The sequence below is a fragment of the Salmo salar genome, chromosome ssa14 (assembly GCF_905237065.1).
Source record: "Salmo salar chromosome ssa14, Ssal_v3.1, whole genome shotgun sequence".
Taxonomy (NCBI): Eukaryota; Metazoa; Chordata; class Actinopteri; order Salmoniformes; family Salmonidae; genus Salmo; species Salmo salar.
Window position 1 is genome coordinate 18,096,903 of NC_059455.1, and position 72,089 is coordinate 18,168,991.

The following is a 72,089-nucleotide window of genomic DNA, read 5'->3' on the forward strand; positions in this document are numbered from 1 at the left end:
AATGTCTGCTTCGCTATTGTTGGCAATGAGACCTGCTCACGTTGTTTTATAGTTAAAATGTAAACAGAATGTAAACAACAAAAACAATATTGGAACTCTGCGGTCTTCCCATTGTTTCCTATGGGGGAAATATAGGCATGTCTGTCTATTTCGCCAAATATCTCACAATGTGTATATTTAGATTTTTTTGAAGTCGGGTATAACCGGTGTGAAAAGGCTAGCTAGTTAGTGGGGTGCGCGCTAATAGTGTTTCAATCGGTGACATCACTAGCTCTGAGACCTTGAAGTAGTTGTTCCCCTTGCTCTGCAAGGGCCGTTGATTTTGTGGAGCGATGGGTAACGATGCTTCGAGGGTGTCTGTGTGTGTGTTGTCTATGTGTGCAGAGGGTCCTTGGTTCGAGCCCAAGTAGGGGCGAGGAGAGGGACGGAAGCAAAACTGTTACATGGGCACCATTTTAAATCAGGGGAATCTCCTCTTTGTAATTATCTAAGTCTGGGCAGCGAGCTCATTTGTCAAAGATCGCTAGACCAGAAATAGTCAGAAGTTAAAAAAAATTCCCTACTTTTTCATTACGCAGACATAAGCACAGTTGGCACCATCGAGGTGCGGATGTTTACTTTCTACACAAGTTGCTTTTTTCCAGTTTCGTCCGACGAACAGATTGTAGTGGTAAAATAAAAAGGGCTATGTTTTTAATGGAATTCTAAGCATGACTCCAGTCAAAACAGGGTCTGCGAATGTTCGATTCCATTAATTTGCAATGGGCTCGGCTAGTGTTCCAGTTTAGCCAACGTTCTTAAGCCGTTTTTCAGCCCTGGGTGAATTTTGACTCATTCTATTGTCCAGCCTATAGATAACCAGAGCGAATTTACGAAAGCATCCGAATGTCCATTGAGTAAGCACAACGACTATACCATTTAGCTAAGCTAAGAATGACTAGAATAATCAAGTCATTAGATACCCTATAGTTAATACACTGGCAAGTTTGATGTATAACTACTAACGTTAGGTAGCTAGCTAACATACCGGTACATACTACTGTAATGATATGCTATGTGGTTCGTAAGGACAGCGTAGCTAACAAATTGTCAGCCAACTTAACTTGTGAGGTAACTTATTTGAAAAGTCATTACTTTATTACATTGAGTAGCAAGCTACCCCTTGGTCATTGGGAGGGGGATTTTTCATACCTAGCTCAGCTATTAGACTATTCTTTAGTAAAGGTTGAATATTCTATTGTTCAGCTATTAGCCCTCCTCCCCAACTTGCAACAAATGGCTGTTCCCATCTCATTCATTTCCCTCTTCCACGCCTCATCATTCTGCTCCTGAGTGGCTCGCTTGTGGGCATGCTGGCAGGATATGGCAGCATCTTCGGTTGTGCGTCAAGAATTCTGCATACAGTAGCACGTTAGTATGAAGTTGTGATTATTCACAGGCAAATTGTTATATTCTATGGAGGTACATTTGTGTGTCTTTGTCGAGAGCAAAACCTTTTTTTATTTTCAATCAAAAATAATTGTTCTGAATGCAACTTTTTTCCAACATAAAGGAAGTCAAAGTGGACACCTACGAAGATGGCATCTCAGGTAAGTAGCACTGGGCTGTATTGACGTATCCTAAAAATGACATCTGCTGCTTTAGATTGAACGGTCATATCTCAGTTATTGTTTTCATATCTATAAACAATAAGCTGTTTTCTTTACTTTCAGAGAGCGAGCTGACCAAGGGGTAGAAAATGTAGATATTGCCAGATGTTCACTGGCTGAGGAACAGGCCATGGAAGCTTTATTGCTGGCAAAAGTGTTCATAACCAGAGGTAATTAAACAGTTCTGTGTTCATATAAAAACCTTGGGACTCTAATGCATACTGAGTGCTCTAACTCCCCCTTGTGGTGGTCTGGCGCAATGAAGCCGTGACGCTGGGTACCTCTATGTCCCGCGGTGCAAGGTTGGCAAACTTTTAAAGGAGGAACCACTGTACATACCCCAACCAGAAACCATGGATTACATGCAGCATCCACACTCAGCTAAAAGCTAGAGCTGCCACTTTCAAGGAGCGGGACTCTAACCCAGAAGCTTATAAGAAATCCCGCTATGAACTCCAACGAACCATCAAACAGGCAAAGCATCAATACAGGACAAAGATCGAGTTGTACTACACCGGCTCTGACGCTCGTCGGATGTGGCAGGCCCTGCAAACCATTACAGACTACAAAGGGAAGCACAGCCGAGAGCTTCCCAGTGACACGAGCCTACAGGACGAGCTCAACTACTTCTATGCTCGCTTCAAGGCAAATAACACTGAAACATGCATGAGTGCACCAGCTGTACCCGGAAGACTGTGTGATCACGCTCTCCGCAGCCGATATGAGTAAGGCCTTTAGACAGGTCAACATTCACAAGGCCGCAGGGGCAGACGGATTACCAGGACGTGTACTGCGAGCATTCGCTGACCAACTAGCAAGTGTCTAAACAGACATTTTCAACCTCTCCATGTCCAAGTTTGTAATACCAACATGTTTTAAGCAGACCACCATAGTGCCTGTGACCAAGAACACTAAGGTAACCTGCCTAAATGACTACCGACCCATAGCACTCACGTCTGTAGCCATGAAGTGCTTTGAAAGGCTGGTCATGGCTCACACCAACACCATCATACCAGAAACCCTAGACCCACTCCAATTTGCATACTGCCCCAACAGATCCACAGATGATGCAGTCTCTATTGCACTCCACACTGCCCTTTCCCACCTGGACAAAAGGAACACTTATGTGAGAATGCTATTCATTGACTACAGCTCAGCGTTCAACACCATAGTGCACTCAAAGCTCATCAATAAGCTAAGGACCCGGGGACAAAACACCTCCCTCTGCAACTGGATCCTGGACTTCCTGACGGGCCGCCCCCAGGTGGTAAGGATAGGTAACAACACATCCGACACGCTGATCCTCAACACAGGGGCCCCTTAGGGGTGCGTGCTCAGACCCCTCCTGTACTCCCTGTTCACTCATGACTGTACGGCCAGGCATGACTCCGAACACCATCATTAAATTTGCTGATGACACAACAGTGGTAGAACTGATCACCGACAACAACGAGACAGCCTATAGGGATCACCAACAAACTGACATGGTCCAGGCATACCATGACAGTCGGGCATGACAAAACCCATTCCCCCTCAGGAGACTGAAAAGATTTGGCATGGGTCCTCAGATCCTCAAAGGTTCTACAGCTGCACCATCGAGAGCATCCTGACTGGTTGCATCACTTGCCTGGTATGGCTGATCGGCCACACGGCAAGTGGTACCGGAGCGCCAAGTCTAGGTCCAAGAGGATTCTAAACAGCTTCTACCCCCAAGCCATAAGACTCCTGAACATCTAGTCAAATGGCTACCCAGACTATTCACACTGCAGTGGCCGTACAGCATTTACTGTGATATTGTCTCTGCAGAAGTCAGGGCATTCATAGTTCTTGGGCTTTGTGGAGCAGAGAAGAGCTGCTGTGAAGAAAGTTGTGAAGGAAGTGAGTTTGTGTTTATAAAGGACCTCACTCCCCCACCTACCGTAAACCAATCATGTCAATGCAGAGCTATCTATGCCTTTTAGTTATTAATTTAATTAATCATTAAATGCAGATAAAATAAAATGTTTTATCATTGAATTGCCCCCTAGTTTCACTTAGATGAATGGAAGCTTATATGAGGCATCTTGAAGCTATATTTAAATATACAGGTGATATTAACTGAGGAAACATGCTTTGTTAGGCTGCTTATTCCCAATTGAAGTTGATAATGAATCCTTTAAAGCTTTGCTTGACACAGTTCCATGACCATCGAATCAAGAGCTAGAAACCAAAACCATGCATTATCTAACCATTCTGATATCTCATCTTCATGCATTTCATTACCTCCATGACCTTAATTAAAAAATGTTGAGTCATCCAGTCGGCTATCTTAGTATGTGAACCTATACCTTGTGCCTCTTTTGAATATTTCCCACCATCAAAGTCAAGTAAAGCTTATTCTCTTTTGACTTCCGGCTAGGACAGGCAACATACATCTGAGCAGCACAGTTCTTAGACTGAGGCACTGGGCGTTTTGATACTTGATGAAAGCAGCAGGCTACAATCAATAGTCTCTAAGATCACTTTCAAGGAGATACAATTTCAGAGCAAACAGTGTCTGCCCCCCCCCCCTCTCTCTCTCCCTCTCTCTCTGTGTGTGTGTGTGTGTCTTTAGTTTTTCCAATTAACTACATGACATAGAAGGCTTTCAGATCTTTAGGTTTCAGGCAAGCTATAAATTAGCTTTGCTAACTATCACCAGTTAGTCTTACTGTTCTGAAAGAAGTGTATTGGTGAATGATATACAGTATGTAGGCAATATTCTTTCCTTATACTAGCTTCAGTAGTTTCAATATGAACAGCTTCCTAATATTGAGTTGCACCCTGAAAGATTAGTGGAATCATGGACGCACAGAACTTCTGTATTCGACAGAGTGAAGGAAGAGAAAGCAGCGCGATCAGGCGATGGTGATTTCCTCCTTTTATGGAGTGGAGATCTGTCGGACATTTCCACCTGACCTAATTAAAGCACCCCTGGCCCAGCTGGGTAAGTGGCAATGAATTAAAGAATTATTCCACCAAATCCATGGGCTTTTTCTACAGCCACCCTGGAAATTGGTTCATTTCAACCCTCCTCAAAAAAGGCTCATTGCTCCCCGTCCTCTGTCATCGCAGGGAGAGGAATTAGTCGGGCAACTGGCCGGATATATGTCCGGTCGTTTACCTGGATCTCCACCGATCTAACACGACCATCGGCCCCAGGCATGATCTTAATGATAAGGCCCACCGGCCAGGAGGCTCGAGGCAGCTGAGGGTCCACCATCATTACGACTTGGCCAGTTTCCAGGCTGGCCATTTCTCTCCGCCATTTCCCTCTGTGCTGTAGACTTGGTAGGTAATCCCGAATGAATCGGGCCCAGAAATGGTCAGCCAAGATCTGGCTGTGTCGCCACCGGCGCCTGCCAACGAGGTTGGTATCAGCATTCATGGCTTGAGGAAGTGACGCATCTCGGCGTCCCATCAAGAGCATATTCGGTGTAACTGGATCGGGGTCAGCGATGTCTGCAGAGAGATATCCCAAGGGTTTGGACTTCAGTATCCCTTCCACCTCTATCAGGACAGTCTGGAAGCCACCCCATCTGAGGTCTGGTTTGTGGCGGTGATCAGATCCGGCAGGGTTTGGGATTGTGTCAGGTCAGGGAGAGCTGTTGTTGGTTCCGTAGAGATGCTGTAGCATCGGGTGGATTTCCTTAACTCATGAGCTTCAGTTGGTTGCTGAGGGGCTGCACGCCTGGTGGCTGTCGGCCACTCGTCCTCTGGTTGGGACAAGAATGGTGGCCCCAAACTCCAGCGATGGGTTTAAGCCAGTTCCTTAAGTGTTTTACCCCGAATAACGTCATCAGCAGGATTGTTTACGCTGTCAACATACCTCCAGTCCTGGACTTCTGTTAGGTCTTGGACTTCCGCAATGCGAGTTCCGACGAACACCTTATACCTGCAGGACTCCGACTGGAGCCAGGTCAATACAGTGGTTGAATCACTCCAGTAGATGACCCTTTGGATTGGCAAGGTGAGCTCGGCTCGCAAGGTTGATGCCAACTGGGCTCCGGAAAGGGCAGCACTGACTTCCAGCCTAGGCATTGACAACTGCTTCTTGGGTGCAACCCTGGACCTGGCCATGACGAAGGATACATGGATGTGGCCTGCCTTATCCTCCACTCTTAGATAGGAAACCGCCCCATAAGCTCGCTCCAAAGCATCACAGAACACATGCAGTTCCAGGCTTGATCCCATTTGGTCAGCACAGGGGCTACATCTTGGCATTTGGACTTCAGAGAGCTCCGATAACTCGGTTTCCCAACAGATCATCGTTCCACTAGGTCAGCCGGGTGCATCGGTTCATCCCAGTCCCTCTTGGTCTGCCACAGGTCCTGGACTAAGACTTTGGCCCGGGTTGTGTATGGCAGAATATACCCAAGGGGATCGTATTGACTGGCCAGGGTCCGATAGATGGTGCGCAGAGTGGGGGTTTCGGTACTCAGGGCTGAGCGGTGCTTGTACCCCAGGGTATCCGGTATGCAGCTCCATCTCAGTCCTAGAGTGGGCTCTTGTGGGTTAGCGCCAGACTGCGATAGCCATAGTTCACTGCCACTAGACCTGGCTTGTGGCGGGAGGTGCTGGATAACCTCCGCTCTGTTACTCGCCCACTGTCGGACCTCAAATTCCCCTTTGGACAGGAGATTCCGTACTTTGTCAAGGAGTGCTTTCGCTTCAGCCGTGGATGGGATGCTCTGTAAGCAGTTATACACATAGAAGGCATTTTCCACTGAATCCAATTCTTCTGGGTCACTGTCTGGGTGCTCCCGTGCATGTCTCTGCAGAGCGTATATGGCACAGCAAGGACTGCAGGTGGTGCCAAATGGGAGTACTTGCCATTCATAGATTGTGGGCTGTGCGTCTCGTTCCATATCTCGCCATATGAACTGGAGCAGTGTGGTGTCGGAAGGCAGCAGACAAATCTGATGAAACATGGCTTTAATATCTCCACTGATGGCTGTAGAGTGCTGCCTGAACCGGAGAAGGACACCGAGCAAGGAAGGACCTAAAGTTGGTCCGGGGAGTAGACAGTCATTCAGGCTTTGACCAGCAGCTTGGAATGAACAGTTGAAGACAAGTCTGTACTTCCCACCGTGTTGCTGGATAACATGGTGAGGGAGATACCAGGAGTCGCTGAGTGCGTTTCCCTCTTCTTGAGCTGTCACTTTGGTGACATAGCCTGCCTTTACAAGGTTATGAATCTCTCGGTTATGAACTTCAGCAAGCTCAGGATTCTTCACCAGGCGTCGCTCTGTTCCACGCAATAGTGGGAGTACAGCCCGTGTCGTGGTTGCCAGAGGAGGATGGTTGGGCACCCGTAGCAGTGGGGTCGCGTACCTCTGAACGCCATCCATTTCAGTGGTGGTGGTGCGCTTCTCCAGGAGGTCTAATGCATAGGAGTCTTGTTTAGAGCGGGTGACCTCCTGTAGCTTCCGGTTGGAGAAGGTGTCCATCTTCCAGAGCATCTCAACATTCCGAAGGAGGTCAGTGGCTGGACAGGGGGATGGAGCTGGATTGCTTCTGGTGAAGAGGACTTGCTGTGACTGTACAGCGTGGGTGGAGAGAAGTAAATGGGCTGGACCTTGCACAGCCCAACCCAAGGATGTATGGACAGCAACGGGCCCACCTTCTGGTCCAGCTCGTATAGGCTCAGTCGGGGTGACGAGTTGTGGGTGGTCTGACCCAATCAGGATAAGTGGCGCTACTCTGGCCAGGCTAGGAAGAGGTAATCCTCGGAGATGAGGATATTGTTTCTGTAGAACACTTACCGGGCAGGAGTGCTCTACAAGATTCAGGCCATCTGCCGTGAAGGCATTGGTGATGGTATAGGCCATGTCCCTGTTTCCTGAAGGTGAAATGCTGAAGGTCACAGCAGAGCCTTTCATTTGGATAACATCATGTCGCACCGTTCTGAGATTAAGGGTCTCGGGGGTCCCCTCCAGGTTAAGCTGACGGGTGGCCGCCGGGAGAATGATTGTTCGTTCAGACCCATCATCTAGAACGGCGAATGTATCAATGCTTCTCCCTTCACTTTGCAGAGTGACCTTGACCACCTTCAACATGACCCTTGGAGACCAGTTCTGCTGGTCGAGGTAGAGCTCCTTTGCAGCTCCTACCATGAGCATACTCTGCTCTTTCTGTGCTTGGGGAATTACATCATGCAACACTGTGAGTTGGATTTCCGTACAGCGATTGCAGGGTTTCCTCAATGTGCAGGTCTCTGCCTTATGGCTACGGGCACACTTGTAGCATCGCTCGCCTGAAGTGATCCAGGCCTTCAATTGAGGTTGAGTGAGCCTTTTTACCCTGGGGCAAGAGCTAAGGAAGTGCCCCTTACTATTGCAATATGGGCAGTAAGGCTGGAATTTGATGTTCTTGCTCTTGAAAGGGGTCTTCTTCCCGGGTTCCTCCCCGGCTTCACTATTTAAGTACATAGTAGTGGGATTTGGCCTTTTCTGTCCCTCCTGGCGCTCAAACTCCTTCCTTCCCCCGTAGGCTATGGCTGGGATTGTGGCCTGGTGAGCGATGCTCTTCGCCCTCGCTTTCACCTGCAACCATGCGGCCAGGTCTCTGAGAGCATAGGTGCTTCTCGAGCCCTCTTTCAGGATGCCTTTGTTCAAACAATGTTCAATGAAACTGTCTCTGAGGGACGCTGGAAGCTTGCTAAGAAGCCTGTCCACGTGGGAGCCACATTTCAGCTCGTTCCCGTCTTCTCCTTCAACAGATTGGAGCATCGAGGTCAGGGATTGGACAGCCAGGGAGAACTCTTGGAAGGCAGCATGGTCTCCCATTTTAATTGGAGACGTGTTCAGGATGTCGTTTAGATCATTCTGGACTAGCTGGCGTGGCTCACCATATCTCGCTTTCAGGGCCTGGAGAGTGGCAGTGTATGGTGTTGCGGAGTGCATAAAGGATTGGGCCAGCTTGTATGCACTGGGAAACCGCAAGTGATCCATTAGTACTTGGTACTAATGGATTAGTACTTAGCGCTCTGACAGATGACTGTGAATACCCAGTAGGCTCTCCAATGCCATTTCCAAAAGGACAAATTCACTCTCCTTTCCGCTCTCAAAGTATGGTAGTTTGGGTCTGGGAATTCCATAGGCTGAGGCTACCAGCAGTTTCATAATGTTGGCTCCCTCTTCTGGTTGCGTGAAGGATAAACCCAGGACTTCTGATGAGCCCACTGTGGCCTCATTGGGCCTGTCCCCTACTGTCCCAGACCCTCCATGGGTGGCAGCTGGAATTGGGCGAGAGCCCTCCCACCTGCTGTCTAAGGACTGGCCTGGTCCAGGCCCTGGACAAGAGGAACGATTTGCCATGGTTGGTAATTGGCAGAAAGGCGAATGAGTGATGCTTTGTCTAGATGGAGTAATGCTAACTTCTGTCACTGGCATAGAGGGCATTTGCGGAGTGGCATGTCCCCCGTGCTCCATGTTGGCTGTTGACCTCGGAGCCTCCGGGGACTGTGTGCCATGCTGTACCAGAGGGGCAGATTGGGAAAGAAAGGCAGACAGGTCAGGTCCATCTGGAGGGGTGGTCAGGTCAGCTCCCTGTTCGTTCCTCTCCAGGAAGGATGAGACCATCCGTGCCTCTTCCAATTCCTTTCTTGCCTGACGGTGCCATCGCTGCTGTGCCAGGTACTTGGCAATGAATTCCCTTTCCTGTAGAGCTCTATGGGCCTGCACATCCAATAGGTGACATCATTCGTCAGCCTGTCGTTCCTCCTCAATCTGATGCTCAATTTCCTCCAACGCTAATAGTTTCATCCTCTCTTGTAGGACAGCGGTCTGTGATTTGCTGAGGGCTAGTGAATGGCGGCTGCCATGGCCACATCCAAAGGGGTATCCACTAGTCGAACTCTCACTCCGTCTAGAGTGCCTCGACGATTTCCCTTCAGTTAAGGGGTGAGCGGAGCCGGTCTCAGGAAGCTGGTCGACCTGTGAGGTGGGAGTTACCTCCTCCATAGGTTCTTCCTGTAGAACACTTTCCCGTCTCAAAGCAGTTTCTGGCCTTGGCCCAGAGGGGATGGTTGATGGCTGAAACGTACAGCTGATCCATCACCAATTTGAGCTCTGGTGGGCTTGCCCTTGGATGTGGGAAACTCGACCACATAATCCTTAAGATAACCAGGTGCTTGCCTGGTTCTCCTGGTGCTACTGGTGGTTGAGGATGAAGCCATTGTTACTTGAGGCTTAGCTCCTGGATCTTTTCTTTGTTCCAAGACCCTTCCCTCCACTGCTCTCTTCCTTTCTCCCTCCTTCCAGTGGAGACAATTCCTCCTTCCCCCCTTCATTTCCTTTTCACCTGTCTTTGGTTCCGTCATCATCTGGCTCGAAGGACCATTGAAAGATTAGTGGAATCATGGACGCACAGAACTTCTGGATTAGACAGAGTGAAGGAAGAGAAAGCAGCGCGATCAGCCGATGGTGATTCCTTCCTTTTATGGAGTGGAGATCTGTCGGACATTTCCACCTGACCTAATTAAAGCGCCCCTGGCCCAGCTGAGTAAGTGGCAATGAATTAAAGGATTATTCCACCAACTCCATGGGATTTTTCTACACACCCCCTTTTGCCCTCAGAACAGCAACAATTCGTCGGGGCATGGACTCTAAAAGGTGTTGAAAGAATTCCACAGGGATGCTGGCCCATGTTGACTCCAATGTTTCCCACAGTTGTGTGAAGTTGGCTGTATAACCTTTAGGTGGTGGACCATTCTTGATTCGCAAACTGTTGAGCGTGAAAAACCCAGCAGCTTTGCAGTTCTTGACACACTCAAACCGGTGCACCTGGCATTTACTACCATACCCCATTCAAAGGCACTTACACTGTACAAAAATATAAACACAACATGTAAAGTGTTGATCTCATGTTTCATGAGCTGAAATAAAAGATCCCAGAAATGTTTTGTATGCACAAAAAGCTTATTTCTCTCAAATAGTTTTTATTTATTTCACCTTTATTTAACCAGGTAGGCTAGTTGAGAACAAGTTCTCATTTACCACTGCGACCTGGCCAAGATAAAGCACAGCAGTTCGACACATACAATAACACAGAGTTACACATGGAATAAACAAACAGATGTTTGATGTGCAGAAGATTAATGTGCAAGTAGAGATAATGGGGTGCAAAGGAGCAAGATAAATAAATAAATTCAGTATGGGGATGGGGTAGTTGGATGGGCTGTTTACAGATGGGCTATGTACAGGTGCAGTGATCTGTGAGCTGCTCTGACAGCTGGTGCTTAAAGCTAGTGAGGGAGATAAGACTCCAGCTTCATTGATCTTTGCTGTTCGTTCCAGTATGTGGCAGCAGAGTACTAGAAGGAAAGGCGGGCCAAAGGAGGAATTGGCTTTGGGGGTGACCAGTGAGATATACCTGCTGGAGTGCGTGCTACGGGTGGGTGCTGCTATGGTGACCAGTGAGCTGAGATAAGGTGAGGCTTTACCTAGCAGAGACTTGTAGATGACCTGGAGCCAATGGGTTTGGCGACGAGTATGAAGCGATGGCCAGCGAAGGAGAGCATACAGGTCGCAGTGGTGGGAAATATATGTGGCTTTGGTGACAAAACTGATGGCACTGTGATAAACTGCATCCAATTTGTTGAGTAGAGTGTTGGAGGCTATTTTACAGATGACATCGCCGAAGTCGAGGATTGGTAGAATGGTCAGTTTTACGAGGGTATGTTTGGCAGCATGATTGAAGGATGCTTTGTTGCGAAATAGGAAGCCGATTCTATATTTAATTTTGGATTGGAGACGCTTAACCTCTTACATGTAGAAGTTCTGCTAGCGGAACACCTGCTCCAATATCCAATGATGGGCGTGGCGCGAATTACAAATTCCTCTAAAATCCGAAAACTTCAATTTTTCAAACATATGACTATTTTACAGCATTTTAAAGACAAGACTCTCGTTAATCTAACCACACTGTCCGATTTCAAAAAGGCTTTACAGCGAAAGCAAAACATTAGATTATGTCAGCAGAGTACCCAGCCAGAAATAATCAGACACCCATTTTTCAAGCTAGCATATAATGTCACAAAAACCCAAACCACAGCTAAATGTAGCACTAACCTTTGATGATCTTCATCAGATGACAACCCTAGGACATTAAGTTATACAATGCATGCATGTTTTGTTCAATCAAGTTCATATTTATATCAAAAACCAGCTTTTTTACATTAGCATGTGACGTTCAGAACTAGCATACCCCCCCGCAAACATCCGGTGAATTTACTAAATTACTCACGATAAACGTTCACAAAAAACATAACAATTATTTTAAGAATTATAGATACAGAACTCCTCTATGCACTCGATATGTCCGATTTTAAAATAGCTTTTCGGTGAAAGCACATTTTGCAATATTCTCAGTAGATAGCCCAGCCATCACGGCTAGCCATTTAGACACCGATCAAGTTTAGCCCTGATCAAACTCCGATTTACTATTACAAAAGTTTCATTACCTTTGTTGTCTTCGTCAGAATGTACTCCCAGGACTGCTACTTCAATAACAAATGTTGGTTTGGTCCAAAATAATCCATCGTTATATCCAAATTGCGGCGTTTTGTTCGTGCGTTCCAAGACACTATCCGAAATGGTAAATCAGGGTCGCGAGCATGGCGCAATTCGTGACAAAAGATTTCTAAATATTCCATTACCGTACTTCGAAGCATGTCAACCGCTGTTTAAAATCTATTTTTCTCGTAAAAAAGCGATAATATTCTGACCGGGAATCTCCGTTTAGCTAAACAGACAAAGGAAAACAAAGCTTTCGGTCGACGCGGGCACGAGCCTGAGTCTCACAGTACTGTAACCAGCCACTACCCAAACGCGCTACTTTGTTTCAACCAGAGCGTGCAAAGCCACGATTCAGCATTTTGCCGCCTTCTGAGAGTCCATGTGAGCCGTAGAAAGTGTCACGTAAGAGCAGAGATCCTCTGTAATTGATAGAGATAATCAACAAGGCCAAGAAATGGTCAGACAGGGTACTTCCTGTACAGAATCTTCTCAGGTTTTGGCCTGCCAAATGAGTTCTGTTATACTCACAGACACCATTCAAACAGTTTTAGAAACTTTGGAGTGTTTTCTATCCAAAGCTAATAATTATATGCATATTCTAGTTTCTGGGCAGGAGTACAAATCAGATTAAATTGGGTACGTTTTTTATCTGTCCGTGAAAATACTGCCCCCTAGCCATAACAGGTTAATGTGAGTCTGAAAGGAGAGTTTACAGTCTAGCCAGACACTTAAAATATGTGGACAACTACAATACCTAAGTCAGAACCATCCAGAGTAGTGATGCTGGACAGGTGGGCAGGTGCGGGCAGTGATCGGTTGAAGAGCATGCATTTAGTTTTACTTGCATTTTAGAGCAGTTGGAGGCCATGGAAGGAGAGTTGTATGGCATTGAAGCTCGTCTGGAGGTTAGTTAACACTGTGTCCAAAGAAGGGCCAGAAGTATACAGAATGGTGTCGTCTGCGTAGAGGTGGATCAGAGAATCACCAGCAGCGAGAGTGACATCATTGATGTATACAGAGAACAGAGTCGGCCCGAGAATTGAACCCTGTGGCACCCCCATAGAGACTGCAAGAGGTTCGGACAACAGGCCCTCCGATTTGACACACTGAACTCTGTCAGAGAAGTAGTTGGTGAACCAGGCGAGGCAATCATTTGAGAAACCAAGGCTGTTGAGTCAATAAGAATGTGGTGATTGACAGAGTCGAAAGCTTTGGCCAGGTCGATGAATACGGCTGCACAGTAATGTCTCTTATCGGTGGCGGTTATGATATCATTTAGGACCTTGAGCGTGGCTGAGGTGCACCCACGACCAGCTCGGAAACCAGATTGCATAGCGGAGAAGGTACGGTGGAATTCGAAATGGCCGGTAATCTGTTTGTTGACTTGGCTTTCGAAGACCTTAGAAAGGCAGTGTAGATATAGGTCTGTGTCTAGACTGTCCCCCCCTTTGAAAAGGGAGATGACCGCGGCAGCTTTCCAATCTTTGGGAATCTCAGACGATACGAAAGAGAGGTTGAAGAGTCTAGTAATAGGGGTTGCAACAATTTCGGCAGATAATTTTAAAAAGAGAGGTTCCAGATTGTCTAGCCCGGCTGTATTGTAGGGGTCCAGGTTTTTCAGTTCTTTAAGACCATCAGCTATCTGGATTTGGGTGAAGGAGAAATGGAGGAGTTGCCGTGGGGAGTGCAGAGCTGTTGACCGGGGTAGGGGTACCCAGGTGGAAAGCATGGCCAGCCGTAGAAAAGTGCTTATTGAAATTCTCAATTATAGTGGATTTATCGGTGGTGACAGTGTTTCCTAGCCTCAGTGCAGTGGGCAGCTGGGAGGAGGTGATTTTATTCTCCATGGACTTTAGTGTCCCAGAACTTTTTTGAGTTTGTGCTACAGGATGCAAATTTCTGCTTGAAAAAGCTAGCCTTAGCTTTCCTAACCGCCTGTGTATATTTTTTCCTGACTTCCCTGAAAAGTTGCATTTCACGGGGGCTATTCGATGCTAATGCAGAACACCACAGGATGTTTTTGTGCTGGTCAAGGGCAGTCAGGTCTGGAGAGAACCAAGGGCTATATCTGTTCCTGGTTCAAACATTTTTGAAAGGGGCATGCTTATTTAAGATGGTGAGGAAGGCACTTTTAAAGAATTTTAGGGAGCGTTTGATAGTGATGAGGGGTGGTCGTTTGACCGCAGACCCGTTACGGATGCAGGCAATGAGGCAGTGATCGTTGAGATCTTGATTGAAAACAGCAGAGGTATATCTGGAGGGCAAGTTGGTTAGGATGATATCTATGAGTGTGCCCGTGTTTATGGATTTGGGGTTGTACCTGGTGGGTTCATTGATAATTTGTGAGAGATTGAGGGCATCAAGCTTAGATTGTAGGATGGCCGGGGTGTTAAGCATGTCCCAGTTTAGGTCACCTAGCAGCACTAGCTCTGAAGATAGATGGGGGCAATCAGTTCACATATGGTGTCCAGGTCACCGCTGGGGGCAGAGGGTGGTCTATAGCAAGCGGCAACTGTGAGAGACTTGTTTCTGGAAAGGTGGATTTTTTTAAAGTAGAAGCTCGAATTGTTTGGGCACCGACCTGGATAGTAAGACAGAACTCTGCAGGCTATCTCTGCAGTAGATTGCAACACCTCCCACTTTGGCAGTTCTATCTTGTCGGAAAATGTTATAGTTAGGGATGGAAATCTCAGGGTTTTTGGTGGTCTTCCTGAGCCAGGATTCAGACATGGCTAGGACATCCGAGTTGGCAGAGTGTGCTAGGGCAGTGAATAAAACAAACTTAGGGAGGAGGCTTCTAATGTTAACATGCATGAAACCAAGGCTTTTATGGTTACAGAAGTCAGCAAATGATAGCGCCTGGGGAATGGGAGTGGAGCTAGGCACTGTAGGGCCTGGATTAACCTCCACATCACCAGAGGAACAGAGGAGGAGTAGGATAAGGGTACGGCTAAAATAACTAACTGGTCGTCTAGTACGTTCAGAACAGAGAGTAAAAGGAGCAGATTTCTGGGCACAGTAGAATAGATTCAAGGCATAATGTACAGACAAAGGTATGGTAGGATGTGGATACAGTGAGGGTAAACCTGTGCATAGAGTGACGATGAATATTGTCTCTAGAGATATCCTTTAAACCAGGTGATGTCACCGCATGTGAGGTAGGTGGAACTAAAGTGTTAAATAAGGTGTATTGAGCAGGGCTAGAGCCTCTACAGTGAAATAAGGCAATAAATACTAACCAAAACAGCAATGGACAAGACATATTGACATTAGCGAGAGGCATGCGTAGCCGAGTGATCATAGGAGTCCAGTGAGTGGCTTCAGGCAGCTTGCGGGCCGGGACTAGCAAGCTAACAGAAGGGCCTTGGAGGGACGTTGCGACGGAATAAAGTCTGTTGTGGCCCCCTCTTGCTATTACATCGGCAGACAGATCAGCAGGGCTCCGTGGGGTAAACCAGGCCAATTTCCAGAATAGGTATAGTGGCCAAAGAATTTGTCCGGTGGGCCTCTTAAGCTAGCAATCCGATGTGCTCTGGACAGCTAGCAGGCCGCGGCAGAAGCGACGGCGGAGCCAGTTGAGAAAAACCCCATCGGGCGAATCACGTCGGTGGTCCAGTCGTGATGAGTCGGCGGGGGACCAAGCCAGTTGGCAAAAAGAGGTATTCAAATCAAATCAAATGTATTTATATAGCCCTTCTTACATCAGCTGATGTAGCCCAAGTAGTGGCTGATGGACCTCTTTGGCTAGCCGGGAGATGGGCCTAGCTAGGCTAGCTCCAGGCTAATTGGTTATTGCTTCGGGACAGTGATGTTAGCCAGGAGTGGCCACTCGAATAGCAGCTAGCTAGCTGAAAAAATGTAAATAAGAAAAAGGTTCAGAGCTTGTGGTAGGAATCCAGAGAATTGGAGAAAAATAAGTCCGATTTGCTCTGGTTTGAGTCGCGCTGTGCAGACTGGCGAGAGTTGTCCGTGCTAGAGGTGGCTGATGACCGCTAGCAGTGGCTAGCTGACTACTAGCTAGTAGCTAGTTAGCTGGCTATCATCTGTTGGGGTTCCGGTGACGGATCTGCAGGGCTCCGTATGGTGGATATAGTAGCCAAAGAATTTGTCCGATGGGCCTCTTAAGCTAACAGTCTGATGTACTTTAGACAGCTAGCGGGCCGTGGCTAACTAGTAGCCAGTTAGCTTTTGATGAGTTCATAAGTATAAAGATAGCAGATCCGTACCACATTGGGTGAGGCGGGTTGCAGGAGAGTATATTCAGTCCGTAGATAGAAAGTGATATTAACCTCTATGGGCTAGGTGGGACGCAAGCGTCCCACCCGTGGTGCACTCCATCAACAGCAGGTGCATTTCAAGAGCGGCAAATTTGAATCCAAATAAATGTCAAAATTCAAATTTTTCAAACATACAACTATTTTACACCCTTTGAAAGATAAACATCTCCTTAATCTAACCACGTTTTACGATTTCAAAAAGGTTTTACGGCGAAAGCATAAATTTAGAGTATGTTAGGACAGTACATTTACAAGAGTTGTGTGTAATGTTTTGTCAAGTCAAAGACAGGGTCACCAAAACCATAAAACCAGCTAAAATGATGCACTAACCTTTTACAATCTCCATCAGATGACACTCCTAGGACACAAAAACAGCGTTTTACTATGGCATTGATGTTGAGGAAATCGTTTCCCTCCAATAACCGGCAGTCAAGTCAGCACCACAAATTAAATAATTAAAATTAGAAAACATTGGTAAAATATTATATTGTCATTTAAAGAATTATAGATTTACATCTCTTGAACGCAATCAATTTGCCAGATTTAAAAATAACCTTACTGGGAAATCACACTTTGCAATAATCTGAGCACTGCGCCCAGAAAAATACGCGTTGCGATACAGACTAGCCGTCATGTTGGGGAGAACTAAAATCGAAAATACTATGTAAATAATCCATTACCTTTGATTCTCTTCATCAGATGTCACTTCCAGGTATCACAGGTCCATAACGAATGTAGTCTTGTTCAAAAAAGCTCATCATTTATGTCCAAAAATCTCCGTCTTGTTAGCACATGATCTAAGCCCGCCGGACTTCACTTCATGAACGAGGGGAAAAAATATATTTACGTTCGTTCAAACATGTCAAACGTTGTATAGCATAAATCATTAGGGCCTTTTTTAACCAGAACATGAATAATATTCAAGGTGGACGAATGCATTCTCTTTTATAACGTATTGGAACGAGGGTACCCAACATGAACTCGCGCGCCAGGTGTCTAATGGGCCATCATCGTTCCATGGCTCTTGTTCGGTCAGATCTCCCTCCAGAAGACTCAAAACACTTTGTAAAGGCTGGTGACATCTAGTGGAAGCAATAGGAAGTGCCAAAATATTCCTCAGCCCCTGTGTTTTTCAATGGCATAGGTTTAAAGGTAATACAACACATCAGGTATCCACTTCCTGTCAGAAAATGTCTCAGGGTTTTGCCTGCCAAATGAGTTCTGTTATACTCACAGACACCATTCAAACAGTTTTAGAAACTTTAGAGTGTTTTCTATCCATATATAATAAGTATATGCATATTCTAGTTACTGGGTAGGATTAGTAACCAGATTAAATCGGGTACATTTTTTTATCCAGCCTTGCAAATACTGCCCCCTAGCCCTAACAGGTTAAAATATTAAATATATATACAAGGAAAAACAGTGTTTACAAGGGACAGGAAAGGACAAGACAAAAACATACGTCCGACTGCTACGCCATCTTGGAAAACCGAGTGTGCACACATTTGTTTACATCCCTGTTAGAGAATTTCTCCTTTGCCAAGATAATCCGTTTGGCATATAAAGATGATTAAACAGCATTATCATTACACAGGTGCACCTTGTGCTAGGGACAATAAAAGGCCACTCTAAAAAGTGTAGTTTTGTCACACAACACAATGTCATGTGCAATTGGCATGCTGACTGCAGGAATGTTCACCAGAGCTGTTGCCAGAGAATTTAATTTTACTTTCTCTACCAACGTAGTTTTAGAGAATTTGACAGTATGTTCAACCGGCCTCACAACCGTAGATCACGTGTATGGCTTTGAGTGGGCGAGCGGTTTACTAATGTCAACATTGTGAACAGAGTGCCCCACGGTGGTGGTGGGGTTATGGTATGGGCAGGCATAAGCTATGGACAACGCTATGGAAATTCTATGGAAATTTGAATGCACAGAGATACTGTGACGAGATCCTGAGGCCAATTGTTGTGCCATTCATCCGACGCCATCACCTCATGTTTCAGCATGATATGCATGGCCCCATGTCGCAAGGATCTGTACAATATTCCTGGAAGCTGAAAATGTCCCAGTTCTTCCGTGGCCTGCATACTCACCATATATGTCACCCATTGAGCATGTTTGGGATGCTCTGGATCGATGTGTAAAACAGTGTGTTCCTGTTCCCATCAATATCCAGCAACTTCGTAAAGCCATTGAAGAGGAGTGGGACAACATTCCACAGGCCACAATCAACAGCCTGATTAACTCTATGCGAAGAAGATGTGTCTCGCTGCACGAGGCAAATGGTAGTCACACCAGAAACTGACTGGTTTTCTGATCCATGCCCCTTTTTTGTAAGGTATCTGTGACTAACAGATGCATATCTGTATTCCCAGTCATGTCTAACGAATATATTGCAATTGACTGTAACTCAGTCAAATCTTTGAAATTGTTGCGTTTATATTTTTGTTCAGCATGAATATTTTGTCTTGCCAATTCAACCTCTGAATGGAACACAATCCATGTCTCAATTATTTCAAGGCTTAAAAATCCTTCTTTAACCTGTCTCCTCCCCTTCATCTACACTGATTTGAAGTGGATTTAACAAGTGACATCAATAAGGGATCATAGCTTTCACTTGGATTCATCTATGTCATGTTATGAGCAGGTGTTCCTAATGTTTTGTACACTCAGTGTACATCCTTTATCATTGCTTATACAATCTCCACATTAATAAATACAATTACCCTTAATGACATAGCTACCTAATTGCTGGAATTGATCTGTCTTGTACTACTAATGATTTGTAGACTATATGCATTAAATATATGTTTAATCCACACTAGGGCAATTCCACCGTAACGGAATTTTCAATTAAAATGCATGCCAAAGAAAACCCAGACAACTTTATGCACAAGGACTACTTTTAACAATTTACACAAAAAATGTGACAACACATTTACTGGAAAAACTGTACAGATGCAAAGTTTGGTCAAATTATTTTGTATATTTTTTTCTCCCTCAGGTTTTTGTGTCCACGTTTCCCAAAAACAATCTTAAATATATGCTACAAAATAAGATTCAACAATGTCTGCTGAAAGAATGGGTTGTCAGCTATGACATGACAAACTAACTTTGAAAAAAATATATTTTTGTTATTGAACTATAGGCGGTGAAGTGGATTTACAACTGGTAACGAAATTGGGTCCCTGAATTTCATAATGGGTCCATGATTTATACTACACAGAAATACATAATTATGTACAGTTGAAGTCGGAAGTTTACATACACTTAGGTTGGAGTCATTAAAACTCGTTTTTCAACCACTCCACAAATTTCTTGTTAACCAACTATAGTTTTGGCAAGTCGGTTAGGACATCTACTTTGTGCATGACACAAGTAATTTTTCCAACAATTGTTTACAGACAGATTATTTCACTTATAATTCACTGTATCACATTTCCAGTGGGTCAGAAGTTTACATACACTAAGTTGACTGTGCCTTTAAACAGCTTGGAAAATTACAGAAAATTATGTCATGGCTTTAGAAACTTCAGATAGGCTAATTGACATAATTTTTGTCAATTGGAGGTGTACCTGTGGATGTGTTTCAAGGCCTACCTTCAAACTCAGTGCCTCTTTGCTTGACATCATGGGAAAATCAATAGAAATCAGCCAAGACCTCCACAAATCTGGTTCATCCTTGGGAGCAATTTCCAAACGCATGAAGGTACCACGTTCATCTGTACAAAAAATAGTACGCAAGTATAAACACCATGGGACCACGCAGCAGTCATACCGCTCAGGAAGGAGACGTGTTCTGTCTCCTAGAGATGAACGTATTTTGGTGCGAAAAGTGCAAATCAATCCCAGAACAACAGCAAAGGACCTTGTGAAGATGCTGGAGGAAACAGGTACAAAAGTATCTACATCCACAGTAAAACGAGTCCTATATCGACATAACCTGAAAGGCCGCTCAGCAAGGAAGAAGCCACTGCTCCAAAACCGCCATAAAAAAGCCAGACTACGGTTTGCAACTGCACATGAGGACAAAGATTGTACGTTTTGGAGAAATGTCCTCTGGTTTGATGATACTGTTTGGCCATAATGACCATCGTTATGTTTGGAGGAAAAAGGGGGAGGCTTGCAAGCCAAAGAACACCATCACAACTGTGAAGCACGGGGTGGCAGCATCATGTTGTGGGGGTGCTTTGCTGCAGGAGGGACTGGTGCACCTCACAAAATAGATGGCATCATGAGGAGGCAGGAAAATTGTGTGGATATATTGAAGCAACATCTCCAGACATCAGTCAGGAAGTTAAAGCTTGGTCGCAAATGGGTCTTCCAAATGGACAATGACCCCAAGCATACTTCCAAAGTTGTGGCAAAATGGCTTAAGGACAACAAAGTCAAGGTATTGGAGTTGCCATCACAAAGCCCTGACCTCAATCCCATAGAAAATGTGTGGGCCGAACTGAAAAAGCGTGTGCGAGCAAGGAGGCCTACAAACCTGACCCAGTTCCACCAGCTGTGTCAGGAGGAATGGGCCAAAATTCACCCAACTTATTGTGGGAAGCTTGTGGAAAGCTACCTGAAATGTTTGACCCAAGTTAAACAATTTAAAGGCAATGCTACCAAATACTAATTGAGTGTATGTAAACTTCTGACCCACTGGGAATGTGATGAAAGAAATAAAAGCTGAAATAAATCATTCTCTCTACTATTATTCTGACATTTCACATTCTTAAAATTAAGTGGTGATCCTAACTGACCTATGACAGGGAATTTGTACTAGGATTGAATGTCAGGAATTGTGAAAAACGGAGTTTAAATGTATTTGACTAAGATGAACGTAAACTTCCGACTTCAACTATATATGAATGTCATTCTCTTCATGGTAATCTATCCTAAATAGGTACACTAAGGTACAGTACCAGTTAAAAGTTAGGACACACCTACTCATTCCAGGGTGTTCTTTACTATTCTACAATGTAGAAAATTGTAAAAATAGTGATGTCACCAAAACAATGAAATAACACATACGGAATCATGTAGTAACCAAAAAAGTGTTAAACAAATGAAAATATATTTTCGATATGAGATTCTTCAAAGTAGCCACCCTTTGCCTTGATGACAGCAATGCACACTCTTGGCATTCTCTCAACCAGCTTCATGAGATGGTAACCTGGAATGCATTTCAATTAACAGGTGTGCCTTGTTAACCTCTATGGGCTAGGTGGGACGCTAGCGTGCCACCCGTGGTGCACTCCATCAACAGCAGGTGCATTTCAAGAGCGGCAAATTTGAATCCAAATAAATGTCAAACTTCAAATTTTTCAAACATACAACTATTTTACACCCTTTCAAAGATAAACATCTCCTTAAAAGTTACTTTTGTGGACTTTCTTTTCTTCTAAATGCAGTGAAGCCAATCAGTTGTGTTGTGACAAGTTAGGGGTGGTATACAGAAGATAGCCTTATTTGGTAAAAGACGAAGTCCATATGATGGCAAGAACAGCTCAAATATGCAGAGAGAAACAATAGTCCATCATTACTTGAAGACATGAAGGACAGACAATCCAGAAAATGTCAAGAACTTTGAAAGCTTCTTCAAGTGAAGTCACAAAAACCATCAAGCGCTATGATGAAACTGGCTCTCATTAGGACTGCCACAGAAAAGGAAGACCTGAGTTACCTCTGCTGCAGATGATAAGTTCATTAGATTTAACTGCACTTCAGATTGTAGCCCAAATAAATGCTTCACAGAGTTCAAGTAACAGACATCAACTATTCAGAGGAGACTGCGTGAATCAGGCCTTCATGGTCAAATTGCTCCAAGGAAACCACTAATAATGACACCACTAAGAAGAAGACACTTTCTTGGGCCAAGAAACACTAGCAAGGGACATTAGACTGGTGAAAATCTGTCCTTTGTTCTAATGAGTCCAAATCTGAGATTTTTAGTTCCAACCGCCGTGTCTTTGTGAGATGCAGTGTAGGTGAACGGATGATCTCCTTAGGTGTGGTTCCCACCGTGAAGCATGGAGGAGGAGGTGTGATGGTATGGGGGTGCTTTGCTGGTGACACTGTCTGTGATTTATTTAGAATTCAACGCACGCTTAACCAACATGGCTACAACAGGATTTTGCGGCGATACGCCATCCCATCTGGTTTGCACTTAGTCGTACTATCATTTGTTTTTCAACAGAACAATGACCCAACACACCTCCAGGCTGTGCAAGGGCTATTTTCTGTGTAAGGGCTATTTGACCAAGAAGGAGAGTGCTGCATCAGATGACCTGGCCCCCACAATCACCCGACCTCAACCCAACTGAGATGGTTTGGGATGAGTTGGACCGCAGAGTGAAGGAAAAGCAGCCAACAAGTGCTCAGCATATGTGGAAACTCCTTCAAGACTATTTGAAAGAATTCCAGATGAAGTTAGTTGAGAGAATTCCAAGAGTGTGCAAAGCTGTCATCAAGGCAAAGGGTGGCTTCTTTGAAGAATCTAAAATATAAAATATACTTTTTTGTTGCTACATGATTCCATATTTCTTATTTCATAGTTTTGATGTCTTTGCTATTATTCTACAGTGTAAATGAAAAATATATATAAATAGACAAACCCTTGAATGAGTAGCTGTGACAAAACTTTTGACTGGTACTGTACATATATATTTCTCAAAAATGTAGACACTTACATGTAGCTTTCATTTGACACCAATTTAACATGCTCCTACAAAATGAACTTCACATATTTGTGCTCATGGCTCCTTTGACATAGAATTGTCCCCTACTCCATAACTTATGTCAATGCCTTTATAGGTTGTTATCAGTAAAATGTCACAATAAGGTGCAGTGCATTCGATTTGCCTGCTGGGGGGCAAGGAGAACCCCAGCTTCACTAAAACCATTGACAACTACGTGCCGTTTTCAAGGGAGTGTAGATGGAACTACACATTTCCAATTTTTCCACACTTAGCTCTACAGCAAGTAACTGCATGCTTTTCATGATCAGTAAACATCACCATTGATCATGTATTTTCAAATACACGAGAGTAGCCTATCCATTTGCCATGTAGCTAGCTAGCTAGCTAAGCAAACAACATGTATCATTTAGCTTGCTTCATCAGAGATGATGCTTTTGGAAAGAGCTTGACATCAGCAAATCCTCGTCCTGGTAAAGTTGTCAGTCAGACTACTGTCTTCACCACTATAGATGGCAAGCAATAATATAGCCATCTAGTTTATTCTTTGAAAGTTAGCTTATTAACTAGCCATATTGACATGATCTGTTCTTAGATAGCTGATACATTTAAAATGGTCTATTAATCAATGTAGCTTATCATGTCTGTCAGCAGCAGTCATGATTAAACACTTAAAAACAATGTTGAAAAGGGGATAATGTTTGCTAAAAAAATGAAGTTGTATGCTGTATAGGCCTAATTATGATGACAGATCTAAATGTATAGTTCTGACTATGCTCTTCAAGAGATGATGAAATTACAACTAAATAGTTTACATTTATTTAACAATCCCTTGGAACCAGCACACAGTGGTCAATGGTTTTACCTAGCAACACACTACTACTACTACTTTTTCAGATCCACTGTTTCATCTGCCCAGCCATGCAAATTATACATTTGATCTCCAACATTATTGAAATTCATAGTTATGGACATGTCCTGAGTCGGGACTAGACACAGGCGGCTTTTCTGAGCCAGTCAAAATCATTTTTATGGATATATATACAAAGAAATGTCAATTGAAAAACAGGTAAAATGTCATAACACATGAGCTCATGTATTATTGCTTAAAAATGTAATGGAATCCATGGGGTGCTTTCCATTTGAAGAGAAGAGACTAATTAGGGTGTGTAACCTTCAGGTGGTGGAATGTGCAGGATAGACAAAAAGAAGGAAAGTAGATAATTGGTCAGTAACTGTTCTGTTGTAATAGCAATTTTTATCTCTGGTTTGTGCTTGCCTTTGGCTACGCTACCGGGAAAGTTACCTCTGTGTGAATAATGTCAACTCTTCTGCCATGTTGTGTATGCCAAAAAGATAAAGAACTTTACATTGACTCTGGCATAATGGGACTGCAAAGATGGAGAAATATAGAAAGTGACGTCTTTGAAGGAGGGGAATATCAATACTCAAATTCAACAGTCAACACTGTTAGCATACTGCTCATTGTCTTTCGACTTCTCATAGTATTTGCTAGAAGAGCATCTAGGAGATGGCAGTCATGGCACAACTGCTACCTGTATGTGAACGAAGCCCAAACAGTGTCTTGTTTACATTCAATATTCAGGACCTTCATCCATTCCTTAACCAATGTTCAATCCGGCAGTGAAAAACCCATCTAACTGAGCTCCGACAGCACACAATCGCCTGAATCTCAATGTGCCTGCGAGATTGTCAGGCCACCTGCTGCGGGGTATCAATGAACACCTCAGCCCGAGTCAAATCAGCATAACAGGCGCCCATTCTCAGACATATGTCATGTTATATGAAAGCACCGTCTCTTGTTGGCTTCCTTTTGAAACGGAACTTCCTGGCTCTTCTTGATACGAGACTCCTGGTGTCTAGTGTTCTGAAGATCAGAGTTGGGAGTGTCTGCAAACTCTGTGTGTCACTGTCTCTAAAGCAGTAGTGGTGGTAACCTGGGACTTCAGGGGCCCTGGGGGGGGTTGATGGGTGCGTTTTCACCCCTCACAGTCCCCACTAAAGGCAGTGGCTCAGCGGGGGACTCTGGTTGCCCGCTGGCTAGCGTCTCATTAGTGGAGATATAAAAGAGTTTCAGAATGCGTTAGGATATTTTAATCTTATGGGCCTCACAGAGAAAAGACACATCTGCATGTCTTTGTTGTGTACAGTTGTACCTGTAAACAGAAAGTAGAAAACAAAAAGCAGCCACTCTCCAGTCTAGTGGATTGTGTGGAAATATTAAATTGTACTGTAGAAATGTTCTGATTGTTGTGTAGAGATATTCAGTCATTTCTTTGTGTTCTTTACAGTTATTTTAACAACTATTCAAAAATACATCTAAAGGTGCACTATGCAGAAATCACTCTGCCATTTCCTGGTTGCTAAAATTATAATAGTTTGCCTAATTTTAGTTTATGTACCAAAACAAGCAAGTATAGTGTAGAGAATCCTTGTACTATCTAAACCACTGTGAGATATATTTTCCATAAGCAAAAATATTGTATTTTCAGCTGTTTGCAGCTGGTGTACAAAACTGAAAGTAAAAGACTAAACTTAAGAACGGGAAGTATAAAAATACCGTACATAGAATAGATATACCGCTTCTTAGACTTGCTTTCAATGAGAATGACAGGTCTATAACACATATTTCTATGTGGATTTGGTCGGGTTGCCCAAAAAGTGAAATATTGCAGCTTTAACCCTTGTATAGTCTTAACATTCTCTATACTCCCTTTGTCCTAAGGGTAAAAAATGACCCACCTTCACTAAACCCCTAAAATAAAACAGCTTAATTGAATTTTAAACCACAAATCTATTTTGCATGAAGAAACAACCTGTCATTCATCACAAACTTTGTGAATATCTGGGTTTTCCCTCTTCACAATGACACCACCTGTTTTTATTACAACACACCTGTCATAATTGTTTTCTTTACTAAAGTAGAGGTTTATTATAATTATTAATATTGCTAAAGGTAATGCATAGGTGTAAACCATTTTTTTAGCAAGAGATAGCACGTGTATAGCCTAAGAAAGTTGCAGAAATGTGCAGAAACTAGTTTTGAATGCATTTTCTTGAAGGGAAACAATAACAGTCTTGAACATTTTTGGCAACATAGTGATATATTCTTATATACTGTACAATGAGAAGTTCAACTACAAAATACTAGTCTTCTCCCATTTTTTGAACCATTGCCTCCACCCACAAGGTGTATAAACAACAACAATAAATAAGAATAAAATAAGATAATAGATACAAAACAAAAACGTGAAGAACATAAATCAATCAACTCTAATTAGCACATGTAGGACAGTATGCAAGTGTGTGTGCATGGACTTTGCAGATGTACTTCTCACATGTGCAGCACATAGTATTTGTTTTACAGTCCTTCTTTGGGGGGCAGAATTGGCATCTCCTCCTTTTGCCTGCCCCAGCTGCAGCCTCAGGTGGATCAGGACAAGATTCATCCCCTGAACAGCTTTCACAAGCGCTGCAGAGGCTGCTGTGCAGGGGAGGCGCTCCCTTCTTTGAATGTGTGGGGTTACAAGTGACTTTTCCATCTGCTCCAGGAACACCCTCCTCTTGTTCCACTTATCAGGCATCCAGTATGGTGTAAAATATCAAGATTGTTAAAATACTTTTATTGCATCAAATTACAGTATTCTTATAACTATTGTGTGTGTGTTCTACTGAGGATGGGCCTTTGGGAGATAACACTGACAGGATGTGTGGGTGATAAAACTTAAAGAGACCGCATTCCAGAGCATGAGTTAATGTTTCTGTTCTATATGGTACCAGGGGGAGATGACCCCAGGGCCAGATCCTGGTCTGTACACAAAGATGACTGTTTTTACAGCAGATACTCTCTGCTGTGAATTATAGGTATCTTTCATACAAATCTTAACCTTGTGACCCATTCTATATATCTGTTGTCCGTCATGTAGTTTGAAAGGGGTGTAATCTTGGCTATAAAATACCTTTGTACTTTTGTCTCGGGGCTCTCAACGAATCATCTGAGGGTGATTTGTTGACCAGCCATCACTATTGCAAAGATCTCACTAATAAAGATTTAGTTTAAGTATAACTCTGACTTGTGTGATAAGTTTGTCTCTCCGCATTTGATAGTAAAGAAATTAACCACCACACCAGGTAGGGTGGATCTTGTTCCATATCATGAGGACACATCAATGATGTTATAGAAGAAGACCAGGGGCCAGTGGGCAGTCATCCTCCTGCAGTTGTAAGTTCCAATCACCTTGTCCAGGTTGTCCATGCCTCTTTTGTTGTGGTTGTAGTCCAGGATGATGGCTGGCTTCCTGTCCTCACGATCACTGATCTCAGCTATTTTGTGCAGTGTGCTCAAGAAGACCACATTCTTGTTCCTCTTTGGGAGGTAAGAAACTAGAGTGGTGGTGAAGGCAAACTTTGATGAGAAGGCCTCTCTCCCCCTTGTTGTGAGGAGTGCAGGGGGGAGCTCAAACTTGTTCTTTCTAACTGTGCCCACCATGGTGATCTTCCTCTTCAGAAGCTGCTGGCTGAGTTCATAAGAGATGAAGAAATTGTCACACGTGACATTGTGCCCCCTCAGTCCATCTGTCACATCAAGCACAACCCGCATCCCCTGGTTCTTCTCCGGGCCTCCACTGGTCGGCTTCCCTGTGTAGACTTGTATCTTCAAGCGTAGCTGGATTGTGCGTCACATGACACCCATATCTTGATGCCATACTTTGCTGGCTTGCTGGGCATATACTGCCGAAAAGGACAGTGACCTTTTGACAAAAGAGATCACTATCAGTAATTAGTATCAGTGTCACAGAAAACAATTTCATAAATCAATGATATTACAGCAATACATAATACAATTAACAGTGAAAATCACTTACATTACAGATATGAAAATAAAAATGTACCTCTGAATGGAACCAGTTGCTCATCCACTGTTACTTCAGGCACAGGGTTGTAGAGGTATGGCAGATGCTCCACCCACTTCTCCCAGACCTCTCTTATGGCTTCCAGTTTGTTTCTCATACGTCTTGCAGGTCTTGACTCACAGTTATCAAATCGTAGCATTCTTGAGAAAGTGTGAAAGACTTTCAGTGGCATTGTGGCAAGGGAAATCGCCCTTACACTCTCAGCTTCCCAGAGACTACATGTAGCCTCACCTTGGGACCTATACACACCCACTAAGATTAGCAGCCCTATGTAGGCATGCAGGTCAATCTCATCCATCCTTTTCCAGTTGTCTCCATATTTACGGAAACCCTCCAAATTTGTCATCTCCAGGATGATTTTTTGATGACTGGTGTGATGAACATGTAGAATGTTGAGGCGATGTCCTGGGCATGGGCAACTGCATGTCTTGTGGGCCCTGTGGTCATCTTTATGACATTTTGTGCTGCCATCTGCCCTGGTTGCCATATGGTGACTAAGACCATGTTATTTTGCTGTTCTTTGACAAAAATGTCTCTCTTTCAGCTTGGGGAATTTCTTCTTCATCTGAAGATGATGCATCATGCTCTGGGTTGAATTCTTCCCCACCTTCTTCTTCAGATACCTCCTCCTCTTCTAAATCATTGTTCTCTTGTTCCTCCTGGACATCTGAAAAAATCTGATCTACGACCTGTTGTGGCATCAGCAAAGAGAGAACTGGGGGGACTGTCATCTGCATCACATTTATAGCCTCTGACTGCATTCCCCATTAGTAAACAATGTTTCAAGAAATGTTTATTTTGTCTGAAATGTTGTTTATTTTGTCTGACATGTTGTTTATTTTGTCTGAACTTGAGTCATGTCTGGGGTCATGGAGAGGAGATGCACAATAAAGTTTTAGTTTTGTCTGAGTTCAATCAATAGCACACAATCTCAATTTCTCATTGTGTGTTTTTGTGGTGTGTAAATGATTTTATAACTGCCGGGTCAAAAATGACCCTAAGACAATCTTTGTACCCTGGTGCTGTACAGCTTTCATGAAAATATGAACAAAGGCGATGTTTCACTTTTTCTAATGTTGGGGTCACTCTAGAAAAAGTAATCAATTTTCAAGTTGAAAAAAGATAATTTAGGGTGTTTTCTCTGCTGTTAAACATAGTACCTTCAGGTGTTTGGAAATTGCTCCCAAGGATGAACCAGACTTGTGGAGGTCTACAATTTGTTTTCTGAGGTCTTGGCTGATTTCTTTTTTTATTCCCATGATGTCAAGCAAAGAGGCACTGAGTTGAAAGGTAGGCCTTGAAATACATCCACAGGTACACCTCCAATTGACACAAATTATGTCAATTAGCCTATCAGAAGCTTCTAAATCCATGACATCATTTTCTGGAATTTCCAAGCTGTTTAAAGGCACAGTCAACTTACTGTATGTAAACTTCTGACCCACTGGAATTGTGATACAGTGAATTATAAGTGAAATAATCTGCCTGTAAACAATTGTTGGAAATATTACTTGTGTCATGCACAAAGTAGATGTCCTAACCGACTTGTCAAAACTATAGTTTGTTAACAAGAAATTTGTGGAGTGGTTGAAAAACAAGTTTTAATGCCTCCTACATAAGTGTATGTAAACCTCTGACATCAACTGTAAATATAGGAAAAACTGAGTTTTGACCTTCACTGCGTTACTCCCAGGAAGAGCCCACGGAAAGAGCCTGAGGTTGTGCTATATGGTTGCTGATACATACATTTGATAAAGATATTGTAAGATAATATCAGATGTTATATACAGATATAATATGAATGGGACACCGGAAAGTCTTCAATGACTTTCAAAAAGTTACATTTGTACTGTAGAAAACAGCATTTACTCCACATGCCCTGTGGATGCTGGATAAAATCTAACACACAACGTAGCCTAAACAAACTCTCTCTGGCTTTCTCCCAGTAAGCTGCGTTCCCTGTGGCTAGCATACCTGTGCTTATTATAGAACAGCAAGGAAGTAGAGGAACATTCAATTTGCATGTAATTATCCTTTTCCCCCTTTTGTAATATCATGGGAGAAAGCATGCATTTGTGTTACTTTGTATCTGAACAACTGTAATAAAATGTACTATTATATTGTGCTCTTACAGTAGTATAGTAGTATACTCCAATAATGTGTGATAGACTGTTTTTAAATAATTGTCAGTCTTTTGTCAATTTCATAGTTAGCAGAGCTACAGTACCGTATGTTACAATTTAACTCTGGAACCTGTAACTACTGTAGAAATGCCTCTTTCGATATTGTCTCTTGTTACATTTGTTCCAACTATTGGTCCCTTTTTGATGTCAATGTGTGAAAAGCAAAGCTAGGCTGATGATTAAATTGTTCTCTAACCTACATATGGTGAATATTGTTTGTCAGGAACCAGATTGATATGGGAATTGAATGGACAACCGTAAATGAAAGTATGAAATTGCAGCCGCTGGGTGCAAATGTTTAATGCATGCCCTTGAGTTATTCTGAGGTATACCAGAAAAGCAACACAATTGTTCAAAAGATGAGAAAAGAGAAGTCAAATCAAATCAAAATCAAATTTATTTTTATATAGCCCTTCGTACATCAGCTGATATTCTCAAAGTGCTGTACAGAAACCCAGCCCAAAACCCCAAACAGCAAGCAAAGCATGTGAAAGAAGCACGGTGGCTAGGAAAAACTCCCTAGGAAAAACTCCCTAGAAAGGCCAAAAACCTAGGAAGAAACCTAGAGAGGAACCAGGCTATGAGGGGCGGCCAGTCCTCTTCTGGCTGTGCAGGGTGGATATTATAACAGAACATGGTCAAAATGTTAAAATGTTAAAATGTTCATAAATGACCAGCATGGTCAAATAATAATAATCATAGTAGTTGTCGAGGGTGCAACAAGCACGTCCGGTGAACAGGTCAGGGTTCCATAGCCGCAGGCAGAACAGTTGAAACTGGAGCAGCAGCACGGCCAGGTGGACTGGGGACAGCAAGGAGTCATCATACCAGGTAGTCCTGAGGCATGGTCCTAGGGCTCAGGTCCTCCGAGAGAAAGACAGAAAGAGAGAATTAGAGAGAGCATATTTAAATACACACAGGACACCGGATAAGACAAGAGAAATACTCCAGATGTAACAGACTGACCCTAGCCCCCCGACACATAAACTACTGCAGCATAAATACTGGAGGCTGAGACAGGAGGGATCAGAAGACACTGTGGCCCCATCCGATGATACCCCGGACAGGGCCAAACAGGCAGGATATAACCCCACCCACTTTGCCAAAGCACAGCCCCCACACCACTAGAGGGATGTCTCCAACCACCAACTTACCGTCCTAAGACAAGGCCGAGTATAGCCCACAACGATCTCCGCCATGGCACAACCCAAGGGGGGGGCGCCAACCCAGACAGGAAGACCACGTCAGTGACTCAACCCACTCAAGTGACGCACCCCTCCCATGGACGGCATGGAAGAACACCAGTAGGCCAGTGACTCAGCCTCTGTAAAAGGGTTAGAGGCAGAGAATCCCAGTGGAAAGAGGGGAACCGGCAAGGCAGAGACAGCAAGGGCGGTTCGTTGCTCCAGCCTTTCCGTTCACCTTCACACTCCTGGGCCAGACTATACTTAATCATAGGACCTACTGAAGAGATAAGTCTTCAGTAAAGACTTAAAGGTTGATACTGAGTCTGCGTCTCTCACATTGGTAGGCAGACCATTCCATAAAAATGGAGCTCTATAGGAGAAAGCCCTACCTCCAGCCGTTTGCTTAGAAATTCTAGGGACAATTAGGAGGCCTGCGTCTTGTGACCGTAGCGTACGTGTAGGTATGTACGGCAGGACCAAATCGGAAAGATAGGTAGGAGCAAGCCCATGTAATGCTTTGTAGGTTAGCAGTAAAACCTTGAAATCAGCCCTTGCCTTAACAGGAAGCCAGTGTAGGGAGGCTAACACTGGAGTAATATGATCAAATTTTTTGGTTCTAGTCAGGATTCTAGCAGCCGTATTTAGCACTAACTGAAGTTTATTTAGTGCTTTATCCGGGTAGCCGGAAAGTAGAGCATTGCAGTAGTCCAGCCTAGAAGTAACAAAAGCATGGATTAATTTTTCTGCGTCATTTTTGGACAGAAAATTTCTGATTTTTGCAATGTTACGTAGATGGAAAAAAGCTGTCCTTGAAACAGTCTTGATATGTTCTTCAAAAGAGAGATCAGGGTCCAGAGTAACGCCGAGGTCCTTCACAGTTTTATTTGAGACGACTGTACAACCATCCAGATTAATTGTCAGATTCAACAGAAGATCTCTTTGTTTCTTGGGACCTAGAACAAGCATCTCTGTTTTGTCCGAGTTTAAAAGTAGAAAGTTTGCAGCCATCCACTTCTTTATGTCTGAAACACAGGCTTCTAGCGAGGGCAATTTTGGGGCTTCACCATGTTTCATTGAAATGTACAGCTGTGTGTCGTCCGCATAGCAGTGAAATTTAACATTATGTTTTCGAATGACATCCCCAAGAGGTAAAATATATAGTGAAAACAATACTGGTCCTAAAACGGAACCTTGAGGAACACCGAAATTTACAATTGATTTGTCAGAGGACAAACCATTCACAGAGACAAACTGATATCTTTCCGACAGATAAGATCTAAACCAGGCCAGAACTTGTCCATGTAGACCAATTTGGGTTTCCAATCTCTCCAAAAGAATGTGGTGATCGATGGTATCAAAAGCGGCACTAAGATCTAGGAGCACGAGGACAGATGCAGAGCCTCGGTCTGACGTCATTAAAAGGTCATTTACCACCTTCACAAGTGCAGTCTCAGTGCTATGATGGGGTCTAAAACCAGACTGAAGCGTTTCGTATACATTGTTTGTCTTCAGGAAGGCAGTCAGTTGCTGTGCAACAGCTTTTTCTAAAATTTTGGAGAGGAATGGAAGATTCGATATAGGCCGATAGTTTTTTATAATTTCTGGATCAAGATTCGGCTTTTTCAAGAGAGGCTTTATTACTGCCACTTTTAGTGAGCTTGGTACACATCCGGTGGATAGAGAGCCGTTTATTATGTTCAACATAGGAGGGCCAAGCACAGGAAGCAGCTCTTTCAGTAGTTTAGTTGGAATAGGGTCCAGTATGCAGCTTGAGGGTTTGGAGGCCATGATTATTTTCATCATTGCGTCAAGAGATATAGTACTAAAACACTTTAGTATCTCCCTTGATCCTAGGTCCTGGCAGAGTTGTGCAGACTCAGGACAATGGAGCTTTGGAGGAATACCCAGATTTAAAGAGGAGTCTGTAATTTGCTTTCTAATGATCATGATCTTTTCCTCAAAGAAGTTCATAAATTTATTACTGCTGAAGTGAAAGCCATCCTCCATTTGCGAAGGCTGCTTTTTAGTTAGCTTTGCGACAGTATCAAAAAGAAATTTCGGATTGTTCTTATTTTCCTCAATTAAGTTGGAAAAATAGGATGATCGAGCAGCAGTAAGGGCTCTTCGATACTGCACGGTACTGTCTTTCCAAGCTAGTCGGAAGACTTCCAGTTTGGTGTGGCGCCATTTCCGTTCCAATTTTCTGGAAGCTTGCTTCAGAGCTCGTGTATTTTCTGTATACCAGGGAGCTAGTTTCTTATGACAGATGTTTTTAGTTTTTAGGGGTGAAACTTCATCTAGGGTATTGCGCAAGGTTAAATTGAGTTCCTCGGTTAGGTGGTTAACTGATTTTTGTCCTCTGACGTCTTTGGGTAGGCAGAGGCAGTCTGGAAGGGCATCAAGGAATCTTTGGGTTGTCTGAGAATTTATAGCACGACTTTTAATGCTCCTTGGTTGGGGTCTGAGCAGATTATTTGTTGCAATTGCAAACGTAATAAAATGGTGGTCCGATAGTCCAGGATTATGAGGAAAAACATTTAGATCCACAACATTTATTCCATGGGACAAAACTAGGTCCAGAGTATGACTGTGGCAGTGAGTAGGTCCAGAGACATGTTGGACAAAACCCACTGAGTCGATGATGGCTCCGAAAGCCTTTTGGAGTGGGTCTGTGGACTTTTCCATGTGAATGTTAAAGTCACCAAAAATTAGAATATTATCTGCTATGACTACAAGATCCGATAGGAATTCAGGGAACTCAGTGAGGAACACTGCATATGGCCCAGGAGGCCTATAAACAGTAGCTATAAAAAGTGAGTGAGTAGGCTGCATAGATTTCATGACTAGAAGCTCAAAAGACGAAAACGTCATTGTTGTTTTTTTTTTTGTAAATTGAAATTTGCTATCGTAAATGTTAGCAACACCTCCGCCTTTGCCGGATGCACGGGGGGTATGGTCACTAATGTAACCTGGGGGTGAGGCCTCATTTAACACAGTAAATTCATCAGGCTTAAGCCATGTTTCAGTCAGGCCAATCACATCAAGATTATTATCAGTGATTAGTTCATTGACTATAACTGCCTTGGAAGTGAGGGATCTAACATTAAGTAACCCAATTTTGAGATGTGAGGTATCAGAATCTCTTTCAATAATGGCAGGAATGGAGGAGGTCTTTATACTAGTGAGATTGCTAAAGCGAACACCGCCATTTTTAATTTTGCCCAACCTAGATCGAGGCACAGACACGGTCTCAATGGGGAAAGGGGTTTAAAGAGCCACCCACTGCAGATTCATTCAAACGACACATCAAGGTTTATTCTATTCTTTACGAAATAAGTTTTTACCCCTCACAGCATCAGCAGAAATCATATTTGCCTATCCGTTTCTTTCCTGAGATTCTTACAGTATAGCTCAGGTCAATACTAAGCAATTTTTTGTTCATTCTGTTGATGTGGTGTGGACAAAATTGACATATCTAAAGGTATTAGTATTGGTAACTCAGGAGATTAGAGTAACTCAACTCTTCAAATCCAGTGTAAGAAATGCAGTAGAATTCATGAGACTAGGAAGGAGCTGTCACAATGGAAAAACATTCACTGCAAGTTCTCTGATTGATTAAATACAGTATGTGGTGTAATATGGGAGACCAAGTGAGTGGGATGAAAGTAAGGGATCACATGCGCTACGATACATATTTAATCCACACATGTAATGTATTATTTGTCCATAATGTATTGTTTCTCTTCTAATCCTCTGACGTTCGTACAAAACTACCTCCTGACATACACCGAGGAGGTTTGATGTGCTTCTGGGAAAGACAGACAGTGGAGAACCTGGAAACCTGCAAGCGCAGGAATTTATGATTACCTCTCAAGTTGGATAAGAAAACACTGATCATATTGTCTTCTGATAGTATCCTGTAGGAGCATGTCACTGGAGTTCTTGAGCGAGCATCTCTCTGAGTCGTTCATCTATGGGAAATTAGATCGAGATTGCATCCCACGCCCCTCTCCTAATACACTCAACTGGGGCTGTGCTGCTGTTTCTGGGTGATGGGATCAATGCAGACATGCAGGTGTGGAGGGAGTTGGGGGAAAGTACAGTGTACTGTAGGAGGAAAAGAAAAGAGAAAGAGAAATGCGAAAAAGAGAATGGAGAAGAGGAGGAAATTGAAAGACAATGAAAGGAGAAAGGATAACATCAAGAGAAGAGAGGAGATAGAGGAAGATAAGTAAAGGGATAATATGAAGGATTAAGAGTGACTTCTAATGGGTATTTCTGCTCCGTCTGAGAGGTGGCTGATTATGATGATTTATTCTGATCATTAAACTATCCTGTGGTTTCAGATATAGTGACATCACTGACATATTCACTGAGGAGCAGATACTGATTGAAGTACTTATAGTGCCCTCCCAGAGTGCGAAGAACCTTGGCATGACCCTGTCGTTCTCTGCAAACATCAAAGCAGTGACCCACTCCTGCAGGTTCATGCTCTACAACATCTGAAGAGTACGACCCTACCTCACACAGGAAGCGGCGCAGATTCTAATCCAGGCACTTGTCCTCTCCCGTCTGGACTACTGCAACTCGCTGTTGGCTGGGCTCCCCACTTGGGCCATCAAACCCCTGCAACTTATCCAAAATGCTGCAGCCCGCTTGGTATTCAACCTTCCCAATTTCTCTCATGTCACCCCACTCCTCTGCACACTCCACTGGCTTCCAGTTGAAGCTCAAATCCACTACAAGACCATGGTGCTTACCTACGGAGCAGCAAGAGGACCTGCCCCTCCCTAACCTCAGGCTTTGCTCAAACCCTACACCCCAACCAGAGCACTCCCGTTCTGCCACCTCAGGTCTCTTGGCCCAGCTCTCGCTCAGCCCAGTCCAAGCTCTTCTCTGTCCTGCCACCCCAATGGTGGAACCAGCTTCCCCCTGAGATTGGACAACAGAGTCTCTGCCCATCTTCTGAAAACATCTGAAACCCTACCTCTTCAAACCACATCTTAAATAGTCCTCCTCCTCAACTCAACCCCCCCCCCCAAAAAAAAAAAAAACAACAAAAACACTTAACCAGCACTTGCACTTGACCCCCACCCCCCTTCTAGCTCTGACTCTACTGATAGCTATGTTATTGAGGAAATATGTATTTTTATGCCAGTGATATCTTAAGATGAATGCACTAACTGTAAGTTGCTCTGGATAAGAGTGTCTGCTAAATTATTAAAATGTAAATACCTTCAGATAGTATTCCTACCCCTTGACTTATTCCACATTTTGTTGTATTACAGCCTGAATTCAAAATTCATTAAATAATTTTTTTTCTCACCCATCTACACACAATACCCCATTATGCCAAAGTAAAAACATGTTTTATTTAATTTTTGCAAATGTATGACAATGAAATACATAAGTATCTAATTTACATAAGTATTCACACCCCTGAGTCAATACTTTGTAGAAGCACCGTTGGCAGTGATTACAGCTGTGAGTCTTTCTGGGTAAGTCTCTAAAAGCTTTCCACATCTGGACTGTGCAACATTAGGCCATTATTATTTAAAAAATTCTTCAAGCTCTGTCAAATTGGTTGTTGATCATTGCTAGACAACCATTTTCAGGTCTTGCCATAGATTTTCAAGTAGATTTAAGTCAAAACTGTAACTCGGCCACTCAGTGTCATAAAGTTCGTCGTCTGAGGAGGAGAAATCATCGGACCAATATGCAGCGGTTAAGGTGCTCATCTTCTTTTTATTTAGAAGGGGAAAAAAATACTCATACAAAACAAATGACGAAAAACAGTCCCGTAAGGTGCTCAGACTATACAAGGAAACAACCACCCACAAACACAAGTGAAAACAAACACACTTAAATATGGCCTCCAATCAGAGAAAACAACAAACAGCTGCCTCTGATTGGAGGTCATTGACAAAACTAACAGACATAGAAAAACTAGAAAACCCACATAGAAATAGAAAACATCAACCAAAAACCCCAAAACACACTAAACAAACACCCCCTTCCACACCCTGACCAAACTACAATAACAAACAACCCCTTTTACTGGTCAGGACGTGACACTCAGGAACATTCACTGTCGTCTTGGTAAGTAACTCCAGTGTAGATTTGTCCTTGTGTTTTTGGTCATCTGTGCTAAAAGGTGAATTAATCTCCCAGTGTCTGGTGGAAAGCAGAGTGAACAAGGTTTTCCTCTAGGAATTTGCCTGTGCCTAGATCCATTACGTTTTTCTTTATCCTGAAAAAATCACCAGTCCTTAACGATTACAAGCATACCCATAACATGATGCAGCCATCCCTATGCTTAAAAATATGGCTAGTGGTACTCAGTATTGTGTTGTATTGGATTTGCCCCAAATATAACACATTCTATTCAGGCCATAAAGGTAATTGCTTTGCCACATTATTTGCAGTGTTGCAAACAGGATGCATGTTTTAGAATATTTGTATTATGTACAGGTTTCCTTCTTTTCACTCTGTCTATTAGGTTAGTATTGTGGAGTAATTACAATGTTACAATCCTCAGTTTTCTCCTATCACAGCCATTTTTAACTCTGATATGGTTTTAAAGCCACCATTGGCCTGTCACGTCCTGACCAGTATAAGGGTTAATTGTTATGGTAGTTTGGTCAGGATGTGGCAGAGGGTATTTGTTTTATGTGGTTCGGGGTGGTGTTTTTGTAGAAGGGCGTTTGATTTATTATTTCCGGGTTTTGGTTTATGTTCTATGTTTATGTATTTCTATGTTTAGTCTAGTGAGTGTATTTCTAGGTTAGGTTAATGGTGGTTTGGGACTCTCAATTGGAGGCAGGTGCTTCCTCGTTGCCTCTGATTGAGAGTCCTATATATGGGTAATTGTTTGGTGTAGGTTTTGTGGGAGATTGTTTCTTGTTTTGCCTGTTTCTTGTTTAGCGTGAGTAAGCCTTACAAGACTGTCGTGTTAATCGTGAGTTCGTTGTTTGTTATTTTGGTGTTCTTATTTTTGAGTTAACCTCTTGACGGTCGCCTAGGATAGGGGGCGCCACAGCGCATTTTGAAAAAAATTCGTGCCCATTTTAAACGGCCTACTACTCAAACTCAGAAGCTAGGATATGCATATAATGAATACTTGTGGATAGAAAACACCCTAAAGTTTCTAAAACTGTTTGAATGGTGTCTGTGAGTATAACAGAACTCATATGGCAGTCAAAACCCCGAGACAGATCGAAACAGGAAGTGGAATTCTGAATTGCGAACTCAACTTCATCACGTTGCCTATTAATCACACCGTGAGCTATGGTTCATTGAGCAGTTCCTATTGCTTCCACTAGATGTCCCCAGTCTTTACAAAGTGATTTGAGTCTCCTACTGTGAAAACTGACAGAATGACACGCTGTGGAACGTGGTCACACGGAGAGGGCCATCACCATAATGACGCCGGCGCCCCTGGTTACCTTCCCCTTTCGAAACGTTTTGAAATACAATGCAATCGTCCTCCTCGAATCTTATTGGAGCTCTGGTTGAAAAAGGCACTAAAGATTTATGTTATCCTGTTAGGGCTAGGGGGCAGTATTGACACGGCTGGATAAAAAACGTACCCGATTTAATCTGGTTACTACTCCTGCCCAGTAACTAGAATATGCATATAATTATTGGCTTTGGATAGAAAACACCCTAAAGTTTCTAAAACTGTTTGAATGGTGTCTGTGAGTATAACAGAACTCATATGGCAGGCCAAAACCTGAGAAGATTCCATGCAGGAAGTGGCCTGTCTGACAATTTCTTCCCCTTCTTGATGATCTCTATCCATTACAAAGGATCTCTGCTCTAACGTGACACTTCCTACGGCTCACATGGGCTCTCAGAAGGCGGAAAAAAGCTGAATCGTGGCTTTGCAGGCTCTGGTTGAAAAAAAGTAGCGCATTTGGGTAGTGGCTGGTTACAGTACTGTGAGACTCATGCTCATGCCCGCGTCGACAGAATGCTTTGTTTTCTTTCCTCTGTTTACCTAAACGGAGATTCCCGGTCGGAATATTATCGCTTTTTTACGAGAAAAATGGCATAAAAATGGATTTTAAACAGCGGTTGACATGCTTCGAAGTACGGTAATGGAATATTTAGAATTTTTTTGTCACGAATTGCGCCATGCTCGTGACCCTGATTTACCATTTCGGATAGTGTCTGGAACGCACGAACAAAACGCCGCTATTTGGATATAACGATGGATTATTTTGGACCAAACCAACATTTGTTATTGAAGTAGCAGTCCTGGGAGTGCATTCTGACGAAGACAACAAAGGTAATCAAACTTTTGTAATAGTAAATCTGACTTTGGTCAGGGCTAAACTTGGTGGGTGTCTAAATGGCTAGCCGTGATGGCTGAGCTATCTACTGAGAATATTGCAAAATGTGCTTTCACCGAAAAGCTATTTTAAAATCGGACATATCGAGTGCATAGAGGAGTTATTTATCTATAATTCTTAAAATAATTGTTAGGTTTTTTGTGAACGTTTATCGTGAGTAAATTAGTAAATTGTTAGTAAATTCCCCGGAAGTTTGCGGGGGGTATGCTAGTTCTGAACGTCACATGCTAATGTAAAAAGCTGGTTTTTGATATAAATATGAACTTGATTGAACAAAACATGCATGTATTGTATAACAATGTCCTAGGTGTGTCATCTGATGAAGATCATCAAAGGTTAGTGCTGCATTTAGCTGTCTTCTGGGTTTTTGTGACATTATATGCTAGCTTGAAAAATGGGTGTCTGATTATTTCTGGCTTGGTACTCTGCTGACAATCTAATGTTTTGCTTTCGTTGTAAAGCCTTTTTGAAATCGGACAGTGTGGTTAGATTAACGAAAGTCTTGTCTTTAAAATGCTGTAAAATTGTCATATGTTTGAGAAATTGAAGTAATAGCATTTCTAAGGTATTTGAAAATCGCGCCACGGGATTCAACTGGCTGTTGCGTAGGTGGGACGATTTCGTCCCGCCGGCCCTAGAGAAGTTAACATTTCTACAAACTTCAGTGTTTTCTTCCAATGGTACCAATTATATGCATATCCTGGCTTCAGGGCCTGAGCAACAGGCAGTTTACTTTGGGCATGTCAGTCAGGTGAAAATTAAGAAAAATAGACCATAGCCTGAAGAAGTTTTTTTAAGGCTACTGTAGACCTTTGCAAAATAGTGTGTTTTAATCCAATAATATTTGGTGACATGAATATATTTACTATTGTTTTAATGTTTAAAAAAATATCAATTTTTCAATGAGGAGAATGTTGCTCCCCTTCCTCCGAGGAGCCTCCACTGATATCATGGTGGCAAGGCATGTGAACTAACAGGTTATAGAGAAAAGAACGCAATTGTGGGTAGGTTACATTCTAAATGTAATACGTCACAGTTACTAGTTACCTGTCCAAAATTGTAATCAGCAACATAACTTTAGGATTAGAAGACGACAAACAGGATCTATCAAATGCATTTAGTGTGTAATCATAGTGCACTCAGACTTTAACTTGCACAAATTTTAACTTGCACCTTTTTTCAATGCTGAATTGAATGTCATTAAGAAAACAGAAAGGTCTCATATTGTACTTTTTTTGCAAACATCCTTTCTGAATTTAAAATTATCTAGTTTTTCAAAAGTATTTAATGTAATTACAATATTTTTGCTTGTAACGTTAACTGATTACATGTAATCAATTACTCCCCAACCCTGCCCCTTCTGTGGTAGAGTACAGTACAGAGAATGCTGTTTAATCAGTGGCTCTGCAGGGGGCCACATGCCCCCTCGCTCAGCTCCATCCCAGGACCCAGCACCAGGCAGCGCTAATCACAAGCCTCAGTCTTTAGTCTTGGCCTCCCTGGGTCCTACTCAAAGGGCTCGTCCCACTACCTGCATGTCAAGCACTACAATTTCCCACTACAATAGACCCTAACTGCCATAATCAGCGGGTATTGCTTTTTTCTCTTTTCATTCTCACCCTGGCGTAGTCGTTGGGTAAAGCAAGTGGTGCCATAAGTGTGACTGCAGGTCTCTTTCTGTGCTGATGGGCGAGGACAGTCTGTTCGTCGTCCTTTATAAACCCAGGAGAATGAATGTTGAGAATGACTGTCCTCCAAGAGAGACAGTGGTTTTTGTTATAGCACCATATCGACATAGCAATTTTACTCTGTTGCCCACCCAAGAATGCAGTGGAATTATACTCTAATCATCCAAACAACTTAGCTGTGGAATCAGGGCTAATACCTTGGCTGGAAAGTGTGTGTATGTGTGTGTGAGAGAGAGTGTGTGTGCTCCCTGTTGGGTGTGTTTCTACATATTTGTGAGTTTGTTACTGCAACAGATCCTCTGTGTCCTCAGCCGAGAGAAGGATAGGAGAGAGAGAGACATTACAGAGACTCAGCAGCTTATGGCCTCTAAGGAACCAGCTGGAACATAACCACTTATACAGCATCACTAAAACACCCTGGACACAGCCCATTCTGTTATGATCTTAGGTAAACTGCCAGATTCCACATTGACAGGGATTTTTTGTGAGCCAATAAAGCAAGTCCCTGTCCTATTTTGCACTTGTCTTTTTTCTCCCTCCTGTCTATTTACCAGCAGACCCTTGAACTCAACAGAGCAAAACACTTTCTCCTTTCTTTCAAGTCCCTTAATTTATACTCTGACTTTTCCAGTGAACAGTTTACATCCAAACACTATCCTCTCTGAAACTACAAGCACTGTTCAACAGACATGTTTTAATATCACAGGAAAGTATTTATCTGGGAGTAAATACTAATCACAGTGTTTACAGAGAGAAAAACACAACACACCACCTGAGGGTTAACCCTGTTTCTATTCTTATCACACCACCACTGCTGAATCCCTCTCCCCCTGGCTCGCCAGTGCTGTCCTGAAAAAGGCCCGAAACCATGTTGGGAGGACCCCAAAGCTGGCCGCTTGGTGCCCATGTCATCTCTGGCGCTGCCTGGGAGCAGGAATCCAATCAGACAGATGGAGGGCTGTTTGAGAAACAGAGTGGGGCGGCCCGCCTTGCCAGTAAATACTGGCAGCTCCCGGATTTAATTACATTCACAGTATGGGAAACGGAACCGTGCCACAGGCCCCAGAACACACACCCCTCACACCCCCCTCCTGTTCTTAGAGAAGACTCCTAAACGCGGAGCAGTGACTTCCTTTTAGGGGCCTGTGGAGAGACCTAATGGAGAATCAAAAGGTGGAGGAATGATCGTCATAGCCGGGCTGTAGTGCCAGTGCTAATGCCAACATTGATGGAAGAATGCTTAGTCAAAAGATTGCTACTCTCCAATCTCTTGTACTATATATCAGCACATTTGAGGTGCCTACATATATAAATAAAAAATCTGAAAGCAAGAATATGCCATACAGCTTAAATTACTTACAGTATAAACGATTTACTTTTCAACCTACAGTGGGTTATAGGCATTGGAAAGTGAATCAAGCATCTTTCTGATGCAGAATGTCAGCTATCCATTTCCCATATGCATTCACCAATAGTACTGTGGCCCTGCGAGTCCACAGACCAATTCGTAGTAACATACTCATCATCTGCAGTTAGTGTTTACTGTGCCCTGTCCTCACCCTGGTGCTACCCTAGCGATGCCCCTGACTCCATTCTCCACACTAGGGCAGCAGACAAATTACAGTGTCCCCAGGCCACACTCTCCTCCTCTCCAAACATTTCCTCTCTCATTACTCCTGCTACCTGAACACTGTGGAGGGCTAATACCAGGGACGCAGAGAGAAGCAGCTATCCACCCACCGGTGTCGTTGGAGCTGCTCCCATGAAGGGCACAGCTGTTCGATCATTACATGAGTAGATAGGACCAGGGAACTTCAATGGCTGACATACCCCCCCCCCAGCTCATCCGGGGTGAGATGTCAAAAACATAAAATGGGAATGGTGGCTCGTCTCTAAAAGCAGATATGTTGTTAGATGTGAGTGATGTTAGCTAGCGTTGTTTTTTTGGTGATGTTTAAAATGGGCACCGTGGCACATCTATAAAAGCAAATACTTAGATATGATGTTAGTGTCTAGCGACATAGCCAGGTTGATGTGTGATACATCTTTAGACCTTAGCGAGGTATCTTACTAGCCTTGTATGTGAGGTGTGTGTGTGTGAGAGCGATGGGCTAATATTGCTGATGTTTCCTCCTAATTAGAGCAACTTCGTGGTCCCTCAGTTGGTAGAGCATGGTGTTTGCAATGCCAGGGTTGTGGGTTCGATTCCCACGGGGGACCAGTACGGGGGGAAAAAATGAATGAAATGTATGCATTCACTACTGTAAGTCGCTCTGGATAAGAGCGTCTGCTAAATGACTAAAATGTATGTTTTTTGGGGGGCAGAGAGATATCTGTATCTGATTAGGCAGGGCAAGCCGAGCATCGAGTCCTTGAAAGCCTAATTGATTAGTATGTATTTTGTTTTCAGATGAATACAAATACACACCGCCGTCGATGTGGTGATGTGTGCGGGACGACACACCTGCCACATCTGAGCTGCCAAGTGACACACTCCACCCGCTAACAAGCTATATTTCTGGCAACAATGTGATTTCTTTTTTGTTCACTTTTTTTGCCAGTCTTCTGAAAAGCTTTTCTTATTGCTTAAGACATTGTTGACAGAAATCAGCGAGATGAGGAAATGGGATGAGGAAAACATTTCATGCTTTAAAATTGGAAATGAAATGAAAGCCAATCCAGGATGAATCGTCTGAGTTTGTTACTGTTGTGAAGGAGATGATCATTAATTCTGGGCACAGGGATATGTGGATAGCACATTAGTACTACCTAAATCAGCTGTCCTTACATGGCTCTGTCTGGGTAAATGAGGCAGCAACAAATCAGTGTTAGCAGACCGTGTGTGGACGTGTTTAACTATTCTTGTGGGGACCAGAAGTTGTGTCCCCACAAGGTTAGCTGTACAAGACTGTGTGTGTGTGTGTTGAAGACAGTACTTTGAAAGCCTTCGTTATGAATAATTACATCTGGAAAAGAGATATTGCTCTTGTAAAGCACTTCTATTAATTCTGCTGCTGTCATTAAACTCTCAAGAAGACATTTTTTTGTATATCAAAGCTCCGTCCTGATAAACCAATACAGTACATTCAGAATTCAAACACTTGTTTGGTAAATAACTACACATTGAATGTTCATTTACGTCATTTAGCAGACACTCTTATACATTTCCCCCCCCCCCCCGTACTGGTCCGCCATGGGAATTGAACCCACAACCCTGGCATTGCAAACACCATGCTCTACCAACTGAGCCACACAATGTCAGTGAGATAAATAGTCAACTGTACCATAACAAGACATACTGTATCTCCCCTTTGTGGCATGGTGAGGTTGGACCGAGGTGCAGAGAAGAGACCAGACGAGGAATCAGTGGTTGAGGATAAACATAATACTTTACTGAGAAACGGTAGTCGCAGGATCACAGTGCACTTGAAAAACAACAAACACTAAGTCTCGAAAACTCACTCAGGAAACGAACACACACTGTAAACAATTCAAGCTTCTGCAAAAAGACAACAGAAAACATACCTCCTTTAACAGGGAAATCATAATGAGTAAATAGGACACACTTGAGTGTCGTTAATGTCTCTAGGACGGTCTCAGGCGCCCTCTGGTGGGAGGTGGAACCATGACACTTTGGCCTTAGAAAGAAACATTTATGGGGTCACATAAACACCAGGAGATTGTATTCAATCTATGCTTGAGGATATGCTTCACCACATACTTTCTAACAAAGTGAGGAAATATTGCTAATAGCAAAGGTCATGAAATACAGAATTATGACCACACTACGGTGGCCCTAAGGAGCAAACCATCTCTCAAAGTAATAGGTCTTTGAAATAATTTGTAAGTCTTGGAAATATTTCACAGCTTTTTACTGAACTTTGCAAGCCAAAATATTCTGCAGGCTTTTATTAAACTTTGTGGGCCTTCAAAATATTTTGAAGTCTTTTACCAAACTTCACAGGCTATTATTTTGAAAGCTGGTTTGCTTCTTAGGGCCACCATACTTAAGCCCCATTTAAGCCCATTGACCACAAGTCATCAGTTATTTACATGCACAGCTTAATCCACCTTGTTATTTACACTTCCCAACAAATAGTTTCCTTTCTCTCGATTTGGCTGTGTTTTCATGTTTTCTCCCTGGCCTCTGGCCTCCATTCTCTTCTCAGAATGCTAATAATTCTGCTTCAAGTGAAGAAAGCATGCTAATGTGGAGCAAGGTGACCATGCCCTGTGTCTCTGAGGGTGTGTGTGTGTGTGTGTGTGTGTGTGCAGTCATACTGTACATATCAGTGAATAGGAAACAATGACAGATATTGGTGAAATGTCAGGAGACGGAGATAACTGCATTATAAGAAAATGAGTAACAATATAGAAATGCAGAAAGAAGAGTAAATTAACGAAAACCACATCCAAGGTCAATGTGTTTCAATATGTTGTTTCTTTAATCATGCATATTTAATAGCACATCACTACCGTTCAACTAGACATCACTACATAATAATAAATACTGCAATGTTCTTTGCAAGGCTGCAATGTCCCCCAAAGGAATGGTTAAATAAAATGAAAATCTAGAGGAACACATTTATAAATGTGTTACAGTGGACTGTATAGTGAGTCTGTACAATATCTCCTTTCTAGTCTCTAGTCCTTGGAGTCGTATTGGGATGGTGTATTAAATGCTGGACACAGACACACAAGTATGCTGGAGCAAGGCTTTTCCCTTAACCACCACTTCCAGAAGAAGGGACCTGTCAGGGCATAAATCCTTTCCCTGACCATATTCTGTTATTTTCTAAAGATGTGGAGTCAAATATGGTTGAAGGCTAATCAATGAAAAGGTAAGGACGTGTATTATCCTCGAACCGCTTTTGAATTTCTGTTTCTGACGGAATCGATGTCCATTTCTGCTCATTAAGACAGGAACAGAAGAGAGAATTTTTTACATTTTCCATGAGGACTCATCTATATAGGAAAGACACTGAATGTGGTACTTCAGCTAGGATGGGGTTTGAGTAAAAATATTGACCGCTACTGCTTTTATCAAATGGAATATCAAAACTGAACAGCACAAATTTGCGGGTAGTAATTCTTAGATTTGCAAATTATCCTTCAGCTGAATCAATATCATGTCACAAACATTTTGTCACTCATACTTTGAACCATGCGACATAAAATAAAGCTTGGCAATATGTTTGTCCATACCCAGCTATTCAGAATAAACTGCTTCGTTCTTGCAATACACAGTTGAAGTCAGAAGTTTACATACACTTAGGTTGGAGTCATTAAAACTCGTTTTTCAACCACTCCACAAATTTCTTGTTAACAAACTATAGTTTTGGCAAGTCGGTTAGGACATCTACTTTGTGCATGACACAAGTCATTTTTCCAACAATTGTTTACAGACAGATTATTTCACATAATTCATTGCATCACAATTCCAGTGGGTCAGAAGTTCATATACACTAAGTTGACTGTGCCTTTAAACAGCTTGGAAAATTCCAGAAAATGATGTCATGGCTTTAGCTGCTTCTGATAGGCTGATTGACATAATTTGAGTCAATTGGAGGTGTACCTGTGGATATATTTCAAGGCCTACCTTCAAACTCGGTGCCTCTTTGCTTGACATCATGGGAAAATCAAAAGAAATCAGCCAAGACATCAGAAAAAAAAACTCCACAAGTCTGGTTCATCCTTGGGAGCAATTTCCAAATGCCTGAGGGTACCACGTTCATCTGTACAAACAACAGTACGCAAGTGTAAACACCATGGGACCACGCAGCCATCATACCGCTCAGGAAGGAGACGCGTTCTGTCTTCTAGAGATGAACGTACTTTGGTGCGAGAAGTGCAAATCAATCCTAGAACAACAGCAAAAGACCTTGTGAAGATGCTGGAGGAAACAGGTACAAAGTATCTATATCCACAGTAAAACGAGTCCTATATCGAAATAACCTGAAAGGCTGCTCAGCAAGGAAGAAGCCACTGCTCCAAAACCGCCATAAAAAAGCCAGACTACGTTTTGCAACTGCACATGAGGTCTGATGAATCAAAATATATCTGTTAGGCCATAATGACCATCATTATGTTTGGAGGGAAAAGGGGATGCTTGCGAGCCAAAGAACACCATCCCAACCGTGAAGCACGGGGGTGGCAGCATCATGTTGTGGGGGTGCTTTGCTGCAGGAGGGACTGGTGCACTTCACAAAATAGATGGCATCATGAGGCAGGAAAATTATGTGGATATATTGAAGCAACATCTCGAGACATCAGTCAAGAAGTTAAAGCTTGGTCGCAAATGGGTCTTCCAAATGGACAATGACCCCAAGCATACTTCCAAAGTTGTGGTAAAATGGCTTAAGGACAACAAAGTCAAGGTACTGGAGTGGCCATCACAAAGCGCTGACCTCAATCCTATAGAAAATGTGTGGGCAGAATTGAAAAAGCGTGTGCGAGCAAGGAGGCCTACAAACCTGACTCAGTTACACCTGCTCTGTCAGGAGGAATTGCCCGAAATTCACCCAACTTATTGTGAGAAGCTTGTGGAAGGCTACCCGAAACGTTTGACCCAAGTCAAACAATTTAAAGGCAATGCTGCCAAATACAAATTGAGTGTATGTAAACTTCTGACCCACTGGGAAGGTGATGAAAGAAATAAAAGCTGAAATAAATCATTCTCTCTGTTATTATTCTGACATTTAACTTTCTTAAAATAAAGTGGTTATCCTAACTGACCTAAGATGTCAGGCAACGTGAAAAACTGAGTTTAAAATGTATTTGGCTAAGGTGTATGTAAGTAAACTTCCGACTTCAACTGTACATGATATTGGAAACAGACAATATCTTACAGACAAAAGACTTGTCTACGCAGCTGTGCGTTTTTGTTGCCGATCTTACTTTGCTACCTGACGGTTTTTACTTTTTCCCTCACTCAACTTTTTTTTCATTCAACTTTTTTTACCCCGGAGGTTTTATCTGGACATGGTTCGTCAGGACTTCAAACAGCCAAAGCTAAGTAACATTAACTGCATTAATTGCAGTCGTTGTACTTATAATATACAGGAGAACGATCGCCTTACGGCAAGGATAGCTGTGCTGCAAGCCCAGCTTCAGACGCAATCGTTAGGCAAGGGTAATTTCAGTGTAGGAAAGGATGAAACAGCGTCTGTGCCACCAGTAAGTACAGATAGTAACGTTAGTATAAACACCCTCGCACGGTCCCCGCAGCCGGATATCTTTCTCATGGCTTCTGGAGGGAAACGCTGTAGAAATGCTCAACCGGTGTCGCTTATTCAGCCGACAGAAACTTTCAACCGGTTCTCCCCATTAAGCGAGTTGGAGTCGGAGGCCGAGACTTCTCTGGGCTCTACTCCTCCCGTTGTGGGGTCTGAGACACCGAAGGCTCCCACCATTAGCTCTGACAAATTGAAAACCCTAGTCATTGGCGACTCCATTACCCGCAGTATTAGACTTAAAACTAATCATCCAGCGATCATACACTGTTTACCAGGGGGCAGGGCTACCGACGTTAAGGCTAATCTAAAGACGGTGCTGGCTAAAGCTAAAACTGGAGAGTGTAGAGAGATATTGTTATCCACGTCGGCACCAACGATGTTAGGATGAAACAGTCAGAGGTCACCAAGCGCAACATAGCTTCAGCGTGTAAATCAGCTAGAAAGATGTGTCGGCATCGATTAATTGTCTCTGGCCCCCTCCTAGTTAGGGGGAGTGATGAGCTCTACAGCAGAGTCTCACAACTCAATCGCTGGTTGAAAACTGTGTTCTGCCCCTCCCAAAAGATAGAATTTGTAGATAATTGGCCCTCTTTCTGGGACTCACCCACAAACAGGACCAAGCCTGGCCTGTTGAGGAGTGACGGACTCCATCCTAGCTGGAGGGGTGCTCTCATCTTATCTACGAAAATAGGCAGGGCTCTAACTCCTCTAGCTCCACAATGAAATAGGGTGCAGGCCAGGCAGCAGGCTGTTAGCCAGCCTGCCAGCTTAGTGGAGTCTGCCACTAGCACAGTCAGCGTAGTCAGCTCAGCTTTCCCCATTGAGACCATGTCTGTGCCTCGATCTAGGTTGGGCAAAATTAAAAATGGCGGTGTTCGCTTTAGCAATCTCACTAGTATAAAGACCTCCTCCATTCCTGCCATTATTGAAAGAGGTTGTGATACCTCACATCTCAAAATTGGGTTACTTAATGTTAGATCCCTCACTTCCAAGGCAGTTATAGTCAATGAACTAATCACTGATCATAATCTTGATGTGATTGGCCTGACTGAAACATGGCTTAAGCCTGATGAATTTACTGTGTTAAATGAGGCCTCACCCCCTGGTTACACTAGTGACCATACCCCCTGTGCATCCGGCAAAGGCGGAGGTGTTGCTAACATTTACGATAGCAAATTTCAATTTACAAAATAAAAAACAATGACGTTTTCGTCTTTTGAGCTTCTAGTCATGAAATCTATGCAGCCTACTCACTCACTTTTTATAGCTACTGTTTACAGGCCTCCTGGGCCATATGCAGTGTTCCTCACTGAGTTCCCTGAATTCCTATCGGATCTTGTAGTCATAGCAGATAATATTCACATTTTTGGTGACTTTAACATGGAAAAGTCCACAGACCCACTCCAAAAGGCTTTCGGAGCCATCATCGACTCAGTGGGTTTTGTCCAACATGTCTCTGGACCTACTCACTGCCACAGTCATACTCTGGACCCAGTTTTGTCCCATGGAATAAATGTTGTGGATCTTAATGTTTTTCCTCATAATCCTGGATTATCGGACCACCATTTTATTGCGTTTGCAATTGCAACAAATAATCTGCTCAGACCCCAACCAAGGAGCATTAAAAGTCGTGCTATAAATTCTCAGACAACCCAAAGATTCCTTGATGCCCTTCCAGACTGCCTCTGCCTACCCAAGGACGTCAGAGGACAAAAATCAGTTAACCACCTAACCGAGGAACTCAATTTAACCTTGCGCAATACCCTAGATGAAGTTTCACCCCTAAAAACTAAAAACATCTGTCATAAGAAACTAGCTCCCTGGTATACAGAAAATACACGAGCTCTGAAGCAAGCTTCCAGAAAATTGGAACGGAAATGGCGCCACACCAAACTGGAAGTCTTCCGACTAGCTTGGAAAGACAGTACCGTGCAGTATCGAAGAGCCCTTACTGCTGCTCAATCATCCTATTTTTCCAACTTAATTGAGGAAAATAAGAACAATCCGAAATTTCTTTTTGATACTGTCGCAAAGCTAACTAAAAAGCAGCCTTCGCAAATGGAGGATGGCTTTCACTTCAGCAGTAATAAATTTATGAACTTCTTTGAGGAAAAGATCATGATCATTAGAAAGCAAATTACAGACTCCTCTTTAAATCTGGGTATTCCTCCAAAGCTCCATTGTCCTGAGTCTGCACAACTCTGCCAGGACCTAGGATCAAGGGAGATACTAAAGTGTTATAGTACTATATCTCTTGACGCAATGATGAAAATAATCATGGCCTCCAAACCCTCAAGCTGCATACTGGACCCTATTCCAACTAAACTACTGAAAGAGCTGCTTCCTGTGCTTGGCCCTCCTATGTTGAACATAATAAACGGCTCTCTATCCACCGGATGTGTACCAAGCTCACTAAAAGTGGCAGTAATAAAGCCTCTCTTGAAAAAGCCGAATCTTGATCCAGAAATTATAAAAAACTATCGGCCTATATCGAATCTTCCATTCCTCTCCAAAATTTTTGAAAAAGCTGTTGCACAGCAACTGACTGCCTTCCTGAAGACAAACAATGTATACGAAACGCTTCAGTCTGGTTTTAGACCCCATCATAGCACTGAGACTGCACTTGTGAAGGTGGTAAATGACCTTTTAATGACGTCAGACCGAGGCTCTGCATCTGTCCTCGTGCTCCTAGATCTTAGTGCCGCTTTTGATACCATCGATCACCACATTCTTTTGGAGAGATTGGAAACCCAAATTGGTCTACATGGACAAGTTCTGGCCTGGTTTAGATCTTATCTGTCGGAAAGATATCAGTTTGTCTCTGTGAATGGTTTGTCCTCTGACAAATCAATTGTAAATTTCGGTGTTCCTCAAGGTTCCATTTTAGGACCACTATTGTTTTCACTATATATTTTACCTCTTGGGGATGTCATTCGAAAACATAATGTTAAATTTCACTGCTATGCGGACGACACACAGCTGTACATTTCAATTAAACATGGTGAAGCCCCAAAATTGCCCTCGCTAGAAGCCTGTGTTTCAGACATAAAGAAGTGGATGGCTCCAAACTTTCTACTTTTAAACTCGGACAAAACAGAGATGCTTGTTCTAGGTCCCAAGAAACAAAGAGATCTTCTGTTGAATCTGCAAATAATCTGGATGGTTGTACAGTCGTCTCAAATAAAACTGTGAAGGACCTCGGCGTTACTCTGGACCCTGATCTCTCTTTTGAAGAACATATCAAGACTGTTTCAAGGACAGCTTTTTTCCATCTACGTAACATTGCAAAAATCAGAAACTTTCTGTCCAAAAATGACGCAGAAAAATTAATCCATGCTTTTGTTACTTCTAGGCTGGACTACTGCAATGCTCGACTTTCCGGCTACCCGGATAAAGCACTAAACAAACTTCAGTTAGTGCTAAATACGGCTGCTAGAATCCTGACTAGAACCAAAAAATGTGATCATATTACTCCAGTGCTAGCCTCCCTACACTGGCTTCCTGTTAAGGCAAGGGCTGATTTCAAGGTTTTACTGCTAACCTACAAAGCATTACATGGGCTTGCTCCTACCTATCTTTCCGATTTGGTCCTGCCGTACATACCTACACGTCCGATACGGTCACAAGACGCAGGCCTCCTAATCGTCCTTAGAATTTCTAAGCAAACGGCTGGAGGTAGGGCTTTCTCCTATAGAGCTCCATTTTTATGGAATGGTCTGCCTACCCATGTGAGAGACGCAGACTCAGTCTCAACCTTTAAGTCTTTACTGAAGACTTATCTCTTCAGCAACGAACCGCCCTTGCTGTCTCTGCCTTGCCGGTTCCCCTCTCTCCACTGGGATTCTCTGCCTCTAACCCTATTACAGGGGCTGAGTCACTGGCATACTGGTGTTCTTCCATGCCGTCTATGGGAGGGGTGCGTCACTTGAGTGGGCTGAGTCACTGATGTGGTCTTCCTGTCTGGGTTGGCGCCCCCCCCTTGGGTTGTGCCGTGGCGGAGATCTTTGTGGGCTATACTCGGCCTTGTCTTAGGACGGTAAGTTGGTGGTTGGAGACATCCCTCTAGTGGTGTGGGGGCTGTGCTTTGGCAAAGTGGGTGGGGTTATATCCTGGCTGTTTGGCCCTGTCCGGGGGTTTCATCGGATGGGGCCACAGTGTCTCCTGATCCCTCCTGTCTCAGCCTCCAGTATTTATGCTGCAGTAGTTTGTGTCGGGGGGCTAGGGTCAGTCTGTTACATCTGGAGTATTTCTCTTGTCTTATCCGGTGTCCTGTGTGAATTTAAATATGCTCTCTCTAATTCTCTCTTTCTCTCTTTCTTTCTTTCTCTCGGAGGACCTGAGCCCTAGGACCATGCCTCAGGACTACCTGGCATGATGACTCCTTGCTGTCCCCAGTCCACCTGGCCGTGCTGCTGCTCCAGTTTCAACTGTTCTGCCTGCGGCTATGAAACCTGGACGTGCTTGTTGCACCCTCGACAACTACTATGATTATTATTATTAGACCATGCTGGTCATTTATGAACATTTTAACATCTTGACCATGTTCTGTTATAATATCCACCCGGCACAGCCAGAAGAGGACTGGCCACCCCTCATAGCCTGGTTCCTCTCTAGGTTTCTTCCTAGGTTTTTGGCCTTTCTAGGGAGTTTTTCCTAGGGATTTTTCCTAGCCACCGTGCTTCTTTCACATGCATTGCTTGCTGTTTGGGGTTTTAGGCTGGGTTTCTGCACAGCACTTTGAGATATCAGCTGATGTACGAAGGGCTATATAAATAAATTTGATTTGAATAGGCCAACAGCGACTCAGTGTAAACAAAATGTTTGACTCGGTGTGTCATCATTAAACAATGTATCATCAGCGATACCTCCGCCACCAATGTAGCAACCTTTCGCACCCCTGGCTGTGTCTCTGTGTGGTCAGAATCCTCCGGGGGGTGACCCTCTCTGATGTCCTCTCTCAATTCATTTGCACTATACTATATATACAAAGTCCCAGTCGATCTACTTATTTATTTGATGGAACAGCTGATAGGCGCAGTCCTTTATTGCTCTTTATAGCTGGTTTCTCTTAGGAGCTAGTCTCGCATTATCATCGCAACATTTTGTGGAAGGCTGAGATCCCCTGGCTTCTGGAGGATCTCTCTCCTAAAGTAAACACATTCAAAATGCCCCTGATGCAATGCCACGCCAGCCAGCAGGCCAATGGAATATACATGAGATGGCTGTTTCATGTTTTCATGCAGTGTGGGGACCATATCATTGTAACTTAGAATGGGAAGATCAGTTGTCGAAAATATTTCACTCCAACACATGTATGGCGATATACTGTGAGGATGTCCAAACAAATTACATTGTGTGTTTCCAAGATAAGCAAGGCAATGAGCATTTGTCATGATGAATGGCATCTCGATCAACAATCCATTACATTCAATCTATTGTGATGGGATTGTGTGTGTACACATGCATGTATTATTTTTTTATTTGGCAAGTTAGTTAAGTGCAATTCTTATTTACAATGACGGCCTACCCCGTCCAAACCCTAACCCGGACGACGCTGGGCCTATTGTGCGCCGCCCTATGGGACTCCCAATTGCAGCCAGTTGTGATACAGCCTGGAATCGAACCAGGGTCTATAGTGACGTCTCTAGCACTGAGATGCAGTGCCTTAGACCGCTGCGCTACTCGGAAACCCCACGTGTACGTATAGGCGTGCATGCTTGCTGTGGACTAACCCTGTTTTGGTTTCAGTGAAAGAAGCCTTTTCTCTGGCTGGTTCCAGGTGATAATGCCCAAGTTTCAGTCTGGTATTCACCTGGTACACTCTAGACTGTTGGACATTGGGTTTTTACAAGGCTGTATTATCCCTACCATAATGCACTCTCACAATAGACTCACTCTGCCATACTCTAACAACACTGAAGGAGAAAATTGCAGGTCATACTGTGATACAATTTAATATATGTATTCAGCTGCTCGAGTTCCACAGTACCTGTGAATAAAATGTCCCGAATAGCCTGATTCAATTGAACCCATTGTACAGTAGTACAAAGCCTTTATATCCTCACAACGGAGAAATTAAAACGAGTGGAATTTTTTTAAATGTGCAGCTTTCTAACCCTCTTATGTCAGATTTATAGTCACTTTGATTGTATTTGTGATATCTTTGTATACCAGACTAAATAGGCATCATAGATTCAGAATCTGAAGTTAGCTACTGTAGCCATGACACTGTACAAATTGTGTATTTCATATTAGAGGTCGCTAATTCGGGGTGAGTTTCCCAAAAACATATAAATATTTTTAGCATCAAGTGTTGGAATTTTAAAGTAACTGCCCATCTCATTTTAAAATTATGTTGTTGACTCGTCCTATATTCGTCTTTGTGGCCATGGCATAAATCTGAGAAGAAAAAAAAACACCTAAAAAAATGCTTGCTATTTCCTCATAGAACATGAAGTCATCTCTCTGAGGAGGATGAGCTGTTCAATCAGCAGTCTAGAGGAGGATGAGTTGGTCAATCAGCGATCTACTTGCATTAATATTTTTAATGACCGGTATTTGCCCACTCCGTTCTGTTGTTGGGGTCTGCCCACACCATTCCAACACAGAAAAGCTGCTTTTTAACATACTTAAATATGATCTTTTGGAAGGAAAACTATTTCCCTCATATTGTAAGTAATTGTAGGTCATATATTTCATTGAAATGTGATAACATTGTGCAGTTACTATAATGGTTACAGTTAAATGGTAGAGTTATTTTAAATGTAATAATATACAGATATTATTTATCTGTCATATACGATAGCATTATATTATAATCAAATCAAACTTTATTTGTCACATGTGCCGAGTACAAGTCGACCTTAACATGAAATGCTTACGTACAAGCCCTTAACCAACAGTGCAGTTCAAGAAGAGTTAAGAAAATATTTATCAAATAAACTAAATTAAAAAATAATTAAAAGTAACACAATAAAATAACAACACCGAGACTATATACAGGGGGTACCGGCACCGAGTCAGTGTGCGGGGGTACAGGTTAATTGAGGAAATGTTACATGTAGGTAGGGGTGAAGTGACAATGCATAGATAATAAACAGCGAGTAGCAGCAATGTACAAAACAAATGTAAATGTAAATAGTCCGGTGGCCATTTGATTAATTGTTCAGCAGTCTTATGGCTTGGGGGTAGAAGCTGTTAAGGAGCTTTTTGGTCCTAGACTTGGCGCTCCGGTACCGCTTGCTGTGCGGTAGCAGAGAAAACAGTCTACGACTTGAGTGACTGGAGTCTTTGACAATTTTATGGCCTTTCCTCTGACACCGCCTATTATATTGGTCCTGGATGGCAGGAAGCTTGGCCCCAGTGATGTACTGGGCCGTACGCACTACCCTCTGTAGCATCTTGCGGTCAGATGCCGAGCATTTTCCATACCAGGCGGTGATGTAACTGGTCAGGATGCTCTCGATGGTGCAGCTGTAGAACTTTTTGATAATCTGGGGACCCATGCCAAATCTTTTCAGTCTCCTGAGGGGGAAAAGGATTTGTCGTGCCCTCTTCACAACTGTCTTGGTGTGTTTGGACCATGATAGTTCGTTGGTGATGTGGACACCAAGGAACTTGAAACTCTCGACCCCCTCCACTACAGCCCCGTCGATGTAAATGGGGGCCTGTTAAGCCCACCTTTTCCTGTATTCCACGATCAGCTCCTTTGTCTTGATCACATTGATAGAGGTTGTTGTCCAGGCACCACAATGTCAGTTCTCTGACCTCCTCCCTATAGGCTGTCTCATCTTTGTCGGTGATCTGATGACACTGATGTGTCATCAGCAAACTTAATGATGGTGTTAGAGTCGTGTTTGGCCACGCAGTCGTGGGTGAATAGTGAGTACAGGAGGGCACTAAGTACACACCCATGAGGGGCGCCAGTGTTGAAGATTAGCGTGGCAGACGTGTTGTTGCCTACCCTTACCACCTGGGGGCGGCCCGTCAGGAAGTCCAGGGTCCAGTTGCAGAGGGAGGTGTTTAGTCCCAGGGTCCTTAGCTTAGTGATTAGCTTTGTGGGCAATATGGTGTTGAACGCTGAGCTGTAGTCAATGAACAGCATTCTCACATAGGTGTTCCTTTTGTCCAGGTGGGAAAGGGCAGTGTGGAGTGCGATTGAGATTGTGTCATCTCTGGATCTGTTGGGGTGGTATGAGAATTGGAGTGTGTCTAGGGCATCCGGGGGGATGCTGTTTATGTGAGCCATGACCAGTCTTTCAAAGCACTTCATGGCTACCGATGTAATTAATGTGATTGATTGAAAACTATTTACATATTTCTGTTGTATTGGATATACTAGTGGACTCCAAATATCAGAATGCCTTGTGGCAGGAAGAGAGAACATATTTTGAATTCATCAAGTGATTAGCATGTGTTGCGCTAGCTACCTTTCTTTTGTTGCTTTCCACAGTCCAAAGTGATCAAATGTAATGTGAACAATTTAATTCACAAAAATAGCTTTTCATCTTACAATCAATGTTCTGAGCAAATCATTTATAGATAGTTATTAATCTATATTAAGATAATGGTTTGGCCACTTCCTACCAGTGGTGTTAGTGCTACAGATTATCTTCATGCTTTAGAGAAATTCACCCATGCAGAGATGAAAAAATGGAATCAAAGTTCTCCAACCTCAATCTTCAACCTTGAAATTCATTCAACAGACATACTCATTGGAGAACCTTGAATATTGGACGTAGGACTTCAGTGGGGGAAACAAAATCTTCCAACACATTGTACCAAATAGGTGGTGGGCCATAGCAAAGTATCTGAGTATTAAAAAAGTATTAAAGTATTAAACTAACAACAAGCTGGTTGAGAGAATTCCAAGAGTGTGCAAAGCTGTCATCAAGGCAAAGGGTGGCTACTTTGAAGAATTTCAAATCTAAAATATATTTAGATTTGTTTAACACTTTTTTGGTTACTACATGATTCCATATGTGTTAAAATAAAATAAAATGTGATTTGTCACATGCGCCGAATACAACAGTTGTAGACCTTACGGTGAAATGCTTACTTACAAGCCCTTAAACCAATAGCGCAGTTTTAAGAAAAATAAGTGTTAAGTAAAAATTTTACATTTAAATAACAACTAATTAAACAGCAGCAGAAAAGTAACAATTGCAAAGCTATATACAGTACAGGGGATACCGGTACAGAGTCAATGTGCGGGGGAACCGGTTAGTCGGGGTAATTGAGGTAATATGTACATGTAGGTAGAGTTAAAATGACATTGCATAGATAATAAACAGAGAGTAGCAGCAGCATAAAAGAGTCAGGGGGGGCAATGCAAATAGTCTGGGTAGCCATTCGATTAGCTGTTCAGGAGGCTTATGGCTTGGGGGTAGAAGCTGTTAAGAAGCCTTTTGGACCGAGACTTGGCACTCCGGTACCTCTTGCCATGCGGCAGCAGAGAAAACAGTCTGACTAGGGTGGCTGGAGTCTTTGATAATTTTTAGGGCCTTCCTCTGAGGTCTAGTGATGTACTGGGCCATACGCATTACTGTCTGTAGTGCCTTGCGGTCGGATGCCGAACAGTTGCCATACCAGGCAGTGATGCAACCAGTCAGGATGCTCTCGATGGTGCAGCTGTAGAACCTTTTGAGCATCTGAGGACCCATGCCAAATCTTTTCAGTCTCCTGGGGGGGTATAGGCTTTGTCGAGCCCTCTTCATGACTCTATTGGTGTGTTTGAACCATGATAGTTTGTTGGTGATGTGGACGCCAAGGAACCTGAAGCTCTCAACCTGCTCCACTACAGCCCCGTCGATGAGAATGGGGGCGTGCTCGGTCTTCCTTTTCCTGTAGTCCGTCTCCTTTGTCTTGATCACATTGACGGAGAGGTGCCAGGACTATTTCATAGTTTTGATGTCTTCACTATTATTCTGCAATGTAGAAAATAGTACAAATTAAGAAAAACCCTTGAATGAGTAGGTGTGTCCAAACTTTTGACTGGTACTGTAAAATGACTCCCAACTTAAAACGCAGCCACCTTAGTATTGTAGCTAGCTTGCTAGTGCATGTCATTCTGGGACAAGGAGCGTTTTAGCTATCAGTTTATTTTAAGTAATAATTTAACACTACAAAAATCTATAGGACAAATAGTGTAAAGCTAATCCCTTCATCAAGGCAGGACCCACTCATTTCATTTGTACTGGCAAAAAATAAATACCACATTATCCCTGTCAATAGTTGGAGTAGGACAATGACAGAGCACCCTGCCTCAGACTGTCAGGATGTTCATTTTCTCGCTGACAAACTACATTCCTTTGCTGTGACGATTTATTTGATTAATTCTTGTCTCTCACTTTTGTCTCACATTATCTATTCAGCTCTCCTATGTCCTGCTCCCAGAGATCAACCAAGTGCTATTTGAACTAGCCCTGCTGTCACCATTTAGAAATTGGGACCACATATGCATTTGCCTGTTGTCTTTTCTTCATGGATTTTGTCTTATACAGTCTAGCGCATTTTAGAGTTCAACACCCACTACAGATATACATGCTTGTTTGAGCATCTCATATACTAAATTCAATGTAGAATCAGGTTAACAGGTGACAGGTTATTTTACTATTGTAACATGCAGTGGTGAGAATTCTATTGTCCCCGTCAGGAGCCCAGGCTTTTGCCATAGATTGTACAGATCTTTTCTCTGTACCACACAAGCTTTAGATTGCATTCTGCTAAGGTACTTTTGATACGCTTAAAGGGCCTGGACACAAAAATGCTCCTTGAGAGAATACTGAATACACAAAAATGCTCCTTCAGAGAATACTGAAGCATGCGTTGATGACAGTTCTACAGTCTCCATCAGAGGCAGAGATCTTAAAGCTCTCATTTCTGGATTGCAACATTGTAAAATTGTGCCCTCCACGGCACTTGAAATGAATTGATTGGTAGGTTACACTATATTTCGATACTTCAGATACTGCCTCAAACGCCTTTGTTATTTGTCTCCGTACTCAATAAATGGTTAATCACTATTTGTGATGGTGTTCTTTGTTTGAATGTATATGGCTGAAACGTACGCTATGGAAATTATGTCTCACACTCGTTCATAGTTGCTAGAATAATGAATGTATTGGCAAGGTTTTTGCACCGTGAACTTTTAAAAAGGTTAGTTAATCATTTAAACAGCCTAAATATACTCATATTCGCTGAACATTTAGTATTTGAAACTCATAAAATGTATTTGTCAACTGCTTTTTCTATAATCCTACTGGCTGTTTATCATTCTCCATACCTTATCCCAATGCATCCAACGTGATGCATGCCCACCATTGTTTTGGGCAGCTACTATTTGAGAAGTCATCTCGTTTACAAATCAAACTCTGGTTATCTTATTGCAGAGCTCAATGTACGACTGTTTTCAGATAAGATTGTATTGCAAGGTGTGCCATATGTATAGGCTAATATGCAGCTGTCCGTTTTTAAACCTCTATTCTAGCATACATGACACACACAGACATCTATATACTTATATTTGTGTTTCTATGCAAATTGTATGATTTGATGTTTCTTTAAGCCTGCAGCTAGTTACTTGAAATGAGACAATCATGCCAAAGCAGGATTCAAAATTGAATTCACTGACAGAGAGATAGCTAATTAAACATTAGCTTCCTGATCAGGCACATTGATTTTTACAGTATTAGCTGGCAAGTCTAGTCAACTGTAACATTGGATAGCTTCCAATAAATTGGCTAAATGGTCAACGGAGTTACTTCTTCATATGATCAAGAACATTCATATTTCAAGTGTACTCGAAAGCAGATATTTATCATATTTCAGTCTTTGTAGAGGTAATGTTAGTTCCTCTTAACACACTCGCAGCAGATCAGAGGCTGTGTTTACATGGTAGAAGCAGGTCATTGGCTGCCGTCATCATGAAGGATATGTACAGTACGGGAGTTCTGATTGGTTCCAACTTTGCAAATTTGCCTCAGCAGACAGAGAGTTGAAATATACTTTTTCTAAGAAAATGTGCAAGAATTTAAGGTGCCAACACATTTTACAGTAATAATAAGAATATTTCATTTTCATATACAGAAATTCTTCTCTTCCCTCAATGTAGATTGATCATCTTTACTGTTTTCGGCGTCGGCCCACAACCTACAACTAAAAAATCAAGAACAATAACATAAACATAGCATCACTTAATTCACCCAACAGGCCTGATCCTGAGTCACGATAATGCTACCAGCAACCTCAACCACACTGCTTACACAACCTATTGTTGCCTAACGCCATCACTAGCGCACTCAGCAAAAGTGTAGCAATAACAGTGACACGTCAAAGGATGTGAGTGTGACAAGTTTGGGATGCTGAAAGGACACCGACTGTAATATGCAGCGAACTCCATGTAGGAGAGCACACTTTTAGTAAAACACATAGGGCCAATAGAGAGAGCAGTCACACACAGCATGATGTTAAAGGTTAAGCAGCACATTCACTCAGACATAATAAGCAGTAGGTCCCAATCATAAGAATACAAAAACTCAACCATTAGGCTAAGCATTTCCCAATCGAAATGTACAACTATTACTTCCCATTTCAAACATATTTTTCATGTTCAGCACACAAAGAAACAATCTGAAGTTTAGACGCAACAGTCATTTTCAAAGAGGTGGCTAACAACAGCAAGTGAGGTGCAATAAAAAGTACAGTTCCACTCACCAGATGATGATAATTTGAAACTGAACTTATTGAGGAAAGTTAAAATTGAATAGGGCGAAGCTAACAAATGATCAACGATATCCTCTTTGTTAACACCTGCTGCAGCCGCTGCACACTAGCCTACAACAAAAGCTAGCTAGCTAGACCATGGGAAAACGAGTGCTTGCTATTGTGCAAGTGACCTGTCGGCCTTCAAGAAGGTGGAAGTTTCCATACGTTGCAAGTCAAAATGTGATTGGTTTAGTCCGTTGTCACTGCAAAATTCTGCCCTTATACAGTTGAATAGCAGATGCCTTTAATCTAGCTTCTGAGGCCCTAGCCAACTGCTGACTTAGCTATCTAGATTTATCTCCCCAGAGACCTCCAAAGAAAAATCCTGATTTAATATTTTTTTCTCTTCAGTGTTCACCCTTTCCTTTCTAATAAAAATAATAAATCAGAATATATTTGAAAATAAGAAAACAATTACAATATCATTGAAATATTATTGAAAATATAAAAATGATTGGTATAGATGCTTAAGCCTTCTCTGAAGGGTTCCCCACTGCACATACTGGTAAGTGGTTCCAGGTAGAAAGAGGAAAACTACACAACAAAATAATCAGAAGTTCTTAATCACTTTTCCAAAGCTGCAGTTAGTGCCAAGTTCTATAAGACAGAGAGGAGGCTGAATGTTCCTAACTCTAGCTACCTCACCAATCTCACGATGGATAAAGGACGGATTCCCTAAGTAAGACAAAGTGATGTGTCTGAGACGGATCAGACTTATCAAGGAGTGTAGCATGGGAAGACATTCTTGAGCAGGGGTGTCAAACTCATTCCATGGAGGGCCTAGTGTCTGCTGGTTTTTGTTTTTTCCCTTAAATGAAGACCTAGACAACCAGGTGAGGGGAGTTCCTTACTAATCAGTGACCTTAATTCATCAATCAAGTACAAGGGAGGAGCGAAACCCAGCAGACACTCTGTGGAATGAGTTTGACACATGTTCTAGAGTATGTAACATGGGAAGACATTATAAAGTAGGCTCTTAACTGATGGCACATGGCAGAGATTGGTTGATCGGACTGATATGAGTGAAGAGAAGTTGAGAAGTTCCAGGGTTCTTTGCTTTCAGGATGAAAGACAGTAAGCTCTGTCTTTAAAAATCTGCACGTTAGCAACAAGACATCAAATCAAATCAAAGTTTATTTGTCACGTGCGCCGAATACAACAGGTGTAGACCTTACAGTGAAATGCTTACTTACAGGCTCTAACCAATAGTGCAAAAAAGGTATTAGGTGAACAATAGGTAAGTAAAGAAATAAAACAACAGTAAAAAGACAGGCTATATACAGTAGCGAGGCTATAAAAGTAGCGAAGCTACATACAGACACCGGTTAGTCAGGCTGATTGAGGTAGTATGTACATGTAGATATGGTTAAAGTGACTATGCATATATGATGAACAGAGAGTAGCAGTAGCATAAAAGAGGGGTTGGCAGGTGGTGGGTGGCGGGACACAATGCAGATAGCCCGGTTAGCCAATGTGCGGGAGCACTGGTTGGTCGGCCCAATTGAGGTAGTATGTACATGAATGTACAGTTAAAGTGACTATGCATATATGATAAACAGAGAGTAGCAGCAGCGTAAAAAGAGGGGTTTGGGGGGGGGGGGGGGGGTTGGGCGGGGGCACAATGCAAATAGTCTGGGTAGCCATTTGATTACCTGTTCAGGAGTCTTATGGCTCGGGGGTAAAAACTGTTGAGAAACCTTTTTGTCCTAGAATTGGATATGGTTTCCCATCCCTTTAATGATGGGATAAAGGTTGTTATTTTCCATGACTGATATTCCTGATAGGCAAAGCTAGTTTTTCAGATCAGTATCAGTTTCAGTATCCAGGAAAAAAAAAAAAAACATGCCTAATCAGTCCATAATTCAAGCCTGATGATCACCATTGATGATTCGCTCATTGATACACAGTCCTTTTAATTACAAGGTTTCCTCTGAAGTGAGAGATAATGTGACTTGCCCAGGCAATTTGATCATGTGTGAGGACAAAAGTGCACAAGGCGAAATGAAGCAGCACATGAAAGGACTTTTTTATTTAGAAAAAATAAAAAGTGGTGTGGTGTGAGCCGGGACCGCTTGAGGAGAGGTGGTATTGGAATAAACGTATTCACAGAGAAAATTCAGAGAGCCCTATCTCCAGCGCAGAGCAGGCCCACAGAAGCACAGCAGACACCATTAGACTTGTGTTTATATAACCCCAAATCAGATCTTAGGGGGTTATACACAAATGTGCGTGTACAATGCGCGCACACACACACAGTGAATGAGTATCTGTCTGTTGCAGAAGTCCCTGGGAACAGCTCTGTCAGATAAAGGCAGAGCCACGCTGAGGAATGGCTAAATGGAGAAATGGGGTCCAGCCTTCTTCTTCCCATTACTGAGCCTCTGAGCCTGCCAATCAGTTCAGTGCCCAGGACAGTGTGTCTACTGTCTAAAGGGAGTCACAGTAAGCCTTATCGGGCTCTAGGTAGTGTGTGTGTGTGGGGGGGGGGGGGTCCTGAGTAAGCTTAAAGTGAGGGGCTGTGAGTATGGTCTTACTGTACCCAGGAGAGTGTGACCATGGTGAGGCTTTGGTAAGCCTAATAAGGCCCTGGGCACTGAACATAGCGATGGTCAGCATAAGCCTCTCAAGGGGAGAACGACTGCTATGGTCCAGTTGGGGTTACATGAGGCTCGCATTTCTGGGGTTTGGGAAGCTATGTGTCCATAGGGGGTTAGAACGAAGCCCACTGATTCCATGTCAGCAGCATGTGTTTTAGAGGGGGTTAGTGCTTGTATTGACGAGCCAGGGTAAGTATGCGATCAGCGATTTATGGAACGCTTCACCTGGCCATAGCGTAACCATCTTGGGTCAGGGGAAGCGTTTTAAGCTGTAGGTGACTTGTTTCCAGAGGTTAGGGCTAACATTGATTGCCCCAGAGCACAAATCATTTAAGTCAGGGTCAGCTTAGATGGGCCTAGGTTAGCCATGTAAGAGGAGGTTAGTCAGGTATTGCAAAATTACTGTCCTGTAAATCATGGAAGAGGGATGGCAATAAGGGGAGTCAGGAATGGCAGAGTGTGTCGTTAAAGTGGGTTGTGATGGTTCAATACTGTAATACTCCACTGTGACCCTGAGCAGTGTGTCTGCAATCCCATTGTTTGAATAGAAAAACATACCACCTATCACTGTCCTTTTCTTCTCACTTCTGCTTGTGTGGCCTTCTCAGTGAAACCAGCTCTTCTCTGACTTTTTTGAAAGTGACTTTGAGTACCTAAGCATGTAGGCTGAGTTAATGCAGGCCATGTTCAGAAAGGGGAAAGAGAGGTACTTGGCTTTTTCAATAAAGCTCTGGTAATGCGTTTTGTAATGCATTGGTTATACTTCACAGTAAAAACCCATTCCGTTCCTTGGCCATGCAGCCCTGTGCAATTCTTCCTAAATTGCCTTTTCTCCTAGCCATTCGTTATGCTTTCCACTCCAGCACACCGCCATCATTTATTCATTTGATGAAACAACAGGTGTGCCAAAACAAAACAACACACAGAGACACACGTACGCATGTACATGCACACACACACACACACACACACACACACACACATACGTGAACACACACAGGCACCCACGCAAGCACGTACACACAAACACATCACACCCATGGATTAATAGGTAGACGGATGGATGGTGTAGGGACAGATGGATGGAAAGCTGAATGGACAGAAGGACAGATGGGAGCAACACTATGATCATCATTCTGAATTCAACATCCAACAAAAGTCAAATGCGTTGGTTTATAAAGATGCCATGGCCTCCGAGAAAAGTTGAAGAAAAGGGAAAGAGAAAGAAAGAAGTGGACCAGAGAGTTAGTGATTCTTATAATGTGAAACTCCATTTTGTTCCTCCTGCTTCCCTTTCATACAGGCAGGCCCATTATGGACAGGATAATGTGTTTGTGTGGTGGCAGGGAAATGGGTCTGCTTTGTTTAGGCTGGTGTCAGCCTTGATGAAAAAGTGCCATCGACTTGGAATGGGCTTGCAGCAGTCTCAGTCTCGGTCTCTGTCGCCACGCTCAGCAGATGATAACCATTGATTGCTCACCAGAGAGAAAGATAGGAATGGGAAAAGGAAGAGAAAGAGAGATAGACAGAGATGACTAGTGAAAGAGAACAGGAAGTGACAGGATTTTATCTGCAAATGTGACTTGGCGGTTAGATTTTGATGAACAGATATCTCTGTTAACATTGTTCACTGAGAACATTTAATTGCTGAGAAAAGTAGTTAATTGCACAAAATTCAAAAGCCATTGCAGGGAAAACATCAATGTCAAGACAGAACAGTACGTGCTGAAACTAAATTGAAAATATTAACCCCAAAATCCTGCTATTCATCTATCCCGCTGACCCCCTCTATCTCTCCATTCCTCTGCCCCTTCGCCTCTCCCCTCTTCCACCCGTCTATCCATCCACCCGAGCCCTTCACGTCTGTACCCCTCCACCCCACCTCCCCCCGTGCCACTGATATTGCATGAGTTCATGCTGAGCTCCAAACAGCCGTCCCAAAAACCACCACTCAACATTCCATGACAAGGAGCGAAAAGGGGCCGGTGCCATTTTGTGTCCTAATTCACTGTGACTCTGCAAAATCCTTTTAGCGACACTAGCGACAGCCACGGCTCATTGGAGTCGATAAAGGTGGCACTTTCGTAATGGTAATGGCTCCCTCGTGGCCTGTAGTATGCCATAACTTTATTGTCTGGTCAATTGATAGGGACCTTCGGTCAGTACAGTACAGATCCGCCTTGTGCCTTGGACTTTTCCCCATCCCTGTCTTGGGGAACGTAATGAGTGTTTGCCGACATAGATTTTCTATGCTGTCAAACCCCTCTGTGTCTGTATTGATTTTAGTGGTTTTCATATGTAAATTCTGTGAGAGGTCTGACATGTAGTGGATAGAACATGTGGATGGATGGACACACACACACACACACACACACACATAATATACCACTATGTCTGCTTCTGTAGATGTACTGCCATTTGTATTCATCCAGTATCGATAACCAATCATAGCCAATCAATCTCAGGGGATTAAATCCAACTGTAATCAAATTGTTTGTGTGACATTCCAGCTACTGGCTAGTCATATTATACTTAACAAAAAAGAAAAGCAACATGCCAAAATGTCAAAGATTTTAATGAGTTACAGTTCATATAAGGAAATCAGTCAATTGAAATAAATCTATTTGGCCCTAATATTAGGATTTCACATGAATTGGAATACAGATATGCATCTGTTGGTCACAGATACCCTAAAAAAAAAGCTAGGGGTGTGGACCAGAAAAATAGTCCATCTCTGGTGTAACCACCACGTGCCTCATCCAGCGTGACACATCTCCTTTGCATAGAGTTGATCAGGATGTTGATTCTCTCTCTCTCTCTCTCTCTCTCTCTCTCTCTCTTTCTCTCTGTGTTAGAATGGATCTTTCAAAGCGACATTCATTAATGTCGTCATAGAATGGATGTTTCGTTGGTCTTCGCATTCAATGATATAATTTACATAGCTGCAGACTAATAATTAATATCAAAGACTTGTTCTTATTCTGTCAGTATCAATAGTCTAAAAGTTAACCACGTGGTATGGTTCACTTTCAGTAGAGTACTTGGATGGTGAAACCTATTGGCCAACCCGCAATGGAGTGGAGGCCGGGTCTGTTAGACTAGTAAGTCAGGGGGGGTTTTATAGTGAACATAGAACATGACGCCTGGTCCTGTCTGTGTCCCTGGGGGCGTGCCGATGACTGAGTTAAGCTTGGTACAGGAATACAACTCCATCACATTAACCTCTTACATCTAGACGTTCCGCTAGCGGAACACCTGCTCCAATATCCAATGATAGGCGTGGCGCGAATTACAAATTCCTCAAAAATACAAAAACTTCAATTTTTCAAACATATGACTATTTCACAGCATTTTAAAGACAAGACTCTCCTTTATCTAACCACACTGTCCGGTTTCAAAAAGGCTTTACAGCGAAAGCAAAACATTAGATTATGTCAGCAGAGTACCAAGCCAGAAATAATCAGACACCCATTTTTCAAGCTAGCATATAATGTCACAAAAACCCAGAAGACAGCTAAATGCAGCACTAACCTTTGATGATCTTCATCAGATGACACACCTAGGACATTATGTTATACAATACATGCATGTTTTGTTCAATCAAGTTCATATTTATATCAAAAAACAGCTTTTTACATTAGCATGTGACGTTCAGAACTAGCAAACTTCCGGGGAATTTACTAACAATTTACTAAATTACTCACGATAAACGTTCACAAAAAGCATAACAATTATTTTAAGAATTATAGATACAGAACTCCTCTATGCACTCGATATGTCCGATTTTAAAATGGCGCATTTCGTGACAAAAAAATTCTAAATATTCCATTACCGTACTTCGAAGCATGTCAACCGCTGTTTAAAATCAATTTTTATGCAATTTATCTCGTAAAAAAGCGATAATATTCCGACCGGGAATCTCCTTTTCGGTAAACAGAGGAAAAAATCACAAAGACGGGGGCGGCCAGTGCACGCGCCTAAGCCCACAGTCCCTTGATCGGCCACTTGAGAAAGGCGATAATGTGTTTCAGCCTGGGGCTGGAATGACGACATTCAGGTTTTTCCCGGGCTCTGAGAGCCTATTGGAGCCGTGGGACGTGTCACGTTACCGCAGAGATCCTTTGTAATGGAATGAGATGTCAAAGAAAGACAATAAATGGTCAGACAGGCCACTTCCTGTAAAGGAATCTCTCAGGTTTTGACCTGCCATTTGAGTTCTGTTATACTCACAGACACCATTCAAACAGTTTTAGAAACTTTGGAGTGTTTTCTATCCAAAGCCAATAATTATATGCATATTCTAGTTACTGGGCAGGAGTAGTAACCAGATTAAATCGGGTACGTTTTTTATCCAGCCGTGAAAATACTGCCCCCTAGCCATAACAGGTTAACATCAGTACATAGCATCTCAATGTATTACAAAAGCTTTATCCTTATTAATACATTCTATACAACCATGTGGATGCAATTCTCATCACTGAGGCTATTATATAAACCGTTTTATGGTAATATGGCTATATTGTCTCTTCTGAGTATCACAAAATTGTACCAAGCGGACCAGTTCGTAGCTGGATTCTTCACCAATCTTCCATACCTTCTCCAGAACACAAATGTCGCTTGGCTCCCCAATTCTGTGAGTTGGAAGAATTTCCTGTGTCTCTCTATGGGCCATGTGGCAAAAGATTCTCCTCTTAGAGTTTTTACAACCCTTTCACACAGGGCCTGGGTGGGGGAAGGTAGGTTGGGGGATGGTGCAAAGGGGGGAGGGGGTCAACTGTCCTCCCTGTACTCAAAGAGGCCAGGTCATGACAACATGCTTGTCTATGTAATGCAGTCTTTAACTCATTTGTCAAGCCATCTCTGGTGAACATATGCCCAGATTAGCTGCAGGGAACTAGAGTGGAGACCATAAAAACACAGACACTAGTAGGACAGAAATGTCTTACTATTAGTTCATTATTAATTGTTAGCCATTAATATAAAAAAATCAGAATTGGACTTGAGCCTTATGACTCGACCTGACTTGATACCCTCCCCAAGCCCAAATGTTAAAAATGATGCTATTTAAAAAAAGTGTGCAGCGCATCAACTCTTCATTTAACGGATTACAATATGAAACGGACAGCAGCCAATCAAATTGTGCCCGCTGAGAAAAAGCTGCGTGTGGCAGTACATAGGAACGTCAGCGGTTGAATTCAGATGGAGCCCTTGGAAAGATGAAAATTATTATTTTTGGATATAAAGACGACGCTGTATCAACAAAAACGTATTGCAACTTGCAAAACATGCGGGAAGACAATTACAGACGGAGTCACAACAATTTCCAACTTTGTTTGACATTTGAAGCTGCACAAAGAACGGTAAGTCATGGCTAATATAGCCGACAGCTATATATTTTATTACTTTACTAGTATATCATGTAGGCTAACGTAACATTAAATCAATGAGCCTCCACACAGTCAGTCAGTGCAGGAATGTGATCATTGCACCCAAGATTGAGCTACAACTGGCTAGGCAGTTGGTAGCCTAAATCCTGCCTGATGTTACTGCTGTTCCTAAAACCATTGACATACGTTAGCCTACTGTAACCACACAGTGTGTGTGTGTTAAGGTTGGGCGATTTGTGTACAAGCCTACATCGCCCGATTGTACCCATAGCGATCCTCGATAGTCGATCACTATGGGGGGGTAGTGGTGTCTTTCTCATGGCTACCCATGTATTTCCATGGAAATATAAGGTTTATTTGGAAAGTAATAATTTTTTTAAAGCATTCATGATTTGCGTAAATGTAATATACTAACTATTACTCTTGTTAAAAATATGAAATGGTATTGCATTTGGTGAAGAGCACATTATGACTTGTTTAGGATTAGAAACTCAAACTTTAGGACTTGAGACTTGACTTGATACTTGACGGTCTTGACTTGACTCGGACTTGCCTGTTTTGACTTGGGACTTGATTTGGGACTTACTTGTGACTTGTAAAACAATGACTTGGTCCCACCTCTGTTGTTTAGTACATAGCGTCAAATGTGAATCCTTACAGAGATGGGTGGGGCTAAAGATTAACCTGTTTTGGGCTAGGGGGCAGTATTGAGAATTTTGGAAAAAATATGTGCCCATTTTTAACTGCCTCCTACACCAACTCAGAAGCTAGAATATGCATATTATTGTTCAGGTTTGGATAGAAAACACCCTAAAGTTTTTAAAACTGTTTGAATGGTGTCTTTGAGTATAACAGAACTCCTATGGCAGGCAAAAACCTGACAAGGTTTCATGCAGGAAGTGGCCTGTTTGACAAGGAGTCGTGCGTCTTGCATCTGTTTATTGAAGAGTAAGGATCTTAGCTGTAACGTGACAATTCCCAGGGCTCCAATAGGCTCTCAGGACCCGGGAAAATCATGAAGGTTGACGAGGAAGCCTCAGGCTGAAACAGATTATCACCTTATCCAAGTGTCCCATTAGGTGACAATGGAATGAGGCGCGTGCGCGATTAGCCCCCGTGGAGTATTTTAATTCGGCTGTTTAGTTTATTGCAGATTCCCGGTCGGAATATTAGCGCTTTTCTACGAGATAAATGGCATAAAAATTGGTTTTAAACAGCGGTTGACATGCTTCGAAGTACGGTAATGGAATATTTAGACATTTTTTGTCACGCCATGCGCCATGCGCGACCGTGGATTACCATTCGTATAGTGTCTAGAACGCACGAACAAAACGACGCTATTTGGATATAACTATGGATTATTTGGGACCAAACCTACATTTGTTATTGAAGTAGAAGTCCTGGGCGTGTATTCTGACGAAGAACAGGAAAGGTAAGAACATTTTTCTTATAGGAAATGTTATTATGGTGAAGGCTAATCTTGCCGGGTGTCTAAATAGCTAGCCGTGATGGCTGGGCTATGTACTTAGAATATTGCAAAATGTGCTTCATCCGAAAAGCTATTTTAAAATCGGACATATCGAGTGCATAGAGGAGTAATGTATCTATAATTCTTAAAATAATTGTTATGCTTTTTGTGAACGTTTATCGTGAGTAATTTAGCAAACTGTTAGTAAATTCCCCGGAAGTTTGCGGGGGGTATGCTTTTTCTGAACGTCACATGCTAATGTAAAAAGCTGTTTTTTGATATAAATATGAACTTGATTGAACAGACATGCATGTATTGTATAACATAATGTCCTAGGTGTGTCATCTGATGAAGATCATAAAAGGTTAGTGCTGCATTTAGCTGTGGTTTGGGTTTTGGTGACATTATATGCTAGCTTGAAAAATGGGTGTCTGATTATTTCTGGCTGGGCACTCTCCTGACATCATCTAATGTTTTGCTTTCGTTGTAAAGCCTTTTTGAAATCGGACAGTGTGGTTAGATAAACGAGAGTCTTGTCTTTAAATAGCTGTAAAATAGTCATATGTTTGAGAAATTGAAGTAATAGTATTTCAAACGATTCAAAAATCGCGCCACTGGATTAGACTGGCTGTTACGTAGGTGGGACGAATTCGTCCCGCCTAGCCTATAGAGGTTAAGAGGGTGTAATGATGCTGAATGGGTGTAGACAAAGAAGAGCTTTCCAGTAGGTAAAAAAGCATTCAAGGGCCATTTTCTCAAAAGTGAGGTTACAAGTTTATCTACTTTCAAAGCAGAATTACTTTCCAATTGTTCCTCAACTGTAATGTATGATATACCATTTTCTAGGTCTGAGTCTACATTTACATTTACGTCATTTAGCAGACGCTCCTATCCAGAGCGACTTAGAAATTGGTGCATTCACCTTATGATATCCAGTGGAACAACCACTTTACAATAGTACATCTATATATTTTTTTTTGGGGGGGGGGAGGAGGGTTAGAAGGATTACTTAATCCTATCCCAGGTATTCCTTAAAGAGGTGGGGTTTCAGGTGTCTCCGGAAGGTGGTGATTGACTCCGCTGTCCTGGCGTCGTGAGGGAGCTTGTTCCACCATTGGGGTGCCAGAGCAGCGA